At 36.2% G+C, this 72,089-nt stretch overlaps 2 protein-coding genes and 3 non-coding genes across 6 annotated transcripts; 4 read left to right on the top strand and 1 right to left on the bottom strand.

The window, feature by feature from the left end:
• The first annotated feature begins 7,397 nt into the window (after positions 1-7,397).
• LOC112793872 (small nucleolar RNA R71) lies at positions 7,398-7,505 on the top strand. Its single transcript, XR_003198561.1, has one exon. It is a non-coding gene; the product is annotated as a small nucleolar RNA R71 (small nucleolar RNA).
• Positions 7,506-13,750: 6,245 nt separating this feature from the next.
• On the top strand, positions 13,751-13,854 carry LOC112793423 (small nucleolar RNA R71). Its single transcript, XR_003198115.1, has one exon. It is a non-coding gene; the product is annotated as a small nucleolar RNA R71 (small nucleolar RNA).
• Positions 13,855-23,525: 9,671 nt separating this feature from the next.
• Positions 23,526-27,447, top strand: LOC112777934 (uncharacterized). Its single transcript, XM_029297430.2, has 5 exons — positions 23,526-23,624; positions 25,434-25,572; positions 25,676-25,719; positions 25,847-25,980; positions 26,923-27,447. Exons 1-5 carry the CDS (start codon positions 23,526-23,528, stop codon positions 27,005-27,007), a joined length of 501 nt encoding a protein of 166 aa, XP_029153263.1. The 3' UTR covers positions 27,008-27,447.
• LOC112790631 (1,4-dihydroxy-2-naphthoyl-CoA thioesterase 1) lies at positions 26,344-29,124 on the bottom strand. 2 transcript variants are annotated; one of them, XM_072233005.1, is made up of 4 exons: positions 28,649-29,117; positions 28,349-28,540; positions 27,439-27,587; positions 26,344-27,149 (listed from the first exon to the last, which is right to left on the bottom strand). In XM_072233005.1, exons 1-4 carry the CDS (start codon positions 28,796-28,798, stop codon positions 27,128-27,130), a joined length of 513 nt encoding a protein of 170 aa, XP_072089106.1. In that variant the 5' UTR covers positions 28,799-29,117; the 3' UTR covers positions 26,344-27,127. The 2 variants fall into 2 exon arrangements, with proteins under 2 accessions (XP_072089106.1, XP_025688899.1); XM_025833114.3 differs by lacking the exon at positions 26,344-27,149 and having other exon boundaries at positions 27,197-27,587; positions 28,649-29,124.
• A 32,034-nt stretch (positions 29,125-61,158) lies between these two features.
• LOC112792821 (small nucleolar RNA R71) lies at positions 61,159-61,266 on the top strand. The gene has a single exon (XR_003197543.1). It is a non-coding gene; the product is annotated as a small nucleolar RNA R71 (small nucleolar RNA).
• The last annotated feature ends 10,823 nt before the right edge of the window (positions 61,267-72,089 follow it).

Genomic DNA, 72,089 nt, shown 5'->3' with positions numbered 1-72,089 from the left:
TGAGCTTCCTCATGCATCTCTTGAGAACCATGAAGGGTCTCTCTTGCTTGCTCTATCCTCTTCTTGGTGATGTGCTTATCCTCTTCAATGGGGATGTCTCCTTCTATGATAACTCCAGCTGAGTAACATAGATGGCAAATAAGGTTAGGAAAAGCTAGCCTTGCCATGGTGGAGAACTTGTCGGCTATTTTGTAGATTTCATTGGAGATGACCTCATGAACTTCTACTTCCTCTCCAATCATGATACTATGAATCATGATGGCCCGATCCACAGTAACTTCAGATCGGTTGCTAGTAGGAATGATGGAGCGTTGAATGAACTCCAACCATCCTCTAGCCACAGGCTTGAGGTCCAGTCTTCTTAGTTGAACTGGCTTGCCTTTGGAGTCTCTTCTCCATTGAGCTCCTTCCACACATATATCCATTAGAACTTGGTCCAATCTTTGATTAAAGTTGACCCTTCTAGTGTAGGGGCGTTCATCTCCTTGCATCATGGGCAAGTGAAACGCCAACCTCACATTTTCCGGACTAAAATCTAAGTATTTTCCCCGAACCATTGTAAGATAATTCTTTGGATTCGGGTTCATACTTTGATCATGGTTCCTAGTGATCCATGCATTGGCATAGAACTCTTGAACCATTAAGATTCCGACTTGTTGCATGGGGTTGGTTAGGACTTCCCAACCTCTTGTTCGGATTTCATGTCGGATTTCCAGATACTCATTTTTCTTGAGCTTGAAAGGGACCTCAGGGATCACCTTCTTCTTTGCCACAACATCATAGAAGTGGTCTTGATGGCTCTTGGAGATGAATCTTTCCATCTCCCATGACTCGGAGGTGGAAGCTTTTGTCTTCCCTTTTCCTTTTCTAGAGGATTCTCCGGCCTTAGGTGCCATTGATGGTAATGGAAAAACAAAAAAGCTTATGCTTTTAGCACACCAAACTTAAAATATTGCTCGTCCTCGAGCAAGAGAAGAAAGAAGAGAAGAAGAAGAAGAAAATATGGAGGAGAGGGAGAGATGTAGGTTCGGCCAAAGGGAAGAAGAGGGGGTTGTGTTGTGTGAAAATGAAGTAGAATGGAAGGGTATATATAGGGAGAGGGAGGAGTGTGGTGCACGAAATTGTGATCAATACTTTTCACAACTCAAATAATCCCCGGTAATGAATCCAAAAACTTGGTGTTCAATACCATGGCATAAACACAACTTCGCACAACTAACCAGCAAGTGTACTGGGTCGTCCAAGTAATAAACCTTACGCGAGTAAGGGTCGATCCCACAGAGATTGTTGGTATGAAGCAAGCTATGGTCATCTTGTAAATCTTAGTCAGGCAAACTCAAATGGATATGGTGATGAACGCATAAAAACATAAAGATAAAGATAGAGGTACTTATGTAATTCATTGGTAGGAACTTCAGATAAGCGCATGAAGATGCCTTCCCTTCTGTCTCTCTGCTTTCCTACTGTCTTCATCCAATCCTTCTTACTCCTTTCCATGGCAAGCTTATGCAAGGGTTTCACCGTTGTCAGTGGCTACCTCACATCCTCTCAGTGAAAATGTTCCTATGCTCTGTCACAGCATGGCTAATCATCTGTCGGTTCTCGGTCAGGCCGGAATAGAATCCAGCGATTCTTTTGCGTCTGTCACTAACGCCCCGCCTGCTAGGAGTTTGAAGCACGTCACAGTCATTCAATCATCGAATCCTACTCAGAATACCACAGACAAGGTTAGACCTTCCGGATTCTCTTGAATGCCGCCATCAGTTCTAGCCTATACCACGAAGACTCTGATCTCACGGAATGGTTGGCTCGGTTGTCAGGCGATCAACCATGCATCGTGCAATCAGGAATCCAAGAGATATTCACCCAATCGAAGGTAGAACGGAGGTGGTTGTCAGTCACACGTTCATAGGTGAGAATGATGATGAGTGTCACGGATCATCACATTCATCAAGTTGAAGAACAAGTGATATCTTAGAACAAGAACAAGCGGAATTGAATGGAAGAACAATAGTAATTGCATTAATACTCGAGGTACAGCAGAGCTCCACACCTTAATCTATGGTGTGTAGAAACTCCACCATTGAAAATACATAAGAACAAGGTCTAGGCATGGCCATGAGGCCAGCCTCCCAATGATCTCAGATAGCATAACAATGAAGATAGCTACCCCTCGATGTCTCAATACAATAGTAAAAGGTCCTACTTATAGAAAACTAGTAGCCTAAGGTTTACAGAAATGAGTAAATGACATAAAAATCCACTTCCGGGCCCACTTGGTGTGTGCTTGGGCTGAGCAATGAAGCATTTTCGTGCAGAGACCTCTCTTGGAGTTAAACGCCAGCTTTTATGCCAGTTTGGGCGTTTAACTCCCATTTTGGTGCCAGTTTCAGCATTTAACGCTGGGATTTCTGAGGGTGACTTTGAACGCCGGTTTGGGCCATCAAATCTTGGGCAAAGTATGGACTATCATATATTGCTGGAAAGCCCAGGATGTCTACTTTCCAACGCCGTTGAGAGCGCGCCAATTGGGCTTCTGTAGCTCCAGAAAATCCGCTTCGAGTGCAGGGAGGTCAGAATCCAACAGCATCTGCAGTCCTTTTCAATCTCTGAATCAGATTTTTGCTCAGGTCCCTCAATTTCAGCCAGAAAATACCTGAAATCACAGAAAAACACACAAACTCATAGTAAAGTCCAGAAAAGTGAATTTTAACTAAAAACTAATAAAAATATACTAAAAACTAACTAGATCATACTAAAAACATACTAAAAACAATGCCAAAAAGCGTACAAATTATCCGCTCATCACAACACCAAACTTAAATTGTTGCTTGTCCTCAAGCAACTGAAAATCAACTAAGATAAAAAGAAGAGAATATGCAATGAATTCCAAAAACATCTATGAAGATCAGTATTAATTAGATGAGCGGGGCTTTTAGCTTTTTGCCTCTGAATAGTTTTGGCATCTCACTCTATCCTTTGAAATTCAGAATGATTGGCTTCTTTAGGAACTTAGAATCCAGATAGTGTTATTGATTCTCCTAGTAGAGTATGATGATTCTTGAACAAAGCTACTTATTGAGTCTTGGCTATGGCCCAAAGCACTCTGTCTTCCAGTATTACCACCGGATACATACATGCCACAGACACATAATTGGGTGAACCTTTTCAGATTGTGACTCAGCTTTGCTAGAGTCCTCAATTAGAGGTGTCCAGGGTTCTTAAGCACACTCTTTTTGCCTTGGATCACAACTTTATTTATTTTTCTTTCTTTTTCTCCCCTTTTCTCTATTTTTTTCGATTTTTTTTTCATTGCTTTTTCTTGCTTCAAAAATCATTTTTATGATTTTTCAGATCCTCAGTAACATGTCTCCTTTTTCATCATTCTTTCAAGAGCCAACATTCATGAACCACAAATTCAAGATACATATGCACTGTTTAAGCATGCATTCAGAAGACAAAAGTAATGCCACCACATCAAAATAATTAAACTGTTATAAAATTCAAAATTCATGCAATTCTTTTTCTTTTTCAATTAAGCACGTTTTTATTTAAGAGAGGTGATGGATTCATAGGACATTCATAACTTTAAGGCATAGACACTAAGACACTAATGATCACAAGACACAAACATAGATAAACATAAGCATGAAATTCGAAAAACAGAAGAATAAAGAACAAGGAAATCAGGGAACGAGTCCACCTTAGTGATGGCGGCTCTTTCTTCCTCTTGAAGACCCTATGGAGTGCTTGAGCTCCTCAATGTCTCTTCCTTGTCTTTTTTGCTCCTCTTTCATGATTCTTTGATCTTCTCTAATTTCATGGAGGATGATGGAGTGTTCTTGGTGCTCCACCCTTAGTTGTCCCATGTTGGAACTCAATTCTCCTAGGGAGGTGTTTAGTTGCTCCCAATAGTTTTGTGGAGGAAAGTGCATCCCTTGAGGTATCTCAGGGATCTCATGATGAGTAGGGTCTCTTGTGTGCTCCATCCTCTTCTTAGTGATGGGCTTGTCCTCATCAATAGGGATGTCTCCCTCTATGTCAACTCCAACTGAATAACAGAGGTGACAAATGAGATGAGGGAAGGCTAACCTTGCCAAGGTAGAGGACTTGTCCGCCACCTTATAGAGCTCTTGAGCTATAACCTCATGAACTTCTATTCCTTCTCCAATCATGATGCTATGAATCATGATAGCCCGGTCTATGGTAACTTCGGACCGGTTGCTAGTGGGAATGATTGAGCGTTGGATAAACTCCAACCATCCTCTAGCCACGGGTTTGAGGTCATGCCTTCTCAATTGAACCGGCTTCCCTCTTGAATCTCTCTTCCATTGGGCGCCCTCTTCACATATGATTGTGAGGACTTGGTCCAACCTTTGATCAAAGTTGACCCTTCTAGTGTAAGGGTGTTCATCTCCTTGCATCATGGGCAAATTGAATGCCAACCTTACACTTTCCGGACTAAAATCCAAGTATTTCCCCCGAACCATAGTAAGATAATTCTTTGGATCCGGGTTCACACTTTGATCATGGTTCTTGGTGATCCATGCATTGGCATAGAACTCTTGAACCATCAAGATTCCGACTTGTTGAATGGGGTTGGTAAGAACTTCCCAACCTCTTCTTCGGATCTCATGTTGGATCTCCGGATGTTCACCCTTTTTGAGTGAAAAAGGGGACCTCGGGGATCACCTTCTTCAAGGCCACAACTTCATAGAAGTGGTCTTGATGCACCCTTGAGATGAATCTCTCCATCTCCCATGACTCGGAGGTGGAAGCTTTTGCCTTCCCTTTCCTCTTTCTAGAGGTTTCTCCGGCCTTGGATGCCATAAATAGTTATGAAAAAACAAAAAGCAATGCTTTTACCACACCAAACTTAAAATGTTTGCTCGTCCTCGAGCAAAAGAAGAAAGAAGAGAGGAGAAGAAGAAGAAATGAGGAGAAAGGGAATGGCTTTGTGTTTGGCCAAAGGGGGGAGAAATGGTGTTTAGGTTGTGTGGAAAGGAAGGAATGAAGGAGGGTTTATATAGGAGAGGGGGAAGGGTAGGGTTCGGTCATTTGAGGGTGGGTTTGGGTGGGAAAGTGGTTTGAATTTGAATGGTGAGGTAGGTGGGGTTTTATGAAGGATGGATGTGAGTGGTGAAGAGAAAGATGGGATTTGATAGGTGAAGGGTTTTTGGGGAAGAGGTGTTGAGGTGATTGGTGAATGGGTGAAGAAGAGAGAGAGTGGTGGGGCAGGTGGGGGTCCTGTGGGGTCCACAGATCCTGAGGTGTCAAGGAAAAGTCATCCCTGCACCAAATGGCAAGCAAAATCTCGATTTGTGCCAATTCTGGCGTTAAACGCTGGGCTGGTGCCCATTTCTGGCGTTTAACGCCAGCTTCTTGCCCTTTTCTGGCGTTTAACGCCAGTCTGGTGCCCCTTTCTGGCGTTAAACGCCCAGAATGGTGCCAGACTGGACGTTAAACGCCCAACAGCTAGCCTCACTGGCGTTTAAACGCCAGTAGGTGCGTCCTCCAGGGTGTGCTGTTTTTCTTCCTGTTTTTCATTCTGTTTTTGCTTTTTTCATTGATTTTGTGACTTCTTATGATCATCAACCTACAAAAAATATAAAATAACAAAAGAAAATAGTTAATTATAAAACATTGGGTTGCCTCCCAACAAGCGCTTCTTTAATGTCATTAGCTTGACAGAGGACTCTTATGGAGCCTCAGAAATGCTCAGAGCTATGTTGGAACCTCCCAACACCAAACTTAGAGTTTGAATGTGGGGGTTCAACACCAAACTTAGAGTTTGGTTGTGGCCTCCCAACACCAAACTTAGAGTTTGACTGTGGGGGCTCTGTTTGGCTCTGTTTTGAGAGAAGCTCTTCATGCTTCCTCTCCATGATGACAGAGGAATATCCTTGGGCCTTAAACACCAAGGATTCTTCATTCACTTGAATGATCAACTCTCCTCTATCAACATCAATCACAGCCCTTGCTGTGGCTAGGAAGGGTCTGCCAAGGATGATGGATTCATCCATGCACTTCCCAGTCTCTAGAACTATGAAATCAGTAGGGATGTAATGGTCTTCAACTTTAACCAGAACATCCTCTACAAGTCCATGGGCTTGTTTTCTTGAGTTGTCTGCCATCTCTAGTGAGATTTTTACAGCTTGTACCTCAGAGATCCCTAACTTCTCCATTACAGAGAGAGGCATGAGGTTTACACTTGACCCTAAGTCACACAAGGCCTTCTTGAAGGTCATGGTGCCTATGGTACAAGGTATTGAAAACTTTCCAGGATCCTGTCTCTTTTGAGGCAGTTTCTGCCTAGACAAGTCATCCAGTTCTTTGGTGAGCAAAGGGGATTCATCCTCCCAAGTCTCATTTCCAAATAACTTGTCATTTAGCTTCATGATTGCTCCAAGGTATTTAGCAACTTGCTCTTCAGTGACATACTCATCCTCTTCAGAGGAAGAATACTCATCAGAGCTCATGAATGGCAGAAGTAAGTCCAATGGAATCTCTATGGTCTCAGTTTGAGCCTCAGATTCCCATGGTTCCTCATTGGGGAACTCATTGGAGGCCAGTGGACGCCCAGTGAGGCCTTCCTCAGTGGCGTTCACTGCCTCTCCTTCCTCCCAAAATTCGGCCATGTTGATGGCCTTGCACTCTCCTTTTGGATTTTCTTCTGTATTGCTTGGGAGAGTACTAGGAGGGAGTTCAGTAATTTTCTTGCTCAGCTGACCCACTTGTGCCTCCAAATTTCTAATGGAGGATCTTGTTTCAGTCATGAAACTTTGAGTGGTTTTGATCAGATCAGAGACCATGGTTGCTAAGTCAGAGTTATTCTGCTTAGAACTCTCTGTCTGTTGCTGAGAAGATGATGGAAAAGGCTTGCTATTGCTAAACCTGTTTCTTCCACCATTATTGTTGTTGAAACCTTGTTGGGGTCTCTGTTGATCCTTCCATGAAAAATTTGGATGATTTCTCCATGAAGGATTATAGGTGTTTCCATAGGGTTCTCCCATGTAATTCACCTCTTCCATTGAAGGGTTCTCAGGATCATAAGCTTCTTCCTCAGATGAAGCCTCCTTAGTACTGCTTGGTGCATTTTGCATTCCAGACAGACTTTGAGAAATCATATTGACTTGTTGAGTCAATATTTTATTCTGAGCCAATATGGCATTCAGAGTGTCAATCTCAAGAATTCCTTTCTTCTGACTAGTCCCATTGTTCACAGGATTTCTTTCAGAAGTGTACATGAATTGGTTATTTGCAACCATTTCAATCAGTTCTTGAGCTTCAGTAGGCGTCTTCTTCAGATGAAGAGATCCTCCTGCAGAGCTATCCAAAGACATCTTGGATAGTTTAGAGAGACCATCATAGAAAATACCTATGATGCTCCATTCAGAAAGCATATCAGAAGGACACTTTCTGATTAATTGTTTGTATCTTTCCCAAGCTTCATAGAGGGATTCTCCTTCCTTCTGTCTGAAGGTTTGGACTTCCACTCTAAGCTTACTCAATTTTTGAGGTGGAAAGAACTTTGCCAAGAAGGCATTGACTAGCTTTTCCCAAGAGTCCAGGCTTTCTTTAGGTTGAGAGTCCAACCATGTTCTAGCTCTGTCTCTTACAGCAAAAGGGAATAGCAAAAGTCTGTAGACCTCAGGGTCAACCCCATTAGTCTTGACAGTGTCACAGATTTGCAAGAACTCAGCTAAGAACTGATGAGGATCTTCCAATGGAAGTCCATGGAACTTGCAATTCTGTTGCATTAGAGAAACTAATTGAGGCTTACGCTCAAAGTTGTTTGCTCCAATGGCAGGGATAGAGATGCTTCTCCCATAGAAATCGGGAGTAGGTGCAGTAAAGTCACCCAGCACCTTCCTTGCATTGTTGGCATTGTTGTTTTCGGCTGCCATGTGTTCTTCTTCTTTGAAGAATTCGGTCAGGTCCTCTAAAGAGAGTTGTGCTTTGGCTTCTCTTAGCTTTCTCTTCAAGGTCCTTTCAGGTTCAGGATCAGCCTCAACAAGAATGACTTTGTCTTTGCTCCTGCTCATATGAAAGAGAAGAGAACAAGAAAATGTGGAATCCTCTATGTCACAGTATAGAGATTCCTTGAAGTGTCAGAGGAAAAGAAGAGTAGAAGACGGAGTTAGAAAATTCGAACTTATCAAAGAAGATGGAGTTCGAATTTTGCATTAAGGGATAGTGTTAGTCCATAAATAGAAGGATGTGAGAAGAAGGGAAGCAATTTTCGAAAATTAAGTAAGAAATTTTGAAAACATTTTGAAAAACACTAATTAATTTTCGAAAATGAAAGTGGAAAAGAAATCAAGTGATTTTTGAAAAAGATTAGAAATCAAAAAGATTTGATTGAAAACTATTTTGAAAAAGATGTGGTTAAGAAAATATGATTAGTTTTAAAAAGATGTGATTGAGAAGATATGATTTGAAAAACATTTTAAAAAAAGATTTGATTTTGAAAATTAAAAACTTGACTAACAAGAAAAGATATGATTCAAACATTAAACCTTCCTCAACAGAAAAGGCAACATGCTTGAAGTGTTGAATCAAATCATTAATTGATAGTAAGTATCTTTGAAAATGGAAAGAAATTGATTTTGAAAACACATGATTGAAAAGATATGATTTGAAAAAGATTTAATTTTGAAAAACTTTGAAAACCTGAAAAAAAATTGCGTTGAAAAACAGAATCTTCCCTCTTGTGCCATCCTGGCGTTAAACGCCCAGAATGGTGCACATTCTGGCGTTTAACGCCCAAAACTATACCCTTTTGGGCGTTAAACGCCCAACCAGGTACCCTGGCTGGCGTTTAAACGCCAGTCTGTCCTTCTTCACTGGGCGTTTTGAACGCCCAGCTTTTCTGTGTAATTCCTCTGCTGTATGTTCTGAATCTTTAATTTCTCTGTAGTATTGACTTGAGAAGACACAAATAAAAAATATTTTTGGATTTTTAATAATAAGGAAAAATCAAAATGCAACAAGAATCAAATAACTATGCATGCAAGACACCAAACTTAGCAGTTTGTATACTACTGACACTAATGAGAATGCATATGAGACACATAAAACACTCAAGTCAAGAGAATTCAAAGATCAGAGTAAGAAATCATCAAGAATTATTTGAAGATCCTTAAGAACACATGAATGGATGCATGCAATTGACACCAAACTTAACATGAGACACTAGACTCAAACAAGAAATTTTTGGATTTTATGATTTTTTTTTTTGATTTTTTTGTGTTTTTCGAAAATTAAGTGGAAAAAGATATCAAAATTCTTAATGAGAATCCCAGGAATCATGCAATGTTAGTCTAAAGCTTCAGTCTAAAGGAATTAGACATGGTTAGCCAAGCTTCAGCAGAACACTGCATTCAAGAGCTAAATTGATGAAGATCAATCAGCTTTGGTGATGATAAGAACATCACCTTGAAACACTAGAATTCATTCTTAAGAACTCTGAAGAAAAAAATACCTAATCTAAGCAACAAGATGAACCGTCAGTTGTCCAAACTCAACAATCCCCGGCAACGGCGCCAAAAACTTGGTGCACGAAATTGTGATCAATACTTTTCACAACTCAAATAATCCCCGGTAATGAATCCAAAAACTTGGTGTTCAATACCATGGCATAAACACAACTTCGCACAACTAACCAGCAAGTGTACTGGGTCGTCCAAGTAATAAACCTTACGCGAGTAAGGGTCGATCCCACAGAGATTGTTGGTATGAAGCAAGATATGGTCATCTTGTAAATCTTAGTCAGGCAAACTCAAATGGATATGGTGATGAACGCATAAAAACATAAAGATAAAGATAGAGGTACTTATGTAATTCATTGGTAGGAACTTCAGATAAGCGCATGAAGATGCCTTCCCTTCCGTCTCTCTGCTTTCCTACTGTCTTCATCCAATCCTTCTTACTCCTTTCCATGGCAAGCTTATGCAAGGGTTTCACCATTGTCAGTGGCTACCTCCCATCCTCTCAGTGAAAATGTTCCTATGCTCTGTCACAGCATGGCTAATCATCTGTCGGTTCTCGGTCAGGCCGGAATAGAATCCAGCGATTCTTTTGCGTCTGTCACTAACGCCCCGCCTGCTAGGAGTTTGAAGCACGTCACAGTCATTCAATCATCGAATCCTACTCAGAATACCACAGACAAGGTTAGACCTTCCGGATTCTCTTGAATGCCGCCATCAGTTCTAGCCTATACCACGAAGACTCTGATCTCACGGAATGGTTGGCTCGGTTGTCAGGCGAGCACTCGGTTGTCAGGCGATCAACCATGCATCGTGCAATCAGGAATCCAAGAGATATTCACCCAATCGAAGGTAGAACGGAGGTGGTTGTCAGTCACACGTTCATAGGTGAGAATGATGATGAGTGTCACGGATCATCACATTCATCAAGTTGAAGAACAAGTGATATCTTAGAACAAGAACAAGCGGAATTGAATGGAAGAACAATAGTAATTGCATTAATACTCGAGGTACAGTAGAGCTCCACACCTTAATCTATGGTGTGTAGAAACTCCACCGTTGAAAATACATAAGAACAAGGTCTAGGCATGGCCATGAGGCCAGCCTCCCAATGATCTAAGATAGCATAACAATGAAGATAGCTACCCCTCGATGTCTCAATACAATAGTAAAAGGTCCTACTTATAGAAAACTAGTAGCCTAAGGTTTACAGAAATGAGTAAATGACATAAAAATCCACTTCCGGGCCCACTTGGTGTGTGCTTGGGCTGAGCAATGAAGCATTTTCGTGCAGAGACCTCTCTTGGAGTTAAACGCCAGCTTTTATGCCAGTTTGGGCGTTTAACTCCCATTTTGGTGCCAGTTCCAGCATTTAACGCTGGGATTTCTGAGGGTGACTTTGAATGCCGGTTTGGGCCATCAAATCTTGGGCAAAGTATGGACTATCATATATTGCTGGAAAGCCCAGGATGTCTACTTTCCAAAGCCGTTGAGAGCGCGCCAATTGGGCTTCTGTAGCTCCAGAAAATCCGCTTCGAGTGCAGGGAGGTCAGAATCCAACAGCATCTGCAGTCCTTTTCAGTCTCTGAATCAGATTTTTGCTCAGGTCCCTCAATTTCAGCCAAAAAATACCTGAAATCACAGAAAAACACAGAAACTCATAGTAAAGTCCAGAAAAGTGAATTTTAACTAAAAACTAATAAAAATATACTAAAAACTAACTAGATCATACTAAAAACATACTAAAAACAATGCCAAAAAGCGTACAAATTATCCGCTCATCAGAGTGTTTGTTCGGCCATTTAGGGTGGGAATGGGTGCGAAAATGGTTTTGAATTTTTGAAGGTAGGTGGGGTTTATGGGGAAGAGTGGATGTATGTGAGTGGTGAAGGGGGTGATTGGGAAGAGAAATTGAGGTGATTGGTGAAGAGTGTTGGGAAGTGTAACATGGGGAATAGTCATCACAAAATAGGATTAGGAGGTAGGGTGGGAATATAGTAGGTGGGGATCCTGTGGGGTCCACAGATCCTGAGGTGATCCTGTGGGGTCCACAGATCCTGAGGTGTCAAGGAATTCCATCCCTGCACCAAATAGGCATGTAAAATGCCTTTGCACACCATTCTGGTGTTTAAACGCCGAGTGGTGCACATTCTGGGCGTTCAACGCCCATGTAAAGCATGTTTCTGGCGTTGAACGCCAGTTTGGTGCTTGTTACTGGCGTTCAGCGCCAGCTTTTCCTCTTAGGCACATTCCTGGCGTTCAGCGCCAGAATGTTGCTTGTTTCTGGCGTTCAGCGCCAGAATGATGCTCTGTTCTGGCGTTGAACGCCAGCCAGATGCTTCTTACTGGCGTTGAACGCCAGCCTGTGCTTCCTCCAGGGTGTGATTTTTTTCTTCTGCTGTTTTTGATTCTGTTTTTAATTTTTATGATTTTTTCGTGACTCCTCATGATCATGTACCTAATAAAACACAAAATAACAATAAAATAAAAATTAAATAAATAAAATTGGGTTGCCTCCCAACAAGCGCTTCTTTAATGTCAATAGCTTGACAGTGGCTCTCATGGAGCCACAAAGGTGATCAGGTCAATGTTGTATAGTCCCAACACCAAACTTAGAGTTTGGATATCGGGTCTTAACACCAAACTTAGAATTTGGTTGTGGCCTCCCAACACCAAACATAGAGTTTGACTGTGGGGGCTCTTCTTGACTCTGAACTGAGAGAAGCTCTTCATGCTTACTCTCTTTTGTCACAGAGGGATGGCCATGTGCCTTAAACACAAGGTAGTCCCCATTCAATTGAAGGACTAGTTCACCTCTGTTGACATCTATCACAGCTCCTGCTGTGGCTAGGAAAGGTCTTCCAAGGATGATGCAATCATCCTCTTCCTTCCTAGTGTCTAAGATTATGAAATCAGCATGGATGTAAAGGCCTTCAACCTTTACTAACACGTCCTCCACTATTCCATAAGCTTGTCTCATTGATTTGTCTGCCAGTTGTAATGAGAACAAGGCAGGTTGTACCTCAATGATCCCCAGCTTCTCCATTACAGAGAGTGGCATAAGATTTATCCCTGACCCTAGATCACATAGAGCTTTTTCAAAGGTCATGGTGCCTATGGTACAAGGTATTAAGAACTTGCCAGGATCTTGTTTCTTTTGAGGTAGAGTTTTCTGGATCCAGGTATCTAGTTCATTAATGAGCAAGGGAGGTTCACTTTCCCAAGTCTCATTACCAAACAGCTTGGCATTCGGCTTCATGATAGCTCCTAAATATTGAGCAACTTGCTCTCCAGTCACGTCTTCATCCTCTTCAGAGGAAGAATAGTCTTCAGAGCTCATGAATGGCAGAAGGAGATTTAATAGAATCTCTATGGTCTCTGTATGAGCCCCAGATTCCTTTGGATCCTTAACAGGAAACTCCTTCTTGCTTGAAGGACATCCCAGGAGGTCTTCCTCACTAGTATTTTCGTCCTCCTCCTCCCTTATGCATTCGGCCACATTGATCACATCAATGGCCTTGCACTCTCCTTTTGGATTCTCTTCTGTATTACTTGGGAGAATACTGGGAGGAGTTTCAATGACTTTCTTACTCAGCTGGCCCACTTGTGCCTCCAGATTTCTGATGGAGGATCTTGTTTCATTCATGAAACTGAAAGTGGCCTTTGACAGATCAGAGACTAGATTAGCTAAATTAGAAGTGTTTTGTTCAGAATTCTCTGTCTGTTGCTGAGAAGATGATGGATATGGCTTGCTATTGCTCAGCCTATTGTGTCCACCATTGTTAAAGCCTTGTTGAGGCTTTTGTTGATCCTTCTATGAGAAATTTGGATGATTTCTCCATGATGAGTTATAGGTGTTTCCATAAGGTTCACCCATGTAATTAACCTCTGCTATGGCAGGGTTCTCAGGATCATAAGCTTCTTCAGAAGCTGCCTCTTTAGTACTGTTGGATGCATGTTGCCACCCATTCAGATTTTGAGAGATCATGTTGACTTGCTGAGTCAACACTTTGTTCTGAGCCAATATGGCATTCAGAGCATCAATTTCAAGAAATCCTTTCTTCTGAGGTATCCCATTATTCACGGAATTCCTCTCAGAAGTGTACATGAATTGGTTGTTTGCAACCATATCAATGAGTTCTTGAGCCTCTTCAGGTGTTTTCTTTAGGTGAATAGATCCACCTGCAGAATGGTCCAATGACATTTTCGAAAATTCAGACAGGCCATAATAGAATATATCTAATATGGTCCATTCTGAAAACATGTCAGATGGACATCTTTTGGTCAGCTACTTGTATCTTTCCCAAGCTTCATAGAGGGATTCACCATCTTTTTGTTTGAAGGTTTGAACATCCACTCTCAGCTTGCTCAGCTTTTGAGGAGGAAAGAATTTATCCAAGAAGGCAGTGACCAGCTTATCCCAAGAGTCCAGTCTATCCTTGGGTTGTGAATCCAACCATATTCTAGCTCTGTCTCTTACAGCAAAAGGGAAAAGCATGAGTCTGTAGACTTCAGGATCAACTCCATTCGTCTTTACAGTCTCATAGATCTGTAAGAACTCAGTTAGAAACTGATAAGGATCTTTAGATGGAAGTCCATAAAACTTGCAGTTTTATTGCATTAAGGCAACTAGCTGAGGTTTCAGCTCAAAGTTATTGGCTCCAATGGCAGGAATGGAGATGCTTCTTCCATCAAATTTGGACGTTGGCTTTGTGAAGTCACCAAGCATTCTCCTTGCATTATTATTATTTTCGGCTGCCATCTCCTTCTCTTGTTCTAATATTTCCGAAAGGTTACCTTTAGATTGTTGTAACTTAGCTTCTCTTAATTTTCTCTTCAGAGTCCTTTCAGGTTCTGGATCAATTTCAACAAGAGTGCCTTTATCCTTGTTCCTGCTCATATGAAAGAGAAGAAAACAAGAAAAGAAAGAGGAATCCTCTATGTCACAGTATAGAGATTCCTTTATGTTAGTAGAAAAAGAAAGGGGAGAAGAAAGTAGAAGAGGGGATTCGGATATTAGGTGGAGAGGGGTGAAGGGAAGTGTTAGTAATTAAATAAATAAATAGAATAAAAAAAGAGAGGGAGAATTTCGAAAACAATTTTGAAAAAGGGGTTAGTAATTTTTGAAAATTAAAGATAAGATAAGATTAAAATTAAGATTTAAAACAAAAAGAATTTTTTTGAAAAAGAGATGAGATATTTTCGAAAATTAGAGAGGGAAAAATAGTTAGGTGGTTTTGAAAAAGATAAGAAACAAACAAAAAGTCAAAGAGTTAGTTGAAAAAGATATTAAAATCAAAATTTGAAAAGATAAGAAGATAGGAGGTTAGATATAATATTTTGAAATCAAATTTTGAAAAAAAAAGATAAAATTTTGAAAAAGATAAGATAAAAGATAAAAGATTTGTTGAAAAAGATTTAATTTTTTTTTAAAAAGACTTAACTAACAAGAAACTACAAGATAAGATTCTAGAATTTAAAGATTGAACCTTGCTTAACAAGCAAGTAACAAACTTCAAATTTTTGAACCAATCACATTAATTGTTAGTGAATTTTCGAAAATTAGATATAAAGATAAGAAAAAGATTTTGAAAAATAATTTTTTTAAAAAAGATTTTTGGGAATTTTCGAAAAAGAGGAAAAATTGGAAAAGATATGATTTTTGAAAAAGATTTTTGAAAAGATAAGATTTTAAAATTGAAATTTTGACTTGACTTGTAAGAAACAACTAATTTTGAAAATTTTTGACTAAGTCAACTTAAATTTTTGAAAATTATGAGAAAAATAAGGAAAAAATATTTTTTGATTTTTGAAAATTTTTTATGATGAGAGAGAAAAACACAAAAATGACCCAAAACATGAAAATTTTAGATCAAAACACAAGATGCATGCAAGAACACTATGAATGTCAAGATGAACACCAAGAACACTTTGAAGATCATGATGAACATCAAGAACATAATTTTGAAAAATTTTTGATGCAAAGAAAACATGCAAGACACCAAACTTAGAAATCTTTAATGCATGGACTCTAACAAACAAAAAATGCATATGAAAAACAACAAACAACACAAAACAATAAAACATCAAGATCAAACAAGAGAACTTACCAAGAACAACTTGAAGATCATGAAGAACACCATGAATGCATGAATTTTCGAAAAATGCAAGAAAAATTTTTAAAGCATGCAATTGACACCAAACTTAAAAATTGGCTCAAGACTCAAACAAGAAACACAAAATATTTTTAGTTTTTATGATTTTATTAATTTTTTTGGATTTTTATTAATTTTTTTTGAAAATATTTTTGGAAAAACGAAAAAGAAAAGAAAAATTTTGAAAAAGTTTTTGAAAAGAAAATTACCTAATCTGAGCAACAAGATGAACCGTCAGTTGTCCAAACTCGAACAATCCCCGGCAACGGCGCCAAAAACTTGGTGGACGAAATTGTGATCCTCAAAGTTGGTCTCTTTGTATTCGTGTGAAATCAAAAATACCCCAAAGAGATCATGGTGTGATAAATTGGGATCTTAATAATCCCTAGTGTGATCATAACTCCGTTCAACTTAACCAGCAAGTGTACTGGGTCATCCAAGTAATACCTTACGTGAGTAAGGGTCGATCCCACAGAGATTGTTGGTATGAAGCAAGCTATGGTCACCTTGTAAACCTCAGTTAGGCAGATTAAATTGGTTTATGATGAGTTCGAAAATTAATAATAAATAGAAATTAAAAAGGGATAAAAATACTTATGTAAATCAATAGTGGGAATTTCAGATAGGCGTATGGAGATGCTGTGCTCCTCTCGTATCTCTACTTTTTTTTATTACATTCATCCAATCCTTCTTACTCCTTTCCATGGCAAGTTGTATGTAGGGCATCACCGTTGTCAATGACTACATCCCATCCTCTCAGTGAAAATGGTCTTATGCTCTGTCACAGCACGGCTAATCATCTGTCGGTTCTCAATCAGGTTGGAATAGAATCCCTTGATTCTTTTGCGCTTGTCATCACGTCCAGCCTTCAGGAGTTTGAAGCTCGTCACAGTCATTCAATCCCAGAATCCTACTCGGAATACCATAGACAAGGTTTAGACTTTCCGGATCCTCATGAATGCCGCCATCTATCTAGCTTATACCACGAAGATTCTGTTGGGGAATCTAAGAGATATGCGCCCGGTCTAAAGTAAAACGGAAGTTGTTGTCAGTCACGCGCGTTCATAGGTGAGAATGATGATGAGTGTTACGGATCATCACATTCATCAAAGTGTTGTGCAACGTATATCTTGGAATAAGAATAGAAGAGAATTGAATGGAAAATAATAATAATTGTATTAAAACTTGAGGTACAGCAGAGCTCCACACCCTTAATCTATGGTGTGTAGAAACTCCACTGTTGAAAATACATAAGTGAAAGGTTCAGGCATGGCCGAATGGCCAGCCCCCTGAATGATCAAGAGACCGAATGATCAAAGACTAAACAGTCCAAAGATTAAACTGTCAAAAGATGTCTAATACAATAGTAACTTATCCTATTTATACTAGACTAGCTACTAGGGTTTACATGAGTAAGTAATTGATGCATAAATCCACTTCCGGGGCCCACTTGGTGTATGCTTGGGCTGAGCTTGATCTATCCATGAGCTGAGGCTTTTCTTGGAGTTGAACTCCAAGTTATAACGTGTTTTGGGCGTTCAACTCCGGATCATGACGTGTTTCTGGCGTTTAACTCCAGACAGCAGCATGTACTTGGCGTTCAACGCCAAGTTACGTCGTCAATTTCCGAATAAAGTATGGACTATTATATATTGCTGGAAAGCTCTGGATGTCTACTTTCCAACGCCGTTAAGAGCGTGCCAATTGGAGTTCTGTAGCTCTAGAAAATCCATTTCGAGTGCAGGGAGATCAGATTCCAACAGCATCAGCAGTCCTTTTTGTCAGCCTCTTTCAGAGTTTTGCTCAAGTCCCTCAATTTCAGCCAGAAATTACCTGAAATCATAGAAAAACACACAAACTCATAGTAAAGTCCAGAAATGTGAATTTAACATAAAAACTAATGAAAACATCCCTAAAAGTAGCTTGAACTTACTAAAAACTACCTAAAAACAATGCCAAAAAGCGTATAAATTATCCGCTCATCACTTGCCCAGCATGATTTATAGGGCCTTCTCTAGCTTGGTTGTGAACTTCTTCTTCATGATTGTTTTCCAAGTTCTCTTCCATGTTGGGTTCAAAGTACTCTTTGTAACGACCCAACTCCCAGTATGCCATGGTCATACAAGAAGCTAAGTGTTACTAACTTATCCTTCCTAATTATTAAACAATATTTAATATATGAGCCTGTTCCTTATTAGAACGATGCCAATTTTACGAGTAACTTTTTTTTATTCGTTGCGGAGAAGAGATAAAATAATCAAGCATACATTGAGAGTAAAAGGAAAGTAGCATAAAGAAACATAGAAATATAACTGATAATATACATCATATACACTATAACAAAATATGTAGCGTTTACACAAGATCAAGTCAGTTTACATCCTCGCATCCTACGTAGCTAATATATACACGACACTCCTAGGACCTGGCCCATACAAAAAGCCGCTAAACTGGCGCCCAGGCTAGCCTAACCACTATATAGCTCCTAGCTCTCGGGTGTACTAACACGAGTGAGAGACTAACTAATAGATAATGTCAGACTAGATTGTCATAAAAAAATGCCCCTTCTGTTGTCAGACTATATCTACACGTGGCCATTCGGAGAATCACCGTGAGGCTCGTCCATCTCCTCATCCTGCTCTATCTCTATCTCAGGATCCTCCTACTCCTCATCATCCGCAGCTACAGCTAAACCCTCAGATCCACCAGAAACACTGCTGTCACTATATACAAAACCATTCGCGAGCACAGGTCCGTTCGCGTATATAGGGGCTACCCCACCGTCTGGTAGTGCCGGCTCATCGGGCTGTGGAAAAGCAGGGATCGACTCAGGGGGAAAGTCCCACTCTGGTGGTATCACCGGTACGTAGTCACCAGCTAACTCGGGCTCATCAGCAATGATAGGCTCAGGTTCCACCTCATTCAAAGGTTGAGCTGGTATAGGGTGCTCAGGATCATCAGGAAAAGGATGTACAGGTGCGTCAGGATGTAACCAGGATAAGGGAAAGTCGTAAGGAGCATCGGGGTCAAAATGCGGGCTAGACAGAGGATGTCGAAAAGCTCGATTAGGTAACGTGTATCGTGTAATACGAGGCTCCAATCCCATGATGAAGTAACTGTGATGTATCGGATCCTCCAAATTTTCACCAAGAATCAATCATATATGCAACCAATTTTTAGCACAGCCAAATCGTACAACATTCACACAATTCAAACACAAATAATCAAGATTAATTTCGTGACACCCAACCTGATTTTGCTGCTCCTAATTCAGTTAGACTTTCAAGTGGACCTTTAGCACTTTTTCCTCCTAAATCACATCAAGAACAACTTTAAATCCAAAAACTCTCAACTAACCAAATCTCACTCAGCATATTAGGAAGTGATTTCTAACCTTAGACTTGTTGGAAATTTACGTTTCTTGGCCCTCAAGTCAAGTTAAGCATGATTCTTAAGGAAGAACATCAAGAAAACACATGTTTGAGCATGTTTCCTTGAAACTGAATCAAAAGAGAGATGGTGCAGCCAACTCACCTTGATTCCAGCCTTAATAAGTCATATGATCATGTGGAGAAAGAAGAGAGGATCATTTTGGTCGGATTGGAATTTTGATTTGAGTTTTAGTTCAACAGAAATCAAGCTTTGAAGATTTGGAACTAAGAACTTTTCTCTCTTTTTCTCTCTTGGAAACTTCGGCCACAAGGAGAAAATGAACCAGCCTTGGGGGTTTTGGGGGTGTACGGTGAGTTGTGATTGGTTGGCTTGGAGGTGGATTAAAATAATATTAAAATATCTCAGGTGTATAACTACTAAAACTAGGTGTATCGGAACACTTGCGAAAACATCTCTAAAAATTATTTTTTGAGCTACTAGCATAAATGACACTAGTAACATATTTATTATGAGAATAAAACATGTATAATGAGGCCTTAGCATTGCTAAAGTCATCAGAGAGTGCTGGTGCTAAACTGCACCAGTAAATTGTGAACCCAGTTAAACCGATTTTCTGTTTTTAACTAAAACTGACCAGGTAACCTTATAATATTATTCAAGCAGCTTCTAATACTAATATAATGATAATATTACCCTATTATCTCTCTTCTTTCATGAATCGAGTCCGTTTCGTCAAACTGAGACTATTTACAAAAAACCGAATTAAAACTCCTAACCGATACGGTTCAAAAACTATGTTCTTCGTGACTGCGTTATCGAGCTTGCCTCGAAAAAGGTTCTAGCTTAAAGATGACATAATGACAATGAGGATTGAAATACTTGATGATATATCAGAGGTTCTCCCCTTACTGATCCTCCAGAGAAATCCGTACTTTCAGAAAAGATCTCGCGTACTTGAAAATCAGGGTTGTTACATTCTACCCTCCTAAAAGAAAATTTTGTCCTCAAAATTTCAGTTACCTGAGAATAGATGAGGGTAATCAACTTTCATCTTATCTTCCAGTTTCCAGGTGTGCTCTTCTTTTCCTCTTTGTCCCCAAGCTACTTTGACTAGGCGAACAGTTTTGCCTCTTAGCTACTTATCACTTCTTTCTACGATCTGAACTGGTAATGCTTGATATGTTAAATCATTTCGTAACTGTACTGTCTCTGGTTGTAAAATGTGATTTTCGTCGGGAATATATTTCTTAAGTTGCGAGACATGAAAAACATCATGAAGGTTTGACAAATATGGAGGAAGGGCTATTTGATACACTACTAGACCGACTCTTTTAAGTATTTGGAAAGGTCCTATGTATCGAGGGTTAAGCTTTTTAGTCTTAAGGGCTCTACCTATTCCAGTAGTCGGGGTTACTTTAAGAAAAACATGGTCTTCCTCACTAAACTCTAAGGGTCTACGTCTATTATCGGCATAGCTCTTTTGACGGCTTTGTGCTGTCTGGATCTTCTGACGAATTCCCTTTATCTTCTCTGTAGTTTCTTGAACTAAGTCTGGACCCAAGATACTAGTTTCTCCGTCATCATTCCAACACAATGGTGTCTAACATCTTCTTCCGTAGAGAGCTTCATAAGGTGCCATCCCGATACTTTGTTGGTAGCTGTTATTGTAGACGAATTCGATCAAGGGCAAATGTATCCCAACTGCCTTGGTTATCCAACACGCAAGATCTTAGCATGTCTTCTAATGTTTGGATTGTCCGCTCTGATTGTTCGTCTGTCTGAGGATGGTATGCTGTACTCATGTGCAATTCTGTCCCCCAACGCTTTCTGAAAAGCTCCCCAGATTCTGGAAGTAAACATTGGATCTCGGTCTGAAACAATTGACGAAGGTATCCCGTGCAATCGTACGATTTCTTGAATATATATCAGTGCCAGCCTTTCTAAAGTATAGTCAACTCGAATCGGAAGGAAATGCGCTAATTTTGTTAACCTGTCCACAATTATCCAAATATCATCGTGCCCTATTGAGGTCCTTGGCAATCCCGTGACAAAATCCATAGTGATCTGCTCCAATTTCCATTGGGGTATTTCCAAGGGTTGCAGGGTTCCTGACGGCTTTTGATGTTCCACCTTCACCCTCTGGCAGGTTAAACATTTTGAGACATAGTCAGCAACCTCTTTCTTTAAGCTCGGCCACCAGAACATTTGTTTCAAATCTTGATACATCTTTGTCATTCCAGGATGCATGGAGAATCTACTTTGATGAGCTTCTACAAGAATCCTCCGTCGCAAATCTCCAGAGCTAGGCACACAAATCCTGTTCTTGTACCTCCCGAGACCGCTACGATCTTGTTTTACAGCTTCTGGTTCCTCTACTTTCATCCGTCTCAGCATCGTCATCATTTCTGAATCCTGTGTTTGTGCTTGCTGAATACTAATCTTAAAATCTGGTGTTATATGCAATTGGGCCAGACGGACTCCACTTGACGTTTTAGTCATAGTCAATTTAAGGTCCTCAAATTTCGCAAGTATCTTTTCTTCCTTTATCATCATCCAAGAGATACTCAAATTCTTCCTGCTTAAAGCGTCTGCCACCACGTTCGCTTTCCCTGGGTGATAACTTAACTTGAAATCATAGTCCTTCAAAAATTCCATCCACCTTCGCTGTCGCATATTAAGATCTTTCTGGTCAAAGATATACTTTAAACTTTTGTGGTCGGAGAAAACTTTTAGTTGAGCGCCATACAAATAGTGTCTCCAGATCTTTAGAGCAAACACTACTGCAGCCAACTCCAAGTCATGCGTTGGATAATTTCGTTCATGAGGTCTCAGCTGCCGGGAAGCATAAGCCACCACATTCTTGTCTTGCATCAGCACACACCCAAGTCCTTTATGAGAGGCGTCACAGTATACTTCAAATGGTTTCTGTGGGTCGGGTAGTACTAATACAGGTGCAGTTGTTAACTTTTCCTTAAGTATGTTGAAACTTCTCACACTCAGCTGTCCAAACGAACGGAACTTCCTTTCATGTAAGGTAAGTCAGAGGTAAGGCTATCTGTGAAAACCCTTTAATAAACCTCCGGTAATATCCAGCAAGTCAGAGAAAACTCCAAACTTTTGTAACGGTTGTAGGTGGTTCCCATTGCACTACTGCTTCAATTTTTGAAGGATCCACTGCAATTCCTCCCTAAGATATGACATGTCCCAAAAACGCCACCTTCTCTGTCCAAAATTCACACTTTGATAGTTTAGCATATAACTTCCGAGTCCTCAGTATCTGCAATACAGTCCTTAGATGTTCTTCATGCTCTCTTTCTGTCTTCGAATAGATGAGAATATCGTCTATGAAAACTACTACAAACTGATCAAGGTACGAACGGAAAATACGATTCATGTAATCCATGAAAATCACAGGAGCATTAGTTAGTCCAAACGACATAACCGTATACTCATAGTGACCATATCGAGTTCTAAATGCAGTCTTCGGTATATCTGATTCTTTTACTCGAATCTAGTGATAGCCCGATCGCAAGTCAATCTTCGAGAACACAGTTGCACCTTTCAACTGATCCATCAAATCATCTATCCGTGGAAGTGGATACTTGTTCTTGATAGTGACTTTATTTAACTGTCGATAATCTACGCAAAGTCTCATTCTACCATCCTTCTTCTTTACTAGCAATACTGAAGCTCCCCAAGGTGATGCACTAGGACGAATAAATTTCTTTCTAAGTAGCTCATCCAACTGCTTCTTTAACTCTGCAAGTTCCAATGGTGACATCCGGTACGGTGCTATGGAAATCGGTCCGGTTCCAGGTACTAGTTCAATGCTGAATTCTATCTCTCGCTGAGGAGAAAACTCAGGTATGTCGTCCGGGAAAACATCGGGAAATTCCTTCACCACTCGGATTCGTTCTAAACTTAATTCACTGTCATTTGAGCTAGCCGCTAATAGAACGTACCCCTCACAATCACTCCCGTCTAAGGTAACTCTTACAGAATTCAGATATAAAGTATGAGACAAAAATGGTTTAATATCTAAACCATTAGATAGAATAACAGCAGTTCTTTCATAGCAATCAAGGAAAACATGATACTTAGATAACCAATCTAATCCTAGAATAACTTCTAAACCACATAGAGGCAAACATATTAGATCATGTATAAAAGTCTTGTTCCTAGTAGTGAATGGTACTTGCAGGCACACTAAACTGGTCAAAGCATTTTGGGATGTAGGGGTATGGACAATTAGATCAAAGTTCAACTCAGAGAAATCTAGTCCCAACTCACGAGCAACAGTTAAAGAAATAAAGGAATGCGATGCACCCGAATCATACAGTATAGTTAGAAATCGATTTTTAACATAACACTGACCTTAGATCAGGGCGTCTGATTGCATAGCATCATCAGCAGTCATAGCAAACACTCGACCTTATTGCTGGGTTCGCGTTGGATTCTGAGTAAACCTCTTTGAGCAATTCTTAGCCATATGTCTTGGTTCATTACAAATATAACACTTGGATGTTCCAAACAAGCAGGGTCTGTTACCGATGATATGTTGGTAAAAACTGGCAAGGATGTTTTCTTGGTACGTTGATGTGGATCAAGATTTGTTGACAAAGTGCTCTCGACGCCGCATGACAGCACCTTGAGTTTGTGGGGTAAAAATTAAACAACATAAAACAATGTTTTATTCTGAGTGTGCTGATTGTCTCTATTCCAACTATATTAGATGTTTATTGAAATTCCTTTTTTATCTATTATGCATGTCTGTTATCATCACACTTGCCGTATATATGTGGTTTGCATGCTTTTATCAAACATCTCTACTTTAATATCTATGTTGATCCATACAAAGTTGGGGTGGAAGTAATCACATTATAAGTTATTGAATAACTAATTAGTGAATTTATATCAATTTGGATTTAAACAAATTGAATTTGGGATACGTGGAACTATATATTATGATGATGACTTCCATCACAAAGGCATATAATTCTGCAATACTACTCTATGTTTTTTGTTGCAAGTCTTGTCTGTTGATGTTAAACTCATGAAACTCATAATTATCTCAGTCTTAAACATAATCCTTAGTTTTCGTTCAACACTTCAAATAATTTTCACCTATAAAGAAGATTCGATAAGTGTTAGTTGTGATAAAAATTTTCATCTTTCGTATAATATGCTAAAATTAAATGACCCACACCAAGTATGTAAGTTTAGGATTTTTCTCTACTAAGATAATCACTGGTTACATGTATTGGTATTTAAAAACCATGAACCGAAATATCATTTTGATACATAACATGAAATGTTATTATAGTGGGTCATCTAAGTTTATAAAGGGATTAAAAATATACATTAACTATACTGAACAATTTATATATTTCCCATGTGATAAAAGCAAACCTTTTAAGATATTGATTAACAATTAGCAAGGTTTAAATATATAATGCATAATCCGTCAATATATAACTGGATATTAACTCATAAACAAATTATATATGTCCTTGGTGAAATTTGTTCATCTGCTCGCCTGATTTGCACCTTCAACTAATATTTTTAAATACTTCTTTGTAAACGACGTTATATGTCATGTGAAGATCTTCGTCATTATATTACAATATCTGGAGCTCTTTTTTATTGGTCACCGTAAAAAATAAAAATAGCGATGTACACTTAAAAAACAGATATTTTAGGGTCAAACCAACATTTGATAGTGACTGACCTTAATTCTTGTTAATTGTCATTGCATAAAAAATTATAATAAAAAACTGTTTGTATTGAAACTTAAATGGTATCCTGTAATTAGATAATGTTAAGTCATCCTTAGAATAAATATTTTCTGTCCAGAATTTTTCTCTGTCATACTCTTTAGGTTCTATTACGTGTTTTTCAGACTTTATGATAACCAAACGTGTCCCATTACATAGTCCTATCCAGTGATCAATGTTTTTTAGTAACATAATAGACATTCCTACCTCAAGTGTTAATTCATGGTTTGGAACATCTGAGCATTTGATGGTGTTTAAAAATTCGAGTGTGAACGGATGCCAAAATATCATTGTTCGTTTTTATTGGGCATTGTTTTTTTTTTTTGGGTCAAGTTTCATTGGGCATCTTTTTCAGAGTTGTAGTAAGTTTGGGCTTCACCGGTGTTCAAACTAATTGTGTATTGATTAATCTCATCCACAATTAATACCAAAAAAAAAAAATTTCATCCACAATTTGCAACCTCGATGCAAGTATAGTCCAATCCTTAGGGATGGCCACGGAATCTCATAACATATTCCCGTCTCTGCCCCGTCATTGGGACGGGTAACAGGGATCCCGTATCTGCCGGAGACCACCAGCGGCCACCACCGAAGTATTTCTGCTGCCGTTAATTCCAAAATAGCAGACATCCGATTCGCCGCCGCATACGAATTGTCCCATCGCGGCTGCTCCGCCAGTTGCGGCGGCGACAAAGCAATGGTTTCGGCCCACGCTTGAATTGGGGATTATTTTAAACTTGTTCGTGTTCACCATGCTAATGTAAATCACTAACCGTTTTGTTCAGCAACTTTAAAGTTCAAAGTTTTTCAATTTTCACAAAATCAAGTTAACTAAACCCTGATTTTATGGTTTTTGTAGGCTTTGGTGCATTCGTCTCGGTGTTTTTGGTTTCCATTCAAACCCCAATTGTAAGTTAGGAATTCTTATTTCCTTTTAATCTCTGTTTGTAGTGAATGTCAGTGATATACTGATATTTGACTTGAATAGCTTATGTTGTAAGAGTTGATTATGATTCACTTTAATGTTTTGCAATAGGCATTTCAAAGATTGGGAGCTTCAGTGAATAGATTGTCTAAGATTGTTTCAGAAGAGGTGCCTGGGACTCTATCTTCTCTCAAACTTTCTAGCATGGAGCTGAATGATTTGACCCAAAAGCTTGGTAATTTAAGGTAATATTGGAAAACATGCTAAATTCAAAATGCTATTATCATGCATTACCATAGTTACATGAATTCAACAATTAGGTAGTGTACCGCATATCAAATCATCTGCACACCGGACGGTGATATGTATATTTTCCACGTAAAGTATTTCACATATGGTGTATTGCGGACTGCGTACCCGTCCCCGCACCGGAACGTATTGTGTTCCATGTAACTATATGCATTACTTTAACGAATGTTTGGTAGTATTATACAAAGGGAATGTACATTTTGTTCCCTGAAATTGCACGAGCAATTTGTTCTCGGAAATGTGACTCCTGTTAATCCCGAGCAAACTTTCGTTTTACAACTGTTAGTGTAGCCCTGATGTAGACAAGTAATTACTGCCTTGGCTGTGATTATGCATTACTTGAATGAATGTTTCTTTATACATATAAGCTGAGTTGAACTTTTAAGTTAATATAATTTACATTAATAATGTGGTTGTGTAAATAAGCTCTACTGCTCTAGTGTATCTTGTTTAAAATTCATGACCAAACTATTAATAATGAGAAATGATTTACCCTCCAAATAGATCATCCTAAACTTCCTCTGAACTATTAAATGAGGGAATAATTGATTGCTTTTTTGATATTTTAAGACATCAAAAGTTTCTACTTTTTCACTATTTTTAGTGTTTAGGTATTTAGGAGTATTTTCAGGATGATATATCATTTCACATTATTATTTTGATTAATAGAAATCTGACTTAGTCAATGGTGAGTTGACCAATCAACCCATCCCCTTTTGGCCCCTGACTTTTTTCATTTTAGACAACCCATCCCCTAACTATAGAAAAATGACAACCTGCCCACTATCCTTCCTTTCATGTTCTTTTTCTCTATGGTTGCCAATTATAGCCCGTCAAGTCAGTATGTCTCTGATGATGTTATGCCATTCATTTCTTAGGCATATAATTTCTGGAGTTCGCATAGGAAGGAAGGAAGAAAGCAGTACCAGTTCGAGATCCTATCTTGAGAACCCAGCATCATAACACCAGCAATATCGTGGACGTGCATAAGGATGTTGTTTCTGGGATTAAGCTTGGTTGAATAGGAGTCATTGAATTGGTGTATGATCTTTTCATTGTCTTGGATTCTATTGAAATCACAAGCTATCTGTTGAAAAACGAACATCTAGTGCTTTCAAATTTAAAGCTGCCATTGCAAAATAGTAAGAAAAATTGCTCAATCAGGGCCCTAGTCTCTATGTTGAGTGTTGACCCTGAATATCAATCCATTTCTAAAACAGATATTCTATACTTCAATATAGGTTACAAAATGTGAATATTGTGATGACTCTGTTCATTTTTGAAGCTATGGAATCTCGATCTGTAAATAAATTTGAATCTTAGGTTTATTGTAATATGTAATTTCATTGAGGCAGAACGTGTATCAGTTGACTATATTGGAAAAGAATATTTACAGTTTTGCATGCTTCTTTAGCATTTCTGCAGCATCTTTTGCATTTTCTGGTACTGGCATGTTGCACAGTAGAGTTACTCTAGAAGATGATACCAAAGCTTTGTTTCTTGAATTTGACGGATCAATTTTCCACATTCTCACATCCCATACCTGCTACAGAGGAAAACTGTGTTATGGAATGCTTTTCTGATTAACCCACAATTATAAAAGAGATCAATAACATTTTATATAAAATGATCATAGTCGTCTTATTTTGGTGACTTACAAGATAAAGCAATTTCATTGTTTTAAGAGTTTGGCTAAGCTGTTCCTTAGAAATATTTGTTAAGAAAACGAAAGGATGATTTTATAGGCTAAGAAAACCTCTATACATATATTACATTGGAAGATTAATTTTTTTTTTCTTTTTTTTCAATAAGAAATGATCACTTTTTTATTCTTAACAAGTGTCCTTATAATACTAGTCAGCAATATCGTTGTTTTAAATTTTAATTCTAATCCACTACACCTTTGAAATTTTTTTTTTCTAATTATGGTGGGCGTATCCGTTATTCATCCATAGGTTATCCCATTTTTGTAAACATCGTCAAAACGGAATATCCATTGAATGTTTAAGGCATAGAGAAATCTCATGAAAATTTAGATTCATTTAACTTATTCTAACAAGTGCACAAGACCAAGGAAGGATAAGGATCAAGTTTTAGTGCAGACACCCTGTCATCAAATCAAGCCTCTGAAGTCAGAACTAAATGAGTACTACATGATATTTAGCCAATGACGTACTTTTTGGAAGAGTTTTGACTATTCAGTGTTATATTATTTGATTTAATACAAAAACATGCATGATAAAACATAACACGAAGATTGAAGAGTCAGCATAAAAGAAGAAAAAGGTGAAACGGGTAAAGCACCTGAATGGTTTTGCCAAGATTCAAAGGGGTAGCTTGGGCGTGGATCAATTCACCAAGTTCTGCTCGTTTGACATGGTTGATGCTAAGTTGAATTCCAGCTACCCTTTGAAAACCAGAAGCTATGTGTGCTCCCATGCTTGCGAGTGACTCTGCTATCAATGCTGATACCCCTCCATGAAGCACCTTAAATGGCTGGCCTCATATTCAAATTCAATTCCATAAAATTAAATTCATTTTATTCTTCGTAAATGAAAAAAGAAAAAGGAAGAAAGAAATTGCAGGTGGGTTATTGTTATTGACCTGGCAGCATTTCTCGGTAACAATGAAACGACCGGAAATTCTTTGGGGTGTTATATCTTCAAATTCAAACCCAAATAAATGAAGGGGAACGTCCAAAACTGCAGTTTTGGATTTTGCCGATGATGATGATGGTGGAGCCTTATCCTCCATGAAACAATAACTGGACAAAAATAAAAGCTATTATCTTTCTTTCTTTCTGTTCTATTGTTATCTCTTTTTCCGTAAGAACACAAAAGGCAACTAGAGATGCTTGGTTATAAAACTGGACTTTGAGGATGTGAGGTCTGATTCCAAGGGTATTTTGGCCCATTAAATGGGAATGGAAGTTTGGGTTGGTGAGGAAGCATTTCGATATTGACTTCCTACCTTAATGGTACAAGGCGAAATTGGGAGTCGCAAATGGTCAAAATTTCCATCATCAAAGACAACAATAACAATAAACAAAGATAGAAAAGCAATGGACGGCGGCAGGCAATGACAGCTAATTAGTTATAACTTAAATAATATAGTCTTTTTATATTTATTTAAAAAATATGGATTGAAATCTCACTACTAACAATAAAATAAATAAATAAATGGACGGCGGCGGCTTAACCGCGATAGAGTTATGGGTAGTAACGTTTCTTAATATGCCTAATTACGTAATTAACTATTGAACAAGGACACTTGTATAGGTGTGTCTCGGAAATTTTGGATCAGACGCATAATTGAGACTTTTTTGACGCAATCAACAAATTTTTGGATAGTTAAATACCTTCAGACACAATTATCATTGGTTTTGACTTATTTAAATAAATTTTTTTTTGCAAAAAATAATTTATTTATTAAATTTTAAATACGTTTAAGTATTTTTATTTAAAAAAATAAATTATTTAACTTTTTTATATTTTTAAAAATTAATAATACTTTATTTTAAAAAAACAAAAGTAAAGATATTTTTAATATTTGAATTTTTTTTAAATTTAAAATAATATTTGTCTATTAAAAGAAAATTTTTTTAAAAAAATAATTTTTTTTCAAAAATTAATCTAAACTTATTCTTAAAAGTTAGTATTTTTTACTTTATTCTAGTTTATATTATTGAAATATGCTTGAAAATAATATATATTATTAATTATTAGATAAAAATTTATGTAAAATATTTTATATAATTAAAAACAATAAATTTTTATTAAATAAAATATCAAATATGCCTATTATAGTTTATTTATAAATTCTTTTATAAAATATATATTGTATTATTGTGTTTTTGTGTCTAACAAATCTTTAAAGTTATATATATATATATATATATATATATATATATAGTGTTATCTCATGTTTCATATTCGTATCACACTAAAAATTTTAAATTTCATCATATCTATCCCAAGAAAATGTTTGCTAAATATTTTTTTCTTAAGAAAAGTATTCTTATTAATAAAAAAAATATTTTACTACTTTCAACTTGAGTTTAAAGTTTTTACTAAGAAAATAAAGTATTTATTATTTCAATTAATTTCATATTTAATTAGTAAAAGAATGAATTAAAAGGCATATTAATGCCTATTAATCTATTTCCATTAATACACATGTATACATATAGAAGAAAAATATTAACCTTCAGTCATGTAAAGTAAATGTTAATTATTATTTCACCCTAAAATAAAGAAATAAGTGTCATTTTCATTTAAGCTACTATTCTATGAACAGAAAAAAGGATTATTCATTATTGTTGTTGTTATTGTTATTATTATTGTTGTTGAATAAAAATTAATATAAATAACATTAAAATATATTTTATTATTGATTAACTTTATTTTAACATTTTAAATTGTGTTAAAAGGTATAGAATTTATCAACTAATTAACACATTTTTTATTTAATTAATTGAGTTTTTAAAATCTTACTTACGATAAAGTTGTGTGTGAAAAATATATTTTTCTATGCTCCTAATTATTAACTTCTTAATCTCTTTTTATGTCATTCGATGCCATGATGAAATTTCTTTAAATGTTTCAGGGCTAAGGTACATCAATGGTCTCAAAAGATCGAAAAGAATGGAGTAAAAAAGCAAATTCAAAAAGAAATTCAGAATAGAAACTATTTAAAAATTTTCTTTAATAAAATTCTTGTCGCCCAAACGAGATTCTCGCACAAACGTCATTTTCTCGCTTAAACGATATTTTCTCGCTCAAACGAGATCCTCACACAAACGACATTTTCTCGCTTGAAGGAAAAGCTTGCATGCGCGAGATCAATCCACGTCCCTTGATTAATGAAACATGTGCATCCACGTTTTGGGTTCTCTAAAGGTCCCCATCAGCTGTATCTAATGGTATTTAGAAGCCAATATGACGTTGGAGTGGGGAGGATAGATCACACACGCACGCACTCTCTCTCTCTCTCTCATTTTTTCTTTCTTAGAGTTTTAGAACCTTGAATTTTAGAGAGCAAATTTTACATTCTTGACTTGGATTAAAAGCTTGAGTCATTAATATCTAAGTTGATTAATAATTTAGAGATGTTGATTAATCTTATTTTCATTAATGCTAATATTTTACTAATTTAATTAGTAAGTTGTTAGGACTTGTGGATTAGAGTTAATTAAACCTAATTGACTTTCTTCAATTTGTAGAGGTTGAAAAATTGGATTTTGTACAAGATGTCGTTAGTACGGGTTGAGAGATAGATCGGAGACTTGCCAGTCTTGGGTAATGACGGGATCAGATCTTCTTGGAGCGACTGGGGGTGGTACCTGCAAAAATACACTGATGCCGAAGTCAGAATGGATCTAGGTGTTATAGGTGAAGATTAGAAATGTATGACGTACTTGAAGGAGCCTTTAGCTCCCCTTATATAGTTTGAGGTTGTTATCTTATCTTATCTTATTGGCTAGATAAGAGAAGTATTTGATTTGAATGTTGGTTAAGGGTTTTGGGGTTACCATACTAGTTTGGACCGTGAGGGAGGCTCAAGCCCGGGCAACCAGGTTGTGACTTCTCTTATGGGGGACTCGGAGATCAGGTCCGGAATAGTTGCCCCCGGAGCGAGGAAATGTTTTTTGCTCGTCCTCATTGCTAGAAGAGTTTGTTTTGCCGTGTAGCCGCTGAGGCTGGCAAGGAGGGTAAAGTGCTAGGATTGGCCTTCTTGTCAGGGTCGGGAGTTCGTGAAGTATTTGGCCGTCCCATCACTTGTTTGTTGCTTTTTCTGAAGAGGGTTTCTGTCATTTGCGATTCCTCAGGCACCATAATGACGTTTAATGTGAGGGAAATTTTTTAGGTTCTCTTTCTTTTCTTATTCTTCATTCTATTTATTTCTGAGACATTTGGGGTTTTTTGGCTTTCTATTTCTACTTGCCTCTTTGCTACAACCGCTCATTTCTCTTTTCTTTTGTATTTTTTCTTACCTGTAACTGCCTTTTCTTCTTCCATTTTTCTTGCTTGAGAGTTTGCCATATTCCCTCTCTGGAGTTGCTTTTGGTTGCATCTGTTGGTGCTCTAATGGATGCGCTGGTGCTGCATTCCGTTCCTTGCCTCCTTTTCGTTCATTTTTTTTCAAAAAAAATTAGGTTGGTGCTCTTCTGTAATGTTTTACTTCTTTTTTTATTATGCTTTTTGCTTTCTGAATAGGGGTAGTAGGAAAACGAAGAGGGGGGGGGGAGAGTGCCACTATTTTAATATAACTTCTTATGATTGTGGTAATGGTAGAGGAATGGGGGAGTGTGCCCCTGCTTTTTAGGTGCTTTTAGGTACGTTACTATAGAATTTGTATGGTCTTCTTATTCTGGGGAGTGGGCTGATGGTGGTGTTCCCTTTAATTTTTAGGTATGGTTCGCTATGTTATTTGAAGATTCCTTTCACGGTTTTAAGGAGGAATACTTCAAGGTCCGACCTGCTTGAGGACATCACCCATTCTAGCTGACCCTCGAGGGGGAGCGCCGTTTTGCCACATATTGGAATTTCGGTGCTAGTGCGTCATACTTGATGCGGATCACCTATGAGGGTGTGTCCCCGAGAACAAAAATATTGGTGGCATTTTGTGGTGGGTTTTCAGAGATCGACCCTTGAATCCCCGATATGTTATGGCTGATTCGGTGGTGTCCCGGACTTATATTGGTGTGTTCATTGTTGTCCTCATTTTTTAGTTCCATTTTATTTTTGTTTTTGGGTTCAAAACTTGATGTTTATTTTCTTCTCCTTTTTACAGTCCAAATGGCCGGCGGTTTGATCACCCTCACGAGGCTGAAGCCCGCTATGACCAAGGACGTCTAGAGCGAAGGTGGTGGTGCTTCGCCGTCAACGCCTTAGTCCCAGCCTCAGTTGGATTCCCGAACTGTCTCTTAAGAGATGCGTTTATTTCTGAGAACAGGACAAGACAAGACACTGAGAATAAGATATAAAGGACAAAGACACAAAATTTTGTATTCTTATATTCTGTTTGGTGATAAACTAGAATATATTATGAAAATCCAAGTTATTCTCATCTTTTTCATTCAAAAAATTTGAGATAAAAATATAATTATGAAAAAATAACAAGAATAATGGAAGAAAAAATAAAAAATAAGTTGTGTCCCTTGTTAGTGTCTTCGTGTCCTTCCTGTCAGGATGGACACAAAATACACTAATTTAGTGTCTCTAGACACATTGTCTCTATCTATGTCCCCTCTGTCAAACATAATTTTGTATCTTTGTGTCACTGTCTCAGTGTCTTGTCTGTGTAAACAAACGCGGCCTTGGAGCTTGCTTAAAGATTGGAGGAAGCTTGGAGGAAATTTGGAGGTGACATGGAGTGGAATAAAGTTGAACTGGCATCTTGGCTGAAGTGAGGGACATGAGGGACGTCCTTGGGAGTTGCCACGCCTTCGTGCATGTCCCTGCATGCATGGATGCATGGTTTTAGGCGTTTGTCATGTGAGGGACGTTGCTGCCTCGCAGTGAGTTTTCTGAGCTAAAAGATGCTCATTGTTTGTTATCTAAATGAATCTCCACCATAGACTATTATATATCGTTAAAACACTCTGGATGTTTACTTTCCAAAGTCACTAAAAGCGTGCCATTTGAGTCTCTGTAGCTCAGGTTATGCTCCTTTGAAGATGAAGAGGTCATCTTGGCGTGTGATACGCTGGTGCTATGCTCAACTTGTGTGTTTTGGGGTGAACTGCACCCTCAGATCCACTGTCCGTTATGAAGTGTTATATATGGTTGGAAAGCTCTGGAAGTCTACTTTCCAATGACACTAGAAGCACCTCATTTGGAGCTTTTTAGCTCAAGTTATTCTTGTTGGAGTATGAAGAGATCAAGTTACAATTTCATCTTGAACTTCCCTTTAGCTTGTCACAAAGAGGCATTGGAGGCTCCTTTGAGGCACCAAAATGAAGGCCAAAAGGTGGTGTTAAAGGCACCATGAATTAGGCGTTGAAGGCTCCACTCCTAATTCTTAAAACAAAGCCTTCAAAACCTGCACCAACTTACTTGTTTGTCTTTAAACCAGTGCTTAACAATTCTCCTTTTTGATCTTCTAAATTATTGCTCTAGAAGTATTGACTAATTAATTCTCTATTGATGCCTTTGTATTTTCTTTTTTTCATAATTTCTATAAGAATTCACATATTCAAGGCAATCAAAGTAATCTTCAAGTAAAACACAAAATACTTCATAATTAAGCAATGCTTAGTGACTTTTTGTATGAAATAAACAACCAAAACAGTACATGATGCAATATGCATCAGTGGCTCAGGAGAAGAAACCTTATTCTAATAAAGTTGCTGAGTTTAAAGCAGAATATGAAAAGGCTATGGAAAGTTATAATGCCACTAAAGCAGAAAGAAAAGAGGGAGAAGGAGAATGAGAGCATGAAAAGGGGGTTGTTGAAAACTTTGATAAGGAAGAAGCTATGGCCGGTTAAGACGAGGAGTTGTCTGATGAGGAGTAAAGTCTATTGGTTGCTACGTACAAGAGCTTAATTGTTTCTAGTGTAGTGTTGTAAATTTTTGGATGCACTTTACTTGGGATTTCATCATTTAGATGTTAATATTGTTCAAATGCCTTTGAAGTTACACTGCAAAATCTTTTTGTGTTGGCCTCTTGGAATATTCTTCAATGGCAATTGGTTAATACTTATTTCATTGTTCTCCAATTTTTCCCAACAGATGTTTTTTATTACTTTTATGATCTTCTGTCTATGACGGCAAAGCAGAATTGTATTATCGGCTTATTCTTCCTCTTTTTTTAATAAATTTTTCATTGATCGATCCAATTAACCTATTACAAAATCTGGGTACAGTTGGTTAAATATAGCCATATCTTTCTGTTCATCTGCCACGCTTATTAAGCATAGCCATCTTTCCCTATCAGCATGCTTCAAAAGTGTAGCCATATTTCTATTGTCACGCTTTCAAAGCGTAGCCAAAACCAACCCAATGGACATGTTTTAAAAGCGTGGCTATAGGATTATACATATAGCCACCCTTTTAAGCATCGCAACAGATAAAAGCGTGGAGAAAAATAGTGTGCCAATAGATTGACAAAAATTTGGCGATAGAACAATTAGCACGCTTGCAAATGTGATCCTTTTAAAAGCATGCTGATAGCTCAAAAAGTATGGTGAAAAGCTATCATTATGCTTTTTTACGCTTTTCGACACGTTTTAAAAGTGTGACAAAAGACTGATTTTCTTGTAGTGGACTAGCTCCTTATTTTACTGTGAAACTAAATGGTGCGAGCGCATGCATGTTATTGTATTGCACATAGGGATGGAAAAAGCATAGGTGACCTACTCGAAACTTGTGGCTTAGCCTATGTTTGGCCTAGTTTAGCCTGGTCTACCAAAAAATAAGTATAGGCCTAGATTATTTTAAAAGCTTAAATTCTTTAATAGGCCAAGTTTAAATTTAAAAAATAGTTTGTTTGACTAGTTAGGTTGGCCTCACGTGTGAAAATATATAAATATATAATTTTATTTTACTAAAAATATAATAACGAGGACTTAAACTTGTATCTTTTATTTTATTTAAATATTTTTATCTACTAAATTATTTGTTCTTTAATTACATATAGATAATTTTATTTTATTATTTATTTATTTTGTAATTATATATATTTTTTAAAATTTTTAAACTTTTTAACAGATTTTAGGTCTTCATAATATGTCATAAGTACTCAATAAATAGCCCATAATATACTATAGGCCAAGCTCTAACCAAAAAATTTTTATTGTAGGCATAATTTAGTAAGAATGAAATTTGGCCTGATCTTTACCTCTTTTTATCCCTAATTCTACATCATGTATGTTTACAGTCACTCTGATATCCTTGAATAATTTTTGTGTGCCCTAACTTCAATACTCACGAGACTTCCTTAATCTTTTGATTGGTTCCAACGTTAATAGATCGGTATTCTTTAGGTGTGAGAAATTATAAAATTAATGCAAACTGTTAAAGATGTATGCCTACTTATACACTAATATTGTCTTTCACTTTTGGTTTGATTTGATTTTCAAAATGTTGTGGATGCATGACAAGTTTTATGCGCTGATGATTTCCTATCATTATGTATAAATGAGAAACGGTAGGGGCTATCATTATGTATAAATTGAGTGTATTGAAGTTTTTATTGCTATAATTATAGTATGTTGCACCTTGTAATAACCCATTCATACATAAATATAACTGAATATTTGTATTGCAATTAAGTTATATATGTAATTTATTTATCATAATATAATAATGTTAGATATATAAAATTTTATCTACTTTCTCAATTTAAACTTTTAAAATAAAATTTCTTTTTGATATAATATTAGAGCTTCTATAATCAAAAGTCTAATATTATTTAATACTTGTTGCACCAAAACTCAGAAAGAAATTTACCATTAAACAAGTTTTAAAAAAAGTTTTATTTACATTCATGCTTCAAGAGTAAAAGAAAATTTTGTGTAAAGAGATATGATTCATATACCTCTTATAAATTTAAATTTTTGGAACAAGTGATTTCTAACACCTTATATAATTGCAAGAATAACTCTGATAACTCTACAATATTTCGCAACCAATCTAAAACACTGTACACCACTACTATGGTTCTAGATTTGCAGTGTACATACACCCGATCGTATTTGATACACTTTTCCCTTAAATCACATAGAATAGATCCCCAACAAAGGGCCAAAACAAAACCCTACTATAAAATAAATGATTCGTGATTACAACCAAGAGGTACCTTTACCTTTACCAATGATTAGTACATCAAACCCAAACCAAACAAAGATACAAAGGATACGATCATATATATGCCTTGTATTTGATCAAAACTTAATTTGTACGTACGAGATGTACGCGCATGTATTATAATTTATAAGGATCCCTTAAGAATTAAGTTCCCATAAAGTTAAGACAGCTTGAGAGCACCAAATAAATAATATTATTGGAACAGAGAGAAACGGAAGCAGGGAACTTTCACAGAAGATTTCATTCCACACCTACACAGAATGGCTAATGTAGTTTTGCCTTTGCTAAAAAGATAACCAAGACTGCATATATACTAACCAGAAATACATGTATACTATACAGGGCAAAGATCAAAACGCAAGAAAGAAAGCATGCAAATCTATAAATTAAAGTGCACTTTAGAATTTCCTAAGAGAAATCTAAATATATATATTGCAACAGGGAAGCAAAGTACGCGGTCCAACTTTAGGTACATAAAACAAGTGGCACTAGTTCATAAAAAATAGTATAAACAATTTTGAGTGATGCCTCTCTCTTATACGTAGTGTCTGTATTTTATTTATTTATTCATTTTTATTTGTATATATTTTTAAACAAACTTCATGTATACACAGAACAATAACGTGTCAACTAAATCCGTACTTGATTGAAGTGATAAATATATAGACACAAATTTGTAAATACAAAACATTTAAAATAATTCATTCTATAAATGATTTTAATATCGAACAAAATCATCTCCGACAAACGATATTTGTGATTCCACCGCTTTTAAATGGGTAAGTTTATAGTGGCCGTTATTATGGTGCTTACAGTGAAATTTTTGGATTGGAATTGTTGGAATTTTTTAAAAGTTTTGGAGATGAGAATGATAAAATAAAATTTACAATAGAAAAAGATAAGAGAATATAATAGTGCAATGTTATTTGTTAAGGTAAGCGTTATATAGACATTTTTTAGGCTTAATTTACTCCCACTAATTTGATTATGGTATCTAAAATAGGTTATTGGTGATTTTTTTCCGGATATAACGAAAAATAGTTGACTTATTTTTACACTAACTCATTCAAGTCTTACAGTAATAATATTTTAAAGAATTATATTTTTATTTTTTTTTTGCACACAAAAAAGTGTAGAAATAGAAAGATCGACATAATAAAACTAAGGATGGATTGTTATGTTCTGTTTCTCCACTCTAATGTCCTATTTATAGACACTAATCGATTTATGCATTAGCATACTCATGAAGAGAAATATCTCTTTGAAAAGATATAATTTGTTAAGATGTCACAACCCTTCAATAAGTTACAAATGTGTAATAAGTTATAAATTCTTTATAAATAATTCTTAATTCATATCTCTACAAAGAGATGTAACCTTTTAAACATGATTTTTAATATATTTTGAATTGAAATTTATTAATTGCGTGCATCAATAAAATGCAAAAAAAAAAAAATACAAAAAATTACATGACATTAAATTTATAGCCAAATCTGCAATAAAATTTACACAAAAAAAAACGCTTCAATAAAACTAGATTTTTTTTAAACAAAATAAATATTTTATTTACTAAAATAAATAATTTTTAGTGTTTTGATTAAAATACATCGAATCTCTTATCTCACTTACAGTGCAAACGAGATAATATTATACGTATCTCGTTTACACTAAGGCCACATAAAAATGAAGTGCATATATCGTTTACCGTGTAAACGAGATACATATAATATTATCTTGTTTACACTGTAAACGAGATACCTAAATAATTATAACGTTTACACTGTAAACGAGATATGTAAAGATAAATTTTTAACAACTATAAAATGATGTTTAACCCTTTGTATTCTTTAGAAATAGTTCACTACTTCTTGTCTACATATTTCTTCGGAAAATAAGTCAAAATGTCTAGTAGTAGTGAATATTTGGTTGTAAGTGTGTATCCAAGTTGCCGTATGAAAAATAGTGATAATGGAGTGATATTTGAGTGTGAGAATCCCATTCTATTGCGTACCCAGTGAGTAAGTTCTTATTCCGAGCTAAAGAGTCTAATATTGAGTAGCGTCAGTGGTAGCAGGATAAAAGAGATCGGAAGGGTTGGGTATAGGTTGCTAGCATTGATGGAAAATAAAATTTTTCGGTTTCGTCTATTTTGGCTCCATAGCGACGAGCATGTGCGCCTGATGTTTGACATCCATGGGAGAATCACAGCGGAACAAGTGACAGAGCTTTTTGCAGAGGTTGGCGACATCGGTGATGGTGGATCTGGCTCGTCAGAATTTGTCCACGATGACCCACCTCTCGCAGTCAAACCGTTGCACGTTGCTAGTCTAGTGGAAGACATGGACGTTAATGGTGAGGATTTCGACGAGGAGTATGTTATGGATAGCAACGAGAGCAGTTCCTCTGAGGATGATGATGAGGAGGAGTTTGAACTAGAGACCCCGATTGAGGCATCACGTCCGTATCTTTTGCCTGCCCCACACCCAATTCTAGCCTTGTCATCAGTACCTAGTCACTACGCTACGTTGGGTCTGGATGCGATACAAGAGAAGAATTGATTTTCCAATATGGGTGAAGATGATTACATCTTGGACGGTGGTGTGGAGTTTAGGGTTGGCCACATATTCAAAAGCAAAGATGCAGTAATGCAAGGTGTGAAGAATTAGAGCATTCACAGAAATGCTGAATACCGAATAGTGGAGTCGGATCTATTAAAGTACCATGTGCGTTGCTAACAACATGCAGCAAGCTGCCCTTGGAGTCTCCATGTTACTTTCTGGTAGAATCTCAGATATTGAAAAGTTGAAGTTTCATTGGTTTTATATTCTCAATTGTCATTGTTATGCTTGTTGTACATGTTTAACCACAATTGTTCTATTTCGTTAGGAATGTGCGTAGGGTGGGAGGAGCGCACACGTGTTTAGCACCCATTATGTTGCAGGACCACCGACAATTAGACAACAGTCTCATCTGTCGTGTCATCCTTATTTGATACAATCCAACCCGTCCATCAGCATCTATATCCTATAAGGTGCATTTAGACAAAGCTATCACTTCAAACCCTCGTACAGAAAGGTATGGATGGCAAAACAAAAGGCGATTGCGCAGATATACAGTAATTGGGAGAAATCGTACAATAAGGTACCGAGGTTGCTGCAAGCCCTACAGAGTTATTGTCCTGGAACGATGTGTGAGATCATTATTGTACCATACTATGATGGGCACCTCATGGTGCGTGATTGCAGCATGTTTGACAAGGTATTTTAGGCATTCCCTGCCTATGTGGAGGCTTTCAAGTATTGCAAGCTGTTTGTCATCGTCAATGGCATGCATCTGTATGGAAACATATGGTGGTATTTTGCTTATTGCAGTGGCATAAGATGGTAACAGCAATATCCTAACCATATATTCATTCGCCTAACATATACTGCATCCTACCTATATAAAAGTACCCTAAGTATGACAATACATCTATGCTTTAACAAAAAGCATAAAATGAAAAACAACACCAACCTCAAAGTTGGCTACCCCTGCAATGTGCCAAGTCGCGTTTAGTCTATTAATATATCCATTGTGATTATCAGTGCGCGCCATATTCTTTAAGTAATTTGGAAATATGATTAGAAAAGGGTAAAAGTGGGAGAAAAGGCCAAGAAATGAAAGTGAAAATATCTTAATCAACTCTGTGGACGAGATGCATATATATAGGCACCCTCCACTCTTATCTCGTTTACAGTGTAAACGAAATAAGGGCTATACACAACACGTGTACAAACGTCATATGGTTATGTCGTCTCGTGCCTTATCTTGTTTACAGTGTAAACGAGATACGTGTAATCTTATCTCGTCTACACTATAAACAAGATAAGAGATCCGACACATTTTGGCCAAAACGCTACAAATTGTTTATTTCAATAAATAAAACATTTATTTATTTAAAAAATCTAATAAAATTTGTAGCAAAATTCATAGAAAACGAAATTCAAAACTAACTCCACAACAAAATGTTCACAGCAAAATTTACAGGAATGAGATTTATAGCAAAATTTGCAGTAAATATAAATCATAACTACCTTTGCAACAAAATTCACAACAATAAAAATTGCAACAAAATTTGCAAAAAATAAAATTCGCAACAAATTTTGCAATAAAATTTTTATAGTAAAATTCACATCAATAAAATTTACAACAAAATTTGCATAAAATAAATTTCACACCAAATTCTACAACAAAGTTTTGGCAACTAAAAATGAAGCAATGAAATTCATAGAAAAACTTGCAAAAAGTAAAATTCACCGCTAAATTTTTAAAATTTTTAACAAAATTTCTCCAGCAATGCAATCCACAATAAAATTTTCAAAACAGTGATTCGTAGCTAAATGTGCAAGATTTTCTTACAAATAAGTCCGCAGAAAAAGAACTTGCAGAAAAATCTATAAGAAATAAAATTTTCCAGCATCATCCACGACCCTTCACATCTAAATCCGCAGCAATTTGTTCGCAACTAAATTCACAACAAAAATTTGCAGCTAAATTTGTCAATTTTATTGCGGTGAATTTAGCTACGAATATTACAGGGTCTAAACATGTTGATTTGTTGCAGATATTTACTTGTAAATTTTTTTTGCAGAAAATATTTGTAAGCAATATTTTTGCCTATGGTTCAAAAATTAGCTACAAATTTTACTGTGAATTTCAAAATTTGCAACAAAATTTTTATATATTTTTCTGGAATGATAGATTTACAGCAAAATTTGCAACAAATATTTACGAAAAATTTGCAAGTAAAATCCACAGCTAGTTTGCTCTTTTTTAGTAGTGTTCTTTAATATCATCTTGTTTACAATACTCTTTTTCACAAGGTGATTACTCAATTGCTCAAGAGAAACATCATTCTTTTTATATTTCATATTCTTTTGAATTCTTTCCATGACGGAAGAAATTTGTCAATAAGTGAAGAGTCAACAATGGTATCATCCATGTGTATGTTATGTTGTTTAAAGTTATTTAAAATAAGTTCAATTTCATGTGGTGGTTTCATGACAGACTTACCATCAACCATCTTATAATTACTAAAGCAAGTGACACGAAATTTCTTACTTATTGCACTTATTGCGCCCTTAGTCATATATTTTACTTTTAACTTGTCCCATAATTCTTTTGCGTTTCTAATAATTTGGTAGACATCAAATAATACGTCACGCATGCCATTGAGAATGTGCCCAATGAATACATAGTCTTCGTTATCCAACTTTTGTCTTGTTCGAGTTTTCATAATGATCTCCCCTTCAACTTCTTGAGGTCTTGGTGTGATACGAACATATAAAATTTTTAATGTTGTGAGGAGAAAATACATCTTCATTTGTCACCGTATAAAATTTTCACTATCAAATATTTTTATTTTGATAAGATCTGAAGCTATCTTTTCAAGTGATACAATAACTAGTTTTTGTTTGTTTTATGGTGGAATTAACCATAACGATTGTGAGATTTTTGGATTGGAATTCTTGAGATTTTTTTGAAGTCTTGGAGATGAGAATGATGAAATAAAATCTGCAACAAAAAAATTAGAAAATATAATAGCATAGGATAACTTTTCAAGTCAGGTGTTTCACGTACTTTCTTTTAGGCTTAATTCGTCCCCACCAAGCCAACTACAGTGTGCAAAATGCGTTACTAGCAATTTTTTTGCAAAATACAATGAAAAATACTTGATTTATTTTTACATTTAAATAGTCATGCCTTACACCAATCATATTTTATAGAAAATATTCTCTATTCTTGCTTATGCAAATAAAGAAAGTGTTAAAATGGAGATAGACAATAGAAACGATTAAATGGATAATGGATTGTTGTGTTATATTTCACCAACCTGATGTCTTATTTATAGATACTGAATTCATATATTAGCATACTCATGAAGAGAAGCATCTTTTTTTACTAGTTACAACTCTTTAATAGGTCACTATCTTTCAATAAGTTACAAACATTCAATAAGTTACAACTCTTTAATAAGTCACAGTTTTATGAAGATGTAACCTTTCAAATATTATTATTCATATATTTTGAAAGAGTAAAGGATACTGGGAATGAAATTGGGAGATTGAGACTCAGTATTGTATTTGGTGGCTAGATACTGAAACTAAAATTTCAGTCTCCATCCACGAAATTTTAGTCTTTTTAGTATCTCCAAAAAGTGGGGACATAGGAGATCGAAATTTGTTAGGACGGGGACTAAAATTTTAATAACATTTTATTCCTAAAATACCTTCGTCCAAAATTTCATATTCCAAATCCACCCTTCACCCGTAACCCACCACACCTCTCACCCCGCCACCACCCATCACCGAAGCATAACCACTACTCCTCTGCCATCATCAAAGCATAACCATCACACCTCTACCATCACCGAATTTAACCACCACCAACAAAATGATACCAAAGAAAAAATTCAATCTCATAAACACAGATTCAACAATCGTACAATTTTAAAATCAAAATAGAAAAGAGAAGAATACAGCTGGGGAACTAGAACTGAGCGGTGTAGTAGGAAAAATAGGTAGTACAACGGCATTACACGGCATGGAACTGGAACTCAAACACGGCAGAACGGCACGGCTCGGTGCGAAACTGGAGCTCGAGCATGGTGGCACGCCATGGCAAGGCGTGGAACCAGAGCTCGAACACCGCAGCACAACATGGCAATGCACAAAACTCAAACTCAAACAGGGCGGCATGACACTGCACGATACAGAACTGGAACTCGAACATGAGGCAAACATGACGATAGTGAGTGTTGATCATCACTGCTACTAGAGAAAGAAAAAGACAAAGATGGAAAGAGGGGAGAGAGGGCATGTAAGAGAGAGAGAGATAGAGAGAGAGAGAGAGAGAGAGAGAGAGAGAGAGAGAGAGAGAACAGAGGGGAAAGAGATGGGAAGAGAGGGAGAGGGAGAGAGTGCAAGTGAGATGGGGAACAAAGGAGGAGATGGTTAGGGCTTTTTTCCTGTATTCATTTTTATTTAATAACCAAGGATAATTTGGTAATTTTACTCATTTTATTCTTTGTATTTATTTTGAACCAAATAAAATACTGAGACATAATTTAGTCATGTACATCTTACACAAAAAATAATATTGAGACTTAATTAAGTCTTTGTCTTTCAGTCTTTGTCCCTCAGTCTCTGTCTCTCAGTCTCTCTTTCAAACACTACCGTATATAATATCTATAATTACACACTTATTACATCTAAAATCATATATTTATTTCAATAGAAATTAACGAATGCAAACAAAAGTAAAAAATGTAAGTTATGGCTAACTTTGATCCCCAAATTTTGTCTTCCAAACATTTTTGAAATAGTTTTTAATTGGGTTAAGTACGATTTTTAACTTGGTTTTAAATTGTCCTTTTTCTTTAAATTTTAAATTCTACTACCAAATTATCCTCAATTAAAAAAATTATAAAATAAAAAATGAAAGAAAGAAAGTGAACGGATGAGAGAGAGAAGAGAATCACACGCGTGGAGGGGGAGGGAAGAAGAAGGGGGAAGGAAAGGTAGGGAGAAGGGAAGAAGAAGAAGAAGAAGAAGGGGGAAGGGAGGGTGGCGATGCCGCCGCAGAGAGCACAGACATCAACGCCAGCAAATCGTGGAGGAGGACATCACCATTTTGCCGTTCTGTTTATCCTCCTTGCTAGCTCGCCGATTGCCGCTTCTCCTTGCCGCTCGCCACTGCTTCGCGTCCTCGCCGCTGCTTCGCATCCTCTTCCTCGCTAGATTGTCGCAACTCCTTGCCGCTCGCCATTGCTCCTCCCATGTCGCCACTACTCTTCGCCACTGGTCCTCCATAGGGTTCTAATTCTGTTTCTAATTTGTTGATTTTGTTAACTAAGTCGATTATTCTGTTTCTATTTTTTTGTTAATTACGTTGTTTGATTTGTTAATTTGTTAATTTTGTTAAACACATTGTTGTTGTTGACTCTGATTTCATTCTGATTGATTCTATTGTTCCTCTGCTTCTGATTCTATTCCATTCTTCTGCTTCTGATATTTTCTAGTTGAAATTATGTTTTGATTTTTTTATATTTATTAGTTGAAATTTTGTTGCTGCTATTAAAATTCTATTGCATCTGTTGAAGTTCTAGTTAAAGAAGAAGAAAAAGAAGAATAGATGCTGCTGTGATGGAGAAGAAGAAAAAGAAGAATAGAAACTGAATATTTTGGTGAAGAAGGAGAAGAGTATTTTTATTTGATGGATGATTTTAAAACCAAGTTAAACCTTAGAGACAATTTTGTATGCAAATTGGGAACGATCACTCTAGATAACGTTTAATCTATATAACCAACTAACTTAATCATTGTCAATCTAGATCAATCCCCAACAACGACGCCAAAAAATTGATACGGAATTTGATGAACTCAAATATCCGCAGAACTACCGGCAAGTGCACTGGGTCGTATCAAGTAATAAAACTCACTAAGAGTGAGATCGATTCCACGAGGATTGATAGATTTAAGCAACTTTAGTCAATTAGTCATTCTAGTTAAACAAGCCATTAATGAGGATTGATGATTCAATAATGAAATAAAGGATTGAAACGTAAATGGCAAGAAATTAATTAACTGAATTAAAGAGCGAAAATGTAAAGAGCTGGGAATTTAAATTACATAAAGTAAATTGAAAGCAGATAAAGGCAGAAAAGTAAATGGCTGAAATAAAAATGGGGAAGGGAATTGATCATTAAAAGTAAAAGTATAATCAGAAAATGGGAAGGTAAGAATAGGGAAGATCATTGGGTTCAAGAGATATTGTAATCTCTAGATCAATGTGTTTCTCATCTCTCCCTCAATCATGCAACTCATTGATCTCTTGGCAAATTATGAGTGATTAAATCCCAATCCCTTGGTAATTCAATCTCTCTAAACTTAATCAATTGCCAATTCTTTGATCTAATTGCTCATGAAAAGAGATGAAGATTGGTCCTTAATTTAAAGCCACACAATCTCCTAAACCCAAGTATTGGGATGATTACATGTCACTATATCAAACCCAAAGCCAAATCTATTCACTTGTGAGAAAGAACTTCAAGCATGACTCTATAATCCCTTTCCCAAGGCTCACATAGAATTCATATGAACTCAATTTCGTTCCCAAGACAATTGAGTTCTTGAATAAAGAACAAAGATCTTTCTAGCAAATCAAATAAGAGATGAAGAGAAGAAGAAATTCAATTCTACTATTGATCCATCAAAGTACAATAGAGCTCCCTCCTCCAATGAGAGGGAAGTTAGCTACTCATAGCTCAAAGAAAAGTATAAGAAATGAAAAGTGAGATGGATGTAAGAAGTGGGAAAAGAAGACCCCTTTTGAAGTACCTTCCAAGAGTTTAAATACTACTCCTAACTAAGAAATGGAAATCCCAATTCAACTCAAATTGCAAGTAAACTTAATCTCAAATTGGGCCCATCTTGCTGAATAGAGGCATGTTGAGTGGCGTCCTACACCTTCGAGCACGCCCCTACTTTTCTTCTCAATTTGTTGCTTAGCGTGCCACCCATAGTGCACGCTCAATGGCACGCCCATGTAAACAGACTTGGTGTGCCACTTGGCTAGCACGCCTTCTTTTGGAACTCTTCAAATTGCCTTCTGTAGTGTTGGCCCAGCGTGCCACGCCTGGGGTAAGCCCCTTGATACGCCAACATTGGGATTTAGTGTGCCATTATGAAGCTTCACGCCCAGTCCCCGCTCAAGGATTTGAACTAGCGTGCCACGCCAAAGACACGCTTGTTGGCACACCCTTTATGATGATTCTTGGAGCACTCTCTGGAACTTTAACCCAACGTGCCACGCCTTCAAGCACGCCCAATGGCACGCTCATGGAGTAGAACTGGCATGCCATGCTTAAGGCACACTTGTTGACACGCACAATGTGAGGGCTCCTGGGACAGTCTTTGGACATTAAGCCCAGCGTTTCACTCCTTTGAACATGCCAAGTGACACGCTGGCTTTGCATAACTTTCATGGGGTGTCAAAGCACACGCCTTCTGACACGCCCCTATTACTTGTAAGTCTGCATTCTGGATGATTGGCATGCCACACCCACTGGAACGCCTTTGACACGCCCTTGACACGCCCTCTATCTTGAGGTTGGTGTCACGCCTTCAAGCACGCCCATTTATGTAGTCCTGGTGTGGCACTTCATATTACACGCCCTAGATACGCTTTTGTTGGAGAAGTCTGGGAGTGCCTTTGAACTTCTGACCTAGTGTGCCACGCCCTTGGCACGCCCGTGGACACACTTGTGTTGGGAGACTGGCGTGCCACGCCCTTGAAATGCCCGTGGCCATGCCTGTGTTGTTGGCCTCAAGACCCTTTTTCTGGAAACTAGGCCTGGCGTGCCATGCCCTTGGCACGCCCATGGACACGCCCTTGTTGAAGGTTGGCGTGCCACGCCTTCGAGCACGTCTAGTGGCATGCCCTTGATAATGAGTTCTAAGGTATTCTCTACAACATTGGCCTAGCGTGCCACGCCAGGGCCACGTTCAGGGCACGCCCTATATGAAGAATGGGCGTGCCACGCCTAGGGATACGCCTAGGGCACGACAGGTCTAGCTTCATCTCATAGTGCTCTCTGGTGTTCAGGCTCGGCGTGCCATGCTAGTTGGCACGTTGCTGACACGCCCAGCCTCTTTGTCTTATTTTCATCTTCTTTGCTTCTCTTTTTCTCCTGAAATTCATGAAAGACACATATTCAAAGTAATATTCTAAGAATTCATGATATATCCATTAATATTGCAATAATTTAATGAGAAATTTTTCATTCTTTAACAAAAACTCTATGAAAAAATAGATAGATAATGCAAGTCATCAGGTTTGCAAATATTTTATTTAATAACTATAAATATATATTTACGGGTACTTAACATATTTATACTTAACCCGTCTCATTTTAAATGTGATACATTTTTTATGATATTTCTCCTATTTAAAATATAATATATGCATACTTATAAAAATAAAATATAAATTACCAAAAAAACGTATAAGTTTAAAGTAATATTAAAATCATCACATTACAAATTATGAACAATTTTAAAAATTGTTTAAATTCATTAAATCTAATAATCTATCTCAAATATTCTTTTGTGTATGTTTGAGATAGCTACGGAATGAATATGGAGTAGGATGACCACTACCCATACCCGTCCTATATCCAAACAATTATTATCAAGTATTATCTGTACCTAATATAAAACCCAATTAATAGTTGAAAAATCGGATCCATTTGAAATGAAATAAGTCGAGTTAAGTTGAATTGACTCAAATTGACATGGCTAGAGGTGCGAAGGCAGAGTGAAAGTGCTAATAAAGTGTTGATCTCTTGCAGAATGAAAGATAGGCTTTTGAAGTCTTCTTGCACCATAAAATGATTTTTTTTATATATTTTGTTATAATTTTTAAATATATTTCACATCAAACAGTAATATGATCCTTAAATATTGATTTTATAAAAAAAAAATACTTATTTATTTTAAAAATAATCATTTCATGAAAAGAATAATTTTTAGACAAATTTATCCTTTATAAAAGTTAATAATTATCACGTTCTTTAATAAAGAAAGAACATCATCCTCCTTTATCTTTCTCTATCATCTAATCTACCACCATCCTTCCATCAAATATACCTTTATCATCATTATCTCTACCTCCATTAAGTTCAACACCAACACCTGTACTTAATCATTAACATACACCTCCATTTTCATCTCACTATCAATTCCTAACCACCAAACACAGTGCCAAATCTAGAAGCAACAATGTTGTATCTGTTGATTTGGATTTTAGATTTCGAAAAAAGAGATAAGAGAAGAAGGGTGGGATGAGGCAAAGAAGATGGAAATTGGCACGAGACTGAGAAGAAGAGGAAGGAAAGTTCGTAGTGGTAGTAAGATTTTTAAAAAATGAAAGAAAAATAACACGATACTAGTAGAGTAAGGAGTCATTACTGTTTCTGCTGTTCAAGACGAGAGAGCTTTGTTGGAAATGGAAGAAGTGATGTGCCATTACTGTTTTTACCTTTTGCTCTCATTTTTTTCTTTCACTATCTTCACAACTGCATTAAGATGACCTCCTTCTTTGCTACATTTTTTGTGGCTTATTCTTCTTGTTTTTTTTTCTTTATAAAAAAAATCTGAATGCCTTGTTATTGATGATATTAGATTTGAAGTGTTATTGGTGACGGTGACCATGGAGAAAAAAAAAAAGATATGATGCAATCGAAGAGAAGAAAATAGCTAATGCAATGATAATGATAAAAATAGTAAATACAGTATAAGTGGGATTGGAATTGAAGTTAAAAAAAATTAAACATCAGGAATAATTTAATTGGTCCCTATACCAATTTTTTTTTTCAATTAAATCTCTCTTAGTAATAATTAGTTTAATTGTATAGAGACCAAATTAAAAATAAAATTTGTACAGTAACTCAAATAAAAAAAAAGTATAAGAACTCAATTAAAAATAAATTTGTGCAAAGACTCAATAAAAAAATGTAAGAACTTAATTAAAAATTTTATAAAACTATAAAAACCAACCGAATAATTAAATTATTTAATTTGGTAGTGGGGGGCAAAATTTATATAACATTATAATTATTTTTATAATAAAAATAATATATGTATATAAAAAATTAAATATTAAATTATTTATTAATTATTATATATCTGTGTATAAATATGTATTGTTTAACTTATTTTTAATGTGTATTTTATATTTTAATATATATTTTATACAAATAATTATTTTTTATGTACATATAACATAATTATTGTTATGATTATATTTTATTATTGTAAAATATGATTAGCCTTCAAAATATCTAATATATAAATTACAATACTAAAATAGTAATTTAAATAATAATATATAATTTAAATTTCTATTATTTTAGGTTTTATATTTTAAAAAATTAAATAATTTTTCTGTTAACTACCATCAAAATTTCTCTCTTTTTATATATATTACTAAATAATTATTTAAAAATTCACTTCCTAACACAATTAGAAGTCGACTCTTATTTATATTTATAGTTAAAAAAGTTCTTTCAATTAATACAGTTGTTATGAAAAAATTAAAGCTAATTTGAAAATAAGATAAATAATATTCTTTTAAGTTGATTTTTAAAAAAGAACACTAATTTCGTTTAAATTTGAGAATTGATCATTCTAAGTTTTAACGAATTTCTAATATAAAATTTTTAAATTGACGATTAAGTACCAAAAGTTGAGTAAAAATTTATTGTGGGGTCAAATTTAATAATCTAATGGGGGCAAATAAATATTATTATCATATACTACTAAAAAAAATTCCAAATTGTAGTGGGTTTGCCCCCACAACAATGTATGTAGAACCGTCCCTGGTTAGGAAAGCCGTTAGGTAGAAAAAGCGACAAGCAACTCCTTCCACCATGAAGAACTGAAGCGGAGGATTACGGAAGAAGATTAGGAAGGAGATCTTGGCGTTCTGAATTCAAAGACGACACTACTCATGGCGAATCCGATGGAGGTAGAGAGGATCTGATGATAAAAGAGAGGGTCTATGAGTTGATTATTGGAGATAAATAGGTTAATGTAAATTAATTAATTATTAATATAAATTAATGTAGTTTTGTTTATTTTTTGCTCGTAACCTCTTGATTCCATTTACTTTTTCTTAAACATTTTATCTATCATCCGAATTAACTGTTGCAGCAATCTCTTTCAACGTAGCATAGGCCTTATTCTTATTCGGCAGGCATTATTTATAATCAAAACTTGAAAGAAGGCATCTTTAATTTGGTGAGGAGACAAAGGTGGTGATAGGCGAAACACAGAAAAGCAAAGTTGAGCACTGTACATAACTATCACATAGGGGAGAACTATCTCTGGTCAGTGGTCAATTCAAAAATAGGAGGACCAGAGTACTTATGCTCCTTTCCAGTTCTACAACAACTATATGATAACCTTTCTTAATTCCTATTGTTTTCAGGGCATCCTTACCTTTACTATGTACCTTTTTCTCCCTTTAGTAAAATAACAAGCTAATGTGATCTGATAGCAGAAATATCCGCAATACGAAATTCTAATATCATGCGGAATATATATATATATATATATATATATATGTGGAGTTAATAATCCTTTTAAAATATACATAATAAAATTTAAATATGTGGTTCACTTGTCTAAAGAGTAGTAGATATAGTCTCTGACTCTCTGTTAAAAAATAAATATATTTCAATTGTAAAAAAGTTTATTTTGACATAAACAATAAAAATTAATAATAAACCAATTATTTTACATTTCAAAATAATTAGCTATAAAAATCCAATTAGTAATTAATTTATCAAACATCAATATAACGTATTAAAAATTAAAATTGACAGTATAATATTCGATTTAAATACATGCAAAACTAGAATAAATATTTAATAAACAAATTATAACTAATAATTACAATTAAATTAATTAATTAATTAATATTTACTAATTTTTACATTTCATACAACTTAACAAATTTTAATAACATGACAACTTAATCTACATGTATAAAAACATTGAATCTATAAAGTACTCTAATTATAATTACATGCTCAATTTCTTAAAAGAGGAAAATTATCAAAACTAACTTCGAAGTCGATCGCTCCCACAAAATACCAAGTCGCGTTTAGGCAACTAATGTCTCTATTCCTGCGTCTGCGTGCGCCATAAAATCTGAGTATCTCACAAATATCAACAAAAACGTTTGAGAAAGGGAGAATTAAAGGAAATGGAAGAGAAAAGAGACCAAAGAGACGCTGTGAACGAGTTTCTTATATAGGCGCGTCCAAGCCTTATTCCATTTAGAGGGAAATGAAATAAGGTTGTTCACATCTCGTTTACACTATAAACAAGACACGTTACACAACACGTTTATAAATGTGATACGTGCAATCGAAAATGTGTCTTATCTCATTTACACTGTAAACGAGAAATGCTCAAAGTGAGATCGTTTACAATTTAAACGAGTTGGTAAAAAGATGGATTTCGATAAAAACAGTACACTACAAATTACCTATTTTATTAAATCAAATATTTATTTTATTTATTTAAAAAAAATCTAAACAAATGATACTAATATTTCTTCTTAATTGTTTCACTCTATTTGTTGTTCCAAAAGCAGTTTTAGAGCCATGAGGGTGAAATTTAATCTGTAAAGTTTAAAAATGATATAAAAACCAAAAAATGAGTTGTCTTAGATTTATTTTAATCGTGTACCTAAATGTGCTTTAGTAAAAGCTAAGCATCAATGTTCTTCCTTCGACTCTATAAATACAGACAGCTCCATATGTATTATTATTACTTACAAGCATTTCGTTACAACACTCGAAACCATATATATTATACATCCAGAAAGACACACACACACACCCCACCCATCATAATAATAATCATCATCGTTGAAAGCAGTAATAAGAAAACACAAATGGGAGCAAAGAGGTCGTCATTTTGCAACGTATTCACGGCATGCTTTTCGAGAGGAAGCAGTTACGACGATTACTACTGGGAAGGCAGCAGCAGCGGCAGAAGAATATTTGCGAGCGACGAAGACAGAGGGCGTTGGGTTGGAGAGCCCGGCATTGATAGAAAAGCTTCTGATTTCATTGCTAGATACTATGCCGCGCGAGTCACTGACTCAGAAAGCCAATTCGCATCTTGAGATATAAAACAATAGTATACTTTCTTCTTCAGACCATGTTGTAGCGTTTAATTAATTTCCCTACTTAGCTTACTCCCTCTCTCTGTCTCCCAATATCTCAAATTTTTAATTGGTTGTTATATTTTTCCATTTGCAGAAATAATGTGGTCATTGATAATGTAAAGAAAATTGATTCATTGTTATTATGACTAGTAATCTTTATTTCGTTTTGTTCTTGTCCTTCACTCCCTTAGCTTGTTCTTCCAAAAATATCTATATGGTTTTCTGAGCCAGACGTGAAGTTGTGTTTGAAAACAGTCTTTGAGCCAGAAATATTTAAAAAAAAATGACTTGAACTTTATTTTGTCTTCAACACTCAATCAATTTCGTCATTCCATTATATAGTTAAAGCAATTTTTTGGCTTTCATTTATTCTGAATTTTTTAAATAAATATTTTAAATATATTTTATTTACTGATAAAGATAATTTAGCCACAATTTACATTTTTGTGTCTTATTACTTATTTTATTTATATAGAAATAGTTATGGTTATATCTCCTTTACGAGATAAAATATAAATAAGACAAATAAAACGGGTGCACCTATGATACAGGAAAAGTCTATATATCTCATTTACAGTATAAACTAGTGTTAAATCCGTACGTACGATGCAAGAAATTAAATTTTAATTTGACATGGTTAGTAAAATAATATTTTATAACCATAAATTTCTCGAGTTTAGTATCGTGTTGTCATCGTCATTATATAATAAATGTATTGAATATGTTGTGTTATCTTTATTTAAAGTAAAATATAAATGGAATTGTTTAAAATATATAATATTCTTGAATCATAAGAAAAGAGACCTGGAATGAAAAGAACATATATAACTGTATTAATAGTATGTCAATTTTGCACACTTTACATCAAAAGACTAATGAAAGTTTATCGCAACCTACTATTTTACTAACCTCATTAGAAAAGCAATTGGTATATGATGTTGTGCTCCCTGTTACACATTTCATTTCAAGTATAAAAGTAGAGTTATAGATAAATTTATTATATCTACAATAAATATTTGTAAAAAAGCATAAATCATAACATGTTATTAAAATGAAAATATTAATTTTCTTACTTAAATATTATTAAAAAGTTCTTTGAACTCGACATTTGTTGTTGATGACTTTAGATTGCCTTCTATGTGAAGAATTAGAACTTTTAGGCCACTGTGACTCTTAACTCTTGACAAAGCAATAAAGTTGCCCATGGGTGAACATTGATTTTGGTAGGTAAAACCCTACATCTGATAATTGACTCTGACTCTTGTTTATGGTCATTGCAAAGCACACTGTCAATGAAAATTATCTCCGTTGGATCAAGTTCATTCTTAGAATGTATACTTTGTCGCTAGTATTTCTACAGGTCACTATTGTCGCTCCAATTACGTTGTTGCCAAGTTCGTTAACTGTTAACCTTTTTCCGTTGCATAAACATGAAGTCTGGTCTATATTTCGCAGTAGCATTACCATGACTTTTGACTTCAAACTCAACTTGTGGTTGGGTAGTCCCAAACATTTGAAGTCATTTAGGAATTCTGGTGTGAACCACTCCTGTTGTACATCTTCATTCTCATCAGCTTGATATATTGTATCAGAACTTAGATACTCATTTTCTATTAATGACATGTCATCTTAAACGGTTTTAGGGTTATTTTTCATTTATTTTCTTAGGTTTTTAATCAAATTTCTTATGTTTTCTAATAAAATTTAATAAATAATCAAATATTTGGAGTTGAAAAAGTGTTATTGTATTTTCAGTAGTTTTTAGGCTCAAAACAAGTAAGAATTAAAGCTTTTTTACAAGAAAAATAGAAAGATAGCAAAAGCATGCCCTAAAGACACCTAAAACTCAAAATTGCATGCACGCCCGGCGGCCATGCTTATATGCCCGGCGTACAAGTTTCTAGCCCCAATCTCATCACTTCAAGTGGACATAACTTGAGCTACAAATGTCCAAATGAGGCGGCTTTAGCTGCATTAGAAAGCTAACGTCCAGAGTTTCAAAACAATATGCATATGTCTATAATGGACATTTAGTTTGAGCCACGCACCACCACCATCTTTTTAACACATGAAATCAGCACCCAAGGTCCGCCCAGGGGATAGCACCCTACGCCCAGCGGAAGTCTCCTGCGCCTGGCGGACAGCATCCCATGCCCAGCGGACTCCTCCAAACCTCGAAGCACGCCCGGGGGACTCCATACACATTCCTGGTAGATTGATGTCTCTGGAGTGTGATTTTTTCCTTTTGCCCAATTTCTTCTAATGCAAGCCCAATTTAAAGCTAATTACAACTTTCAGAAAGCAATAATTAAGGCCCAAGCGTAATTATCCACATTATTAGAGTCTTAACTACATCTAAAATGTTGAAGATTCTAGAAGATTAGTTATTAATTCTCTCTAAAAACATAAAAGATTTGGTTGTTAAGATTTGTTTCAAGATTAGATTTGAGTTATGGTTTTGATTTGAATTTGAAGTAAGTAGTTAGTTATCTTATCTTTCTCTCTAAAGGACAAGATTATGATTAGTTTTGAATTTGAATTCTAGAATTTAAGATATAAATAAGTGAACCTTGTTCACAAAAGGGGCATCCGGGGGAGGATCTTTGGATCGCTATCGTGTCTCTCTGTCTCTTTTTTTATCTTGTTTTTCTTTCACTTTTTCATGGGTAACTAATTCTTTGTCAAAGGGTTAGGAGCTCTGTTTATGTTTTCTATGGGTTATTAATCTACGCTTATTTTATTTTAAAGTTTGCGTTAATCTATTTCTATGGGTTAGTGTGGATCCATCTCTGCTTGAGGGTGAAGCGTGTGTAGTCTATTCTCCTTAATGATCCTACTCAAAACGCCACAGACAAGGTCGGATCTTCCGAATCAGAGAATGATGCATCATAAGGTTCTAGCCTCTACCACAGAGACCCTAATCTCCCCGTAAATTGGCTGAACTGGTGTCTCAAGAAGTCCCCAATGAGGTTGTGGATTAGCCGTCTGAGAGATGTATGATTCAAGCTGGTGGTGCGTGCTTTCCACTGAAGTATTCACACGAACCCAAGTAGACGTGGGTGTTTGCCAGGCACGTTCATCTTAGTATGATAAACAGAGCTAATTGCCATTGATCATCTTATTCACCATGTTGCAGTATGAATATACATCTTAGAATTAATCAATCACGGATCGAAAAAGAAACAGTAATACTTTTATTAATTTATAGCACTCAGCAGGGCTTTGGTGGACGAAATTGTGATCAATACTTTTCACAACTCAAATAATCCCCGGTGATGAACCCAAAGACTTGGTGTTCAATACCATGGCATAAACACAACTTCGCACAACTAACCAGCAAGTGTACTGGGTCGTCCAAGTAATAAACCTTACGCGAGTAAGGGTCGACCCACAGAGATTGTTGGTATGAAGCAAGCTATGGTCACCTTGTAAATCTTAGTCAGGCAAACTCAAATGATTATGAATGATGAATAAAACATAAAGATAAAGATAGAGATACTTATGTAATTCATTGGTGGGAATTTCAGATAAGCGTATGAAGATGCTGTGTTCCTTCCGTCTCTCTGCTTTCCTACTGTCTTCATCCAATCCTTCTTACTCCTTTCCATGGCAAGCTGTATGCAAGGGGTTTCACTGTTGTCAGTGTCTACCTCCCATCCTCTCAGTGAAAATGTTCAATGCACCCTGTCACGGCACGACTATTCATCTGTCGGTTCTCAATCAGGTTGTAATAGAATCCAATGATTCTTTTGCGTCTGTCACTAACGCCCAGCCTTCAGGAGTTTGAAGCTCGTCACAGTCATTCAATCATTGAATCCTACTCAGAATACCACAGACAAGGTTTAAACCTTCCGGATTCTCTTGAATGCCGCCATCAATTCTAGCTTATACCACGAAGATTCCGGTTAAAGAATCCAAGAGATATCCACCCAATCTAAGGTAGAACGGAGGTGGTTGTCAGGCACACGTTCATAGGTGAGAATGATGATGAGTGTCACGGATCATCACATTCATCAAGTTGAAGAACAAGTGATATCTTAGAACAAGAACAAGCGGAATTGAATAGAAGAACAATAGTAATTGCATTAATACTCGAGGTACAGCAGAGCTCCACACCTTAATCTATGGTGTGTAGAAACTTCACCGTTGAAAATACATAAGTGATAGTGTGATTATTGGCTTCGACCCCAGAGAGGGAACCAGAAGAACCAAGATAAAAATACAATAGAAAAAGGTCCTATTTATAAAGAACTAGTAGCCTAAGGTTTACAAAGATGAGTAAATGACATAAAAATCCACTTCCGGGCCCACTTGGTGTGTGCTTGGGCTGAGCATTGAAGCATTTTCGTGTAGAGACTCTTCTTGGAGTTAAACGCCAGCTTTTGTGCCAGTTTGGGCGTTTAACTCCCATTCTTGTGCCAGTTCCGGCGTTTAACGCCGGGCATTCTTGAGCTGATTTGGAACGCCGGTTTGGGCCATCAAATCTCGGGCAAAGTATGGACTATTATACATTGCTGGAAAGCCCAGGATGTCTACTTTCCAACGCCATTGAGAGCGCGCCAATTGGGCTTTTTTAGCTCTAGAAAATCCACTTTGAGTGCAGAGAGGTCAGAATCCAACAACATCTGCTGTCCTTTTTAGTCTCTGAATCAGATTTTTGCTCAAGTCCCTCAATTTCAGCCAGAAAATACCTGAAATCACAGAAAAACACACAAACTCATAGTAAAGTCCAGAAATGTGAATTTTAACTAAAAACTAATAAAAATATACTAAAAACTAACTAAAACCTACAAAAAACATACTAAAAACAATGCCAAAAACGTACAAATTATCCGCTCATCACAACACCAAACTTAAATTGTTGCTTGTCCCCAAGCAACTGAAAATCAAATAAGATAAAAAGAAGAGAATATACTATAGACTCCAAATTATCAATGAAACTTAGCTCCAATTAGATGAGCGGGACTTTTAGCTTTTTGCCTCTGAATAGTTTTGGCATCTCACTCTATCCTTTGAAATTCAGAATGATTGGCTTCTTTAGGAACTCAAAATCCAGATAGTGTTATTGATTCTCCTAGTTAAGTATGATGATTCTAGAACACAGCTACTTTATGAGTCTTGGCCGTGGCCCAAAGCACTCTGTCTTCCAGTATTACCACCGGATACATACATGCCACAGACACATAACTGGGTGAACCTTTTCAGATTGTGACTCAGCTTTGCTAGAGTCCCCAATTAGAGGTGTCCAGGGTTCTTAAGCACACTCTTTTTGCCTTGGATCACAACTTTATTTTTTATTTTTTTTCTCTCTCTTTTTTTCTTTTTTTTCTTTTCTTTCTTTCTCTTTCTCTTTTTTTTCGAAATTTTTTTTTGTATTCACTGCTTTTTCTTGCTTCAAGAATCATTTTTATGATTTTTCAGATCCTCAATAACATGTCTCCTTTTTCATCATTCTTTCAAGAGCCAACAATTTTAACATTCATGAACAACAAATTCAAAAGACATATGCACTGTTCAAGCATACATTCAGAAAACAAAAAGTATTGTCACCACATCAAAATAATTAAGCTAGTTTTAAGGATGAATTCGAAATCATGTACTTCTTGTTCTTTTGCAATTAAAACATTTTTCATTTAAGAAAGGTGATGAATTCATAGGACATTCATAACTTTAAGGCATAGACACTAAGACACTAATGATCATAAGACACAAACATAGATAAACATAAGCATAAATTTTCGAAAAACAGGAAAATAAAGAACAAGGAGATTAAAGAACAGGTCCACCTTAGTGATGGTGGCTTGTTCTTCCTCTTGAAGATCTTATGGAGTACTTGAGCTCCTCAATGTCTCTTCCTTGCCTTTGTTGCTCCTCTCTCATGATTCTTTGATCTTCTCTAATTTCATAGAGGAGAATGGAATGTTCTTGGTGCTCCAGCCTTAGTTGTCCCATGTTAGAACTCAATTCTCCTAGGGAGGTGTTCAGTTGCTCCCAATAGTTTTGTGGAGGAAAATGCATCCCTTGAGGTGAATCTCTCCATCTCCCATGACTCGAAGGAGGAGGCTTTTTCCTTCCCTTTCCTCTTTCTAGAGGTTTCTCCAGCCTTGGATGCCATAAATGGTTATGGAAAAGCAATGCTTTTACCACACCAAACTTAAAAGGTTTGCTCGTCCTCGAGCAAAAGAAGAAAGAAGAGAGTAGAAGAAGAAGAAATAGAGGAGATGGAAATGGCTTTGTGGTTCGGCCAAAGGGGGAGAAGTAGTGTTTAGGGTGTGTGAAAATGAAGGAGTGAAGGTGAGGTTTTATGAAGGATGGATGTGAGTGGTGAAGAGAAAGATGGGATTTGATAGGTGAAGGGTTTTTGGGGAAGAGGTGTTGAGGTAATTGGTGAATGGGTGAAGAAGAGAGAGAGTGGTGGGGTAGGTGGGGATCCTGTGGGGTCCACAGATCCTGAGGTGTCAAGGAAAAGTCATCCCTGCACCAAGTGGCGAGCAAAATTGCTCCCTGTGCCAATTCTGGCGTTAAACGCCTGGCTGGTGCCCATTTCTGGCGTTTAACGCCAGTCTGGTGCCCCTTTCTGGCGTTAAACGCCCAGAATGGTGCCAGACTGGGCGTTAAACGCCCATCTGCTAGCCTTACTGGCGTTTAAACGCCAGCAAGTTCTCCTCCAGGGTGTGCTGTTTTTCTTTTTCAATTGATTTTGTGACTTCTCATGATCATCAACCTATAGAAAACATAAAATAACAAAGGAAAATAGATAAAATATAACATTGGGTTGCCTCCCAACAAGCGCTTCTTTAATGTCAGTAGCTTGACAGAGGGCTCTCATGGAGCCTCAAAGATGCTCAGAGCAATGTTGGGACCTCCCAACACCAAACTTAGAGTTTGAATGTGGGGGTTCAACACCAAACTTAGAATTTGGTTGTGGCCTCCCAACACCAAACTTAGAGTTTGACTGTGGGGGCTCTGTTTGGCTCTGTTTTGAGAGAAGCTCTTCATGCTTCCTCTCCATGGTGACAGAGGGATATCCTTGAGCCTTAAACACAAAGGATTCTTCATTCACTTGAATGATCAATTCTCCTCTATCAACATCAATCACAGCCTTTGCTGTGGCTAGGAAGGGTCTGCCAAGGATGATGGATTCATCCATGAACTTCCCAGTCTCTAGGACTATGAAATCAGCAGGGATGTAATGGTCTTCAACTTTTACCAGAACATCCTCTACAAGTCCATAAGCTTGTTTTCTTGAATTGTCTGCCATCTCTAGTGAGATTTTTGTAGCTTGCACCTCAAAGATCCCTAGCTTCTCCATTACAGAGAGAAGCATGAGGTTTACACTTGACCCTAGGTCACACAAGGCCTTCTTGAAGGTCATGGTGCCTATGGCACAAGGTATTGAGAACTTTCCAGGATCTTGTCTCTTTTGAGGTAATTTCTGCCTAGACAAGTCATCCAGTTCTTTGGTGAGCAAAGGGGGTTCATCCTCCCAAGTCTCATTGCCAAATAACTTGTCATTTAGCTTCATGATTGCTCCAAGGTATTTAGCAACTTGCTCTTCAGTGACATATTCATCCTCTTCAGAGGAAGAATACTCATCAGAGCTCATGAATGGCAGAAGTAAATCCAATGGGATCTCTATGGTCTCAGTGGGAGCCTCAGATTCCCATGGTTCCTCATTGGGAAACTCATTGGAGGCCAGTGGACGTCCATTGAGGTCTTCCTCAGTGGCGTTCACTGCCTCTCCCTCCTCTCCAAATTCGGCCATGTTGATGGCCTTGCACTCTCCTTTTGGATTTTCTTCTGTATTGCTTGGAAGAGTACTAGGAGGGAGTTCAGTAATTTTCTTACTCAGCTGACCCACTTGTGCCTCCAAATTTCTAATGGAGGACCTTGTTTCAGTCATGAAACTTTGAGTGGTTTTGATTATATCAGAGACCATGGTTGCTAAGTCAGAGTTGTTCTGCTTAGAACTCTCTGTCTGTTGCTGAGAAGATGATGGAAAAGGCTTGCCATTGCTAAACCTGTTTCTTCCACCATTATTGTTGTTAAAACCTTGTTGAGGTCTCTGTTGATCCTTCCATGAGAGATTTGGATGATTTCTCCATGAAAGATTGTAGGTGTTTCCATAGGGTTCTCCCATGTAATTCACCTCTTCCATTGAAGGGTTCTCAGGATCATAAGCTTCTTCTTCAGATGAAGCTTCCTTAGTACTGCTTGGTGCATTTTGCATTCCAGACAGACTTTGAGAAATCAAATTGACTTGCTGAGTCAATATTTTGTTCTGAGCCAATATGGCATTCAGAGTATCAATCTCAAGAACTCCTTTCTTCTGATTTGTCCCATTGTTCACAGGATTCCTTTCAGAAGTGTACATGAATTGGTTATTTGCAACCATTTCAATTAGTTCTTGAGCTTCTGTAGGCGTCTTCTTCAGATGAAGAGATCCTCCAGCAGAGCTATCCAAAGACATCTTGGACAGTTCAGACAAACCATCATAGAAAATACCTATGATGCTCCATTCAGAAAGCATATCAGAGGGACACTTTCTGATTAATTGTTTGTATCTTTCCCAAGCTTCATAGAGGGATTCTCCTTCCTTCTGTTTGAAGGTTTGGACTTCCACTCTAAGCTTACTCAATTTTTGAGGTGGAAAGAACTTTGCCAAGAAGGCATTGACTAGCTTTTCCCAAGAGGTCAGGCTTTCTTTAGGTTGTGAGTCCAACCATGTCCTAGCTCTGTCTCTTACAGCAAAAGGGAATAGCATAAGTCTGTAGACCTCAGGGTCAACCCCATTGGTCTTGACAGTGTCACAGATTTGCAAGAATTCAGCTAAAAACTGATGAGGATCTTCCAATGGAAGTCCATGAAACTTGCAATTCTGTTGCATTAGAGAAACTAATTGAGGCTTAAGCTCAAAGTTGTTTGCTCCAATGGCAGGGATAGAGATGCTTCTCCCATAGAAGTCGGGAGTAGGTGCAGTAAAGTCACCCAGCACCTTCCTTGCATTGTTGGCATTGTTGTTGTTTTCGGCTGCCATGGGTTCTTCTTCTTTGAAGATTTCTGTTAGGTCCTCTATAGAGAATTGTGCCTTAGCTTCTCTTAGCTTTCGCTTCAAGGTCCTTTCAGGTTCAGGATCAGTCTCAACAAGAATGCTTTTGTCTTTGCTTCTGCTCATATGAAAGAGAAGAAAACAAGGAAATATGGAATCCTCTATGTCACAGTATAGAGATTCCTTGAGGTGTCAGAGGAAAAGAAAAATAGAAGGCAGAAGTAGAAGAATTCGAACTTATCAATGAAAGATGGAGTTCGAATTGTGCATTGAGGAGTAGTGTTAGTCCATAAATAGAAAGATGTGAGAAGAGGGGAAGTAATTTTCGAAAATTAAGTAAAAGATTTTGAAAACCACTAATTGATTTTCGAAAACCAAGAGTAGAAAAGTAATCAAGTGATTTTTGAAAAAGATTTTGAAATTAGAAATAAAAAAGATTTGATTGAAAACTATTTTGAAAAAGATGTGATTAGGAAGATATGATTGGTTTTAAAAAGATGTGATTGAGAAGATATGATTTGAAAAACATTTTAAAAAGATTTGATTTTAAAAATTAATAACTTGGCTAACAAGGAAAGATATGATTCAAACATTAAACATTTCTCAACAGAAAAGGCAACATACTTGAAATGTTGAATCAAATCATTAATTGATAGCAGGTATCCTTGAAAATAAAAAGAAATTGGTTTTGAAAAAGATTTGATTGAAAAGAATTGATTTGAAAAAGATTTGATTTTGAAAAGATTTTGAAAACTTAAAAAAATTTGATTTGAAAACAAAATCTTCCCTCTTGTGCCATCCTGGCGTTAAACGCCCAGAATGATGCACATTCTGGCGTTTAACGCCCAAACTACTACCCTTTTGGGCGTTAAACGCCCACCCAGGCACCCTGGCTGGCGTTTAAACGCCAGTTTGCCTTCCTTACTGGGCGTTTTGAACGCCCAGCTTTTTCTGTGCAATTCCTCTGCAGTATGTTCTGAATCTTCAATTCTCTGTATTATTGACTTGAAAAGACACAAATTAAAAATATTTTTGGATTTTTAATAATGAGGAAAAATCAAAATGCAACTAAAATCAAATAACAATGCATGCAAGACACCAAACTTAGCAGTTTGTATACTACTGACACTAACAAAATGAGAATGCATATGAGAAACACAAACACTCAAGTCAAGAGAATTTAAAGATCAGAGCAATGAAACCATCAAGAACAACTTGAAGATTAATGAAGACACATGCATGAATGCAAAAAGAACAGAAACATCCAATTGACACCAAACTTAACATGAGACTCTAGACTCAAACAAGAAATATATTTTTGGATTTTTTTTTTCGAAAATTAAGTGAAGAAGAAAATAAAGATATCAAAATTCTTAATGAGAATTCCAGGAATCATGCAATGTTAGTCTAAAGCTCTAGTCTAAAGGAATTAGACATGGCTAGTCAAGCTTCAGCAGGACATTGCATTCAAGAGCTAAATTGATGAGAATCAATCAGCTTTGGTGATGATAAGAACATCATCTTGAAACACTAGAATTCATTCTTAAGAACTCTGAAGAAAAATACCTAATCTAAGCAACAAGATGAACCGTCAGTTGTCCAAACTCAACAATCCCCGGCAACGGCGCCAAAAACTTGGTGGACGAAATTGTGATCAATACTTTTCACAACTCAAATAATCCCCGGTGATGAACCCAAAGACTTGGTGTTCAATACCATGGCATAAACACAACTTCGCACAACTAACCAGCAAGTGTACTGGGTCGTCCAAGTAATAAACCTTACGCGAGTAAGGGTCGATCCCACAGAGATTGTTGGTATGAAGCAAGCTATGGTCACCTTGTAAATCTTAGATAGGAAAACTCAAATGATTATGAATGATGAATAAAACATAAAGATAAAGATAGAGATACTTATGTAATTCATTGGTGGGAATTTCAGATAAGCGTATGAAGATGCTGTGTTCCTTCCGTCTCTCTGCTTTCCTACTGTCTTCATCCAATCCTTCTTACTCCTTTCCATGGCAAGCTGTATGCAAGGGTTTCACTGTTGTCAGTGGCTACCTCCCATCCTCTCAGTGAAAATGTTCAATGCACCCTGTCACGGCACGACTATTCATCTGTCGGTTCTCAATCAGGGTGGAATAGAATCCAATGATTCTTTTGCGTCTGTCACTAACGCCCAGCCTTCAGGAGTTTGAAGCTCGTCACAGTCATTCAATCATTGAATCCTACTCAGAATACCACAGACAAGGTTTAAACCTTCCGGATTCTCTTGAATGCCGCCATCAATTCTAGCTTATACCACGAAGATTCCGGTTAAAGAATCCAAGAGATATCCACCCAATCTAAGGTAGAACGGAGGTGGTTGTCAGGCACACGTTCATAGGTGAGAATGATGATGAGTGTCACGGATCATCACATTCATCAAGTTGAAGAACAAGTGATATCTTAGAACAAGAACAAGCGGAATTGAATAGAAGAACAATAGTAATTGCATTAATACTCGAGGTACAGCAGAGCTCCACACCTTAATCTATGGTGTGTAGAAACTCCACCGTTGAAAATACATAAGTGATAGTGTGATCATTGGCTTCGGCCCCAGAGAGGGAACCAGAAGAACCAAGATAAAAATACAATAGAAAAAGGTCCTATTTATAAAGAACTAGTAGCCTAAGGTTTACAAAGATGAGTAAATGACATAAAAATCCACTTCCGGGCCCACTTGGTGTGTGCTTGGGCTGAGCATTGAAGCATTTTCGTGTAGAGACTCTTCTTGGAGTTAAACGCCAGCTTTTGTGCCAGTTTGGGCATTTAACTCCCATTCTTGTGCCAGTTCCGGCGTTTAACACCGGGCATTCTTGAGCTGATTTGGAACGCCGGTTTGGGCCATCAAATCTCGGGCAAAGTATGGACTATTATACATTGCTGGAAAGCCCAGGATATCTACTTTCCAACGCCGTTGAGAGCGCGCCAATTGGGCTTTTGTAGCTCCAGCAAATCCACTTTGAGTGCAGGAAGGTCAGAATCCAACAGCATCTGCAGTCCTTTTTAGTCTCTGAATCAGATTTTTGCTCAAGTCCCTCAATTTCAGCCAGAAAATACCTGAAATCGCAGAAAAACACACCAACTCATAGTAAAGTCCAGAAAAGTGAATTTTAACTAAAAACTAATAAAAATATACTAAAAACTAACTAAAACCTACCAAAAACATACTAAAAACAATGCCAAAAAGCGTACAAATTATCCGCTCATCAGGCTCCTTCCCTCAACCTAGGAGGTTTAGAAACTCATATTGATGTAAAATACAAAGTAAAACTCGAAAATAATGTCTATGGTGTGCGTCCTCCCCAAATGAAGAATGTAAAATACACTTTAAATACTAAACAGATGACTAGTAAGGGTAAAACATTCTATTTAGTACTACAATCCACTTATGAGGCCCACTTGGTGAGTGTTTGGGCTGAGCTTTGATGAGATCCACGTGCTATGAGGCTCCTAGGGCGTTGAACGCTGGCTAGGGGTCCTTTTTGGGTGTTTGGACGCTGGGCTCTGCTCTTTGGGCGCTGGACGCTTGGAAGGGGTCGAGAAGCTGGCATTGGACGCCAGCTTTGGACCTTCTAATCCGAAGCAAAGTATGAACTATTATGCATTTCTGGAAAGTTCTGGAAGTCAGCTTTTCATAGCCGTTAAGAACGCTCTATTTTCACTTCTGTAGCTCCGGAAAAGCTCTTCCAAGTGCAGGTAGGTCAGATTTGGACAGCATCTGCAGTGCTTTCTCTGTCTCTGAATTAAACTTCTACTCCACCTCCTCAATTTCAGCCAAAAATTACCTGAAATTGTACAAAAACACAAAACACATAGTGGAATCCAAAAATGTGAATTTAACACTAAAACCTATAAAAACTTAATAAAAACAAAACAAAACATACTAAAAACTATATGAAAATGATCCCAAAAAACGTATAAAATATCTGGTCATCAGTTCACATAGTTGAATATCTCCTTTTTAAGTCCCCTTTCGTACTCGACACAGGCCCATTCTTGGAAATCAACTAGATCTCCTTGGCAAGTCCTAGAAAAGTGACACAAGTCATTAATTCCCAGGTATATTCAGCAACAGACATATCCTCCTACTTCAATTGCATTAGCTCTAACTCCTTCGTGGTGCGAATTGCTTGAAAGAAATACTTCTTATAAAACTCCATCTTGAACTTGCTCCAAAAAATATCGATAACTTCTGATTACAAGGTACAACATGCCTCCTGCCACCAATGTTGAGCATCTTCCATTAACATGTGGGTCATTAATTTTACATACTATACTTCGGGGAATCGCTGGGTTTCCAAAAACTCCTCCACAGCCCAAAACCACTTATTTGCATCCGAAGCGTCAACAGTTTTCTTAAATCGGGTTGGACCAATCTTAAGAAAATCAGCAAGGGTCATGGATCTATAGTCTCAAATCACGTTGCTCGCACCACTACCAAGATTCCCATCTTGACGTCCTCGCACTAGTTTATACCTCATCCATGTCCATGAGTCACCATTTAGGTCCTGTCTAACCAAACAATTGATATTAAGATGATCAGTCTCAATATCTTAAGTCTAGTGCTTCAAAGTCCCAAAAGCATGCTCATAAATAATTATGCTATATTTATCAGTCAAATATCCTAAATAGCATATAAACACGATCTAGAGTATGCTCAGTAGTATAGTCAATCCGTTCCACAGGTTTCACGTAAACGAACTGCTCTAATACCATAATGTAACACTAGGTGCAACTTCTTGCCTTTTCTAGGTAGTGAGCTTGTCTTCTTTGGGCCTACGCCTTCAAGATTGTTTTTGTGTTGATTTTTATCCTAATTTACTTGATTTTGGCCTGAAACCACAATTATTCTAACACAACTCCAAATATATGATTAATTATCAAAATATCACTAAAAACATAAAAATTTGATTCAAAAACTAAGAAAATTAATAAAAAAAGCTTAAAAAGTGGTTAAGATGACGTGTCATCGGTAAACTATTTGTATTTTATTGTTTACTTTTACGGCATTCACATTTTCTAGTAAGAATGCGTGGATTCATTCTCACCCTAAAATTGTCAACCCTTTTTAGAGGACTAGAAGAACTCAATGCGAAGCTGCGAATGAGTTAAAAGATTTAATTGCGAGTCAAGTTGTTGAATTTATTTTTTCTTCACCCCTTGTTATTCAAGGTTCTTATTCCTTTACAAAGGGGTAGGTATAGTATCGGAGTTTATTTGTTTAACTATAATATATTATTAGTAATTATGCGTATATATATTTATTTAGATATATTTGTGCCTGATGGTTGATGAAAAAGAAAAATTATTAGCTTTTTTCTTGAAACCAAAAGAAGTTAACGTCGTAATGGCTCAATATTTAATAGACATAAAAAGAAAATAAGTTAGTGATGTCTTACTTTTAGTATGATCATGACGTGATAGAGGTTAGATCATTACTTACAGGACTTGTCCAGAAAAATATAAATAAAAATAAATTTGTACTACATTTTTTGACTTGATCCCACCAAGAACAAAAATACTTTTGGTGCACTTATGTGATTGGTAGCCTTTTCTTGTTTTTTGTTCAACCTTAAATCAATTAATTAAAAATTTAAATATATTTTTTTCAAACAGAGAGAGCCACGGAGAGAGAAAAAGAGACAAAGACTAAATTAAATTTTTGTATTGTGTTTTGTTTAAAATGTACAAAATTGAGTTATGTCTCAGAATTCTACTTGATTGAAGATAAATATAGAGACTGAAATATAAAATTACTAAAAAGATTCCTATTAATTAAAGAAAATTAAAATAGAGGCATAATAAGCCACTTAAACCATTAATGAGAAAACTAAAGCCATTGGTGAAAAGATTGAATTTTTGAGGTATAGTAAGATATAGGCCCACGAACAATCAATCATGTACACACAATAATCATTGTGAATTCAAACTCACATCGTAAACTTAAGAGTTTAGAATGCTAAATAAGATCACAAATCAAATAAAAAAAACTAGAACTTTTTTCCATAACATTAAGGTAAAAAGGAAAGGATATAAAAGCAATAGAGACATAGGAAAAAGGAGAGAGAGTCGTGCGTAAACTGCCAACATAACCACTGAATCCCATGGCAGTTGCAACTGCGACTGTGACGGAGGAAGAAGAAGCTGACGTCAAGAGCAGGCAACAAGACTGCAATAGAAATATGAATCTAAAACATGATCCATTTAAAAAAATAAAAGCAGAAAAGAGAGAAGAGAAGAGGACAGAAGAAGAATGGCGGAAGAAAACAAAAAGCCTTAATTTAGAAGAAGGGGTAGAATGGAAATTTAAAAAGTTAATGAGGGTATTTTTAGAAAGAAATGTTATTAAAGTTTTAGCCTGTGTCTCTAAAAATTTTAGATCCATATATCTTCACTTTTTGGAGCTACTTAAAGAACTAAAACTTAATGTCTGAGACTAAAATTTTAATTTCAATCTCTGACTATCAAATACAATAAAAAATTTTAATATCAATCATAGTAATTCAAAACAAATGTTATCTAATAAAATTTCATATCTGTCACAAATAAAAATTTCATACATATATGTCCTCGTTTATTATTTATATAAATCACTAAAGATTAGTGAACATTTATATTTGTTCATGTGTCATACTACTCTGTCACGATTTACTATGAATTCTATCCATATATGTACTTAACAAAATACTGAAATCATGAGAACATGATATGATTTACTTGCAAAGCTAACACTTTAACATATAAATCATGACAAGACTTTTACATTTGTACATAAGTTCAAAGTTAAGTATAATTTTAATATCTATAATTATGGTCAAAAATAAAATTCTCGCATTTAAAATCGTCCTAATAACGTTAAATTATGTTTTAGAATAATCTTTTTTTTTCTAATTTTCAAACAAAAGTACCTTTCTTTCCTAACCTCCTTCCCATCCTCAGTACTTCTCTCTTCTTACAGGATACTAGCACCAACACCACCAACAACAACATGCTATCACCGCCACCGCAAAGCAACAACGCATGTTTCTATAAGAAGTAAGAACCTTTATTATCAAACTACTTTGACATTATGTGCCTCTTAATTGATCCCATTTTCGGTTTTCCACTCAATTTTCAATTTTGGATTGTGGATTCTTCAAAAGTTGGGATTTTGGGGTTCTTCAGCAGCAGCTTCCTAACACAAAAAATCATTCATATAGTTTCCAAACTTTTCATCATTGCCTATAAGTACCTCTAAACCTGAAATAGTGGCAACCACAGATGCCAAAACTTTCAATTTTCGAATTCAATGCAAATGAAAAATAAATAAATAAACTTTTATGCCAAATTGCATTTCGGGTGAGTTTACATTTTGGAGGAGCCTTGAATGGCGATGTTGAATATGGTGTCCATGTCAATGTCAGTGGCTTCTTTGGGATCGAAGAGATGGAAGGGTGCGCGAAAAGCCGCTTGAGGGGTCGGTGTCGAGATATATACATATACATTAGTGTGTCTCTTCACCTTCCGATTCGGTGGATCCTTCATATGGGATAAATGGGTTGAATTCAAAATCCAAACTTGGCTTTGTTTCATTTGGTTCGTTCTTCCGATGGATCCAAGGAGAGTTTATTGTCTTCATGTTCAAAAAACCAATGAAAGGTGTTGGTGAGGATTAACATCCAAGGGCAATTTTGTCTTTAAAAAAATTTGTAATGACAAAGAATGATTTTAAAATAAATTCAACAATAGGGACAATTTTAAACGCAAAAAAATTAGAAACAATTTTTATTTTCGACAAAAATTATAAAAAAATCCAATACTCTAACATAATTTATGTATAAATAACTAGATATCTAGAGACAAGGAGATTAATATAGAGGTGATCATGTAAGAAATTTATCACTGTCGGAGGATTTGGGAGAGAAATAAAATTGAATGTAAGTTGCTATAAAATGAATTTGGAAGTAGTAGCAGGGGAATATATTGTTTAAGTAGTTGTAGGTGGTAAGCTTGTATTGACTATTGAGATGATATTGAGGGTAATTGTATTGTGATGTGTGTTGCTGTATGGTTTAGTTAGCCGTTGTTGTTTATTTTATTAGTCATGTTTTGCTTAGGGTTAATGTTGAGTTATATGTTGTATCTGTGTACTTTCTATTTTCATCACATCCTATAAGATTTTCATGAATGACTACTTATAAAAAAAATATATCTAAACTTCAATTAATATGATTATAGAATATGAATATTTCTGATTTGTATCTCTTTCCTATATTTATTAGAGTGACAAATTATCAATATAAAACTAAAACAGACTTTTCGTTTTTTGCCCATACTTTATTATTTCTGTCAAGCTTGGTTGCCTCTTGAAATTAAAGAGTCCAGAACTATTAAAACAAACATAACTACATAAGAGACTATTTCATAATGGCAAAGTGTTCTTTTTGAATAGTTTGTTTATTATTTGATGAAGTTTTGTTGCCTTTTGAACGAAATGAATTTCGAAGATAAATTAAAACTATTATTTTAGGCAGAATGACCATTTCCGCTATCAAGGAGAGAAATTAGAAATTATTTAACAACGCAATAAATTTTTTTTGCTTATCACGGTATCTTTTAATTCATTAGATCAAAGACTAATTCGTCGCAGATCAGATCTTCATTTAAGCATTTATTGCTGGCTAATGGGTTATTGTATGCACAAGACGGAATTCAAAAAACGCAAGATTTGTTATCTCGCTTAAATTTTCTCTCTCTTAAAAAACTTTTAGTTTTGGATTGCCTTAAAAATAAGTTTTATATATTCAAGTTGTAAGATCCGAAACTTTTGAAAATTTTATTTTCAACCAATTTCGATTTATTTTATTTTTTTAAGATTTTATTTTTAAAAATTATTTTATTAAAGATAATTAAATCACATTTTGATAAATTAAGTTTACATTAAATAGGATATTTATCTAATTTTATAATAATTAGATAATTTTTATTAAAATTTTAGTAGTTGGGAGATAATAAGAATTTTATATGATTTAATTTGAATAATTAAAATTTGGGTTTAATACTTTAATTTAAGGAAAAAAATTAATTAGATTATTTCAAATTTTAAATTAGTGGTTATTTTAAACTAACTTATAAGTGGATAAATAAATATTTTGTGTTTCAAAAAGGATTTTATTTTATAGATTTGATTCTAATTACTATTTTATTGCCTAAATTTTATAAATTTCTAAACTATCCTCACCACTTTTTTTCCAAACATAACCCTAACCATAACCCTAATTTCAAACACAACTGAGTCTCACTTCGCCCACACTCACACACGAAGAAAGAGAGTACCAAAGAAAAGAAAGAAGAAGAAGAGGAAGAAGAGTGTCACCGGCAAGGAGGGATGCCATTGCAGAGAAAGGAGCTCGAGATAGAGAGAGAAGAGAGCGCGCAGAGAGTGGGAAACCATGACAGAGCTGACCCATTCTCATCATCGCGCACCACTGTCGTCCATGGAGTCGAATGGAGCTGCCGTCGTCAAACTTGGTGGAAGAGAGAGACACGAGAGAAGTAGAAGGAAGCTTCGAAAAGAAAGTGAGCTTGGGAGAGAGAAACTAGGGGAGAAGACCTCGACGAAGTGGGAGCTGCTTCTATTGTCATCGTTGAGGCCGCTGCCGCCGCCGTTGCAAGCTTCTTTCCTTGTTATTTTGGTTTTGGTTCTGTTGTAAATCGTTGTACAAGCTTCTTTCTATGTGATCCTTTGTTTACCCTTCATCGGAGCCTTTGCCACCATCACTGTCGTTGAAAATGCCATCGAACCTATCTGAAACTGCTACCAGATTCCTGTGCACATCTAGCTTGGCACAATTACGTTGTTTTTTCTATCCGTGGTCTTTTGAGGTGATTGGTGTCTCGGAGTTAAGCTGTTGTTGCTGCTGTCTAATGTTGTCGCCTCTGCACTGAGCCACTATTTTTGCTGAGGCTGCTGTCATAGCTTTCTGCCACCTAACATTCATCCTTTGATGTGTAATTAGTGACAGATCGGAGTAGGAGTATTTTTTTAAACTTATTTTATTTCAAAAAATTATTATAAATTGATGTGAAACATATATATTTAGTGACTGTATAAGTCTTATGAATCAAATTGGACTATTTTAAAGAAATAGAATTGATTAAATAATGATGGATTTTAAAGTAGTAAAATTGATTAGAAACCATAGTTGAAGCCTCTTGGTGGGTGAATTAAGATTCGAGAATATTCTATTATTAATTTAAAATAAAATTGTGTGGTTAATAATTAAACAAAAAAAATGGATGAGTTTTATAGTTGATTTTGGTGAAAATAAATGTTGTGTTATAAAATGAGGAGTTGAGTTGGATTATTATAATTTAGTG

This window comes from Arachis hypogaea, chromosome 3 (genome assembly GCF_003086295.3).
Source record: "Arachis hypogaea cultivar Tifrunner chromosome 3, arahy.Tifrunner.gnm2.J5K5, whole genome shotgun sequence".
In the NCBI taxonomy this organism is placed as follows: Eukaryota; Viridiplantae; Streptophyta; class Magnoliopsida; order Fabales; family Fabaceae; genus Arachis; species Arachis hypogaea.
This window is presented reverse-complemented; position numbering and strand designations above follow the sequence as displayed.

Excerpts from the sequence above, each read along its gene's own strand:
- LOC112777934 (XM_029297430.2), top strand. The coding sequence starts at position 23,526 with ATGTCTTGGTTCATTACAAATATAACACTTGGATGTTCCAAACAAGCA. Across the intron at positions 23,625-25,433 it reads CTGGCAAGGATGTTTTCTTG|CAGACATCCGATTCGCCGCC; the intron begins GTACGTTGATGT and ends ATTCCAAAATAG. Across the intron at positions 25,720-25,846 it reads TTTCCATTCAAACCCCAATT|GCATTTCAAAGATTGGGAGC; the intron begins GTAAGTTAGGAA and ends GTTTTGCAATAG.
- LOC112790631 (XM_072233005.1), bottom strand. The coding sequence starts at position 28,798 with ATGGAGGATAAGGCTCCACCATCATCATCATCGGCAAAATCCAAAACT. Across the intron at positions 28,541-28,648 it reads TTACCGAGAAATGCTGCCAG|CCATTTAAGGTGCTTCATGG; the intron begins GTCAATAACAAT and ends ATATGAGGCCAG. Across the intron at positions 27,150-27,438 it reads CTAAAGAAGCATGCAAAACT|ATGTTCGTTTTTCAACAGAT; the intron begins GTAAATATTCTT and ends TGAAAGCACTAG.